Source organism: Elgaria multicarinata, chromosome 2, assembly GCF_023053635.1.
Source record: "Elgaria multicarinata webbii isolate HBS135686 ecotype San Diego chromosome 2, rElgMul1.1.pri, whole genome shotgun sequence".
Lineage (NCBI taxonomy): Eukaryota > Metazoa > Chordata > Lepidosauria > Squamata > Anguidae > Elgaria > Elgaria multicarinata.
Window position 1 is genome coordinate 83,616,407 of NC_086172.1, and position 67,665 is coordinate 83,684,071.

Below are 67,665 nucleotides of genomic sequence, written 5' to 3' on the forward strand. Positions count from 1 at the left end.
CCAGCCCTTTAATGGGTGGCAGGGTAGCTTTAAGTCCCTGGGATCGCAATGAATGGGATACTAGCTGTGTCTAACACAGTTTTTAATCCACCAGCCCTTTAATGGGTGGCAGGGAAGCTATAAGTCCCTGGGACACTACCTGTGTCTAACACAGTTTTAATCCACCAGCCCTTTAACGGGTGGCAGGATAGCTATAAGTCCCTGGGATCGCAATGAATGGGATACTAGCTGTATCTAACACAGTTTTTAGTCCACCAGCCCTTTAACTGGTGGCAGGGTAGCTATAAGTCTCTGGGACACTACCTGTGTCTAACACAGTTTTTAGTCCACCAGCCCTTTAACGGGTGGCAGGATAACTATAAGTCCCTGGGATCGCAATGAATGGGATACTATCTGTGTCTAACACAGTTTAATGTCTGCCAACCCTTTAACGGGTGGCAGGGTAGCTATAAGTCCCTGGGATCCCAATGAATGGGATACTAGCTGTGTCTAACACAGTTTTTAATCCACCAGCCCTTTAATGGGTGGCAGGATAGCTATAAGTCCCTATGACCGCAATGAATGGGACACTAGCTGTGTCTAACACAGTTTTTAGTCCACCAGCCCTTTAACGGGTGGCAGGGTAGCTATAAGTCCCTGGGACACTACCTGTGTTTAACACAGTTTTAAATCCACCAGCCCTTTAATGAGTGGCAGGGTAGCTTTAAGTCTCTGGGGTGCTAGCTGCATCTAACACATTTTAACGTCCGCCAACCCTTTAACAGGTGGAAGTGTAGCTATAAGTCCCTAGGATCCCAATGAATGGGATACTAGCTGTGTCTAACACAGTTTAATGTCCACCAATCCTTTAACGGGTGGCAGTGTAGCTATAAGTCGCTGGGATCCCAATGAATGGGATACTAGCTGTGTCTAACACAGTTTTTAGTCCACCAGCCCTTTAACGGGTGGCAGGGTAGCCATAAGTCCCTGGGACACTACCCGTGTCTAACACAGTTTTAAATCCACCAGCCCTTTAATGGGTGGCAGGGTAGCTTTAAGTCTCTGGGGTGCTAGCTGCATCTAACACAGTTTATTATCCGCCAACCCTTTAACAGCTGTCAGTGTAGATATAAGTCCCTGGGATCCCAATGAATGGGATACTAGCTGTGTCTAACACAGTTTTTAATCCACCAGCCCTTTAACGGGTGGCAGGGTAACTATAAGTCCCTGGGATCCCAATGAATGTGATACTAGCTGTGTCTAACACAGTTTTTAATCCACCAGCCCTTTAACGGGTGGCAGGGTTGCTATAAGTCCCTGGGATCCCAATGAATGGGATACTAGCTGTGTCTAACACAGTTTAATGTCTGCTAACCCTTTAACAGGTGGCAGGGTAGCTATAAGTCCCTGGGACACTACCTGTGTCTAACACAGTTTTAAATCCACCAGCCCTTTAATGAGTGGCAGGGTAGCTTTAAGTCTCTGGGGTGCTAGCTGCATGTAACACAGTTTAATGTCCGCCAACCCTTTAACAGGTGGCAGTTTAGCTATAAGTCCCTGGGATCCCAATGAATGGGATACTAGCTGTGTCTAACACAGTTTAATGTCCGCCAATCCTTTAACGGGTGGCAGTGTAGCTATTAGTCGCTGGGATCCCAATGAATGGGATACTAGCTGTGTCTAACACAGTTTTTAATCCACCAGCCCTTTAATGGGTAGCAGGGTAGCTATACGTCGCTGGGACACTACCTGTGTCTAACACAGTTTTAAATCCACCAGCCCTTTAATGGTTGGCAGGGTAGCTTTAAGTCCCTGGGATCCAAATGAATGGGATACTAGCTGTGTCTAACACAGTTTAATGTCCGCCAACCCTTTAACGGGTGGCAGGGTAGCTATAAGTCCTTGGGACACTACCCGTGTGTAACACAGTTTTAAATCCACCAGCCCTTTAACAGCTGGCAGTGCAGCTATAAGTCCCTGGGATCCCAATGAATGGGATACTAGCTGTGTCTAATACAGTTTTAAGTGAGCCAGCCTTTTAACAGGTGGCAGGGTAGGTATAAGTCCCTGGGATCGCAATGAATGGGATACTAGCTGTGTCTAACACAGTTTAATGTCTGCCAACCCTTTAACGGGTGGCAGTGTAGCTATAAGTCGCTGGGATCCCAATGAATGGGATACTAGCTGTGTCTAACACAGTTTTTAGTCCACCAGCCCTTTAACGGGGGGCAGGGTAGCTGTAAGTCCCTTGGACACTACCTGTGTCTAACACAGTTTTAAATCCACCAGCCCTTTAACGGGTGGCAGGGTAGCTTTAAGTCCCTGGGATCGCAATGAATGGGATACTAGCTGTGTCTAACACAGTTTTTAATCCACCAGCCCTTTAATGGGTGGCAGGGACGCTATAAGTCCCTGGGACACTACCTGTGTCTAACACAGTTTTAATCCACCAGCCCTTTAACGGGTGGCAGGATAGCTATAAGTCCCTGGGATCGCAATGAATGGGATACTAGCTGTATCTAACACAGTTTTTAGTCCACCAGCCCTTTAACTGGTGGCAGGGTAGCTATAAGTCTCTGGGACACTACCTGTGTCTAACACAGTTTTTAGTCCACCAGCCCTTTAACGGGTGGCAGGATAACTATAAGTCCCTGGGATCGCAATGAATGGGATACTAGCTGTGTCTAACACAGTTTAATGTCTGCCAACCCTTTAACGGGTGGCAGGGTAGCTATAAGTCCCTGGGATCCCAATGAATGGGATACTAGCTGTGTCTAACACAGTTTTAAATCCACCAGCCCTTTAATGGGTGGCAGGGTAGCTTTAAGTCCCTGGGATCCCAATGAATGGGATACTAGCTGTGTCTAACACAGTTTAATGTCCGCCAACCCTTTAACGGGTGGCAGGGTAGCTATAAGTCCCTGCGACACTACCCGTGTGTAACACAGTTTTAAATCCACCAGCCCTTTAATGGGTGGCAGGGTAGCTTTAAGTCTCTGGGATGCTAGCTGCATCTAACACAGTTTGATGTCCGCCAACCCATTAACGGGTGGCAGTGTAGCTATAAGTCCCTGGGATCCCAATGAATGGGATTCTAGCGGTGTCTAACACAGTTTTTAATCCACCAGCCCTTTAATGGGTAGCAGGGTAGCTATACGTCGCTGGGACACTACCTGTGTCTAACACAGTTTTAAATCCACCAGCCCTTTAATGGTTGGCAGGGTAGCTTTAAGTCCCTGGGATCCAAATGAATGGGATACTAGCTGTGTCTAAAACAGTTTAATGTCCGCCAACCCTTTAACGGGTGGCAGGGTAGCTATAAGTCCTTGGGACACTACCCGTGTGTAACACAGTTTTAAATCCACCAGCCCTTTAATGGGTGGCAGGGTAGCTTTAAGTCTCTGGGATGCTAGCTGAATCTAACAGTTTGATGTCCGCCAACCCTTTAACAGCTGGCAGTGTAGCTATAAGTCCCTGGGATCCCAATGAATGGGATACTAGCTGTGTCTAATACAGTTTTAAGTGAGCCAGCCTTTTAACAGGTGGCAGGGTAGGTATAAGTCCCTGGGATCGCAATGAATGGGATACTAGCTGTGTCTAACACAGTTTAATGTCTGCCAACCCTTTAACGGGTGGCAGTGTAGCTATAAGTCGCTGGGATCCCAATGAATGGGATACTAGCTGTGTCTAACACAGTTTTTAGTCCACCAGCCCTTTAACTGGTGGCAGGGTAGCTATAAGTCTCTGGGACACTACCTGTGTCTAACACAGTTTTTAGTCCACCAGCCCTTTAACGGGTGGCAGGATAACTATAAGTCCCTGGGATCGCAATGAATGGGATACTAGCTGTGTCTAACACAGTTTAATGTCTGCCAACCCTTTAACGGGTGGCAGGGTAGCTATAAGTCCCTGGGATCCCAATGAATGGGATACTAGCTGTGTCTAACACAGTTTTAAATCCACCAGCCCTTTAATGGGTGGCAGGGTAGCTTTAAGTCCCTGGGATCCCAATGAATGGGATACTAGCTGTGTCTAACACAGTTTAATGTCCGCCAACCCTTTAACGGGTGGCAGGGTAGCTATAAGTCCCTGCGACACTACCCGTGTGTAACACAGTTTTAAATCCACCAGCCCTTTAATGGGTGGCAGGGTAGCTTTAAGTCTCTGGGATGCTAGCTGCATCTAACACAGTTTGATGTCCGCCAACCCTTTAACGGGTGGCAGTGTAGCTATAAGTCCCTGGGATCCCAATGAATGGGATTCTAGCGGTGTCTAACACAGTTTTTAATCCACCAGCCCTTTAATGGGTAGCAGGGTAGCTATACGTCGCTGGGACACTACCTGTGTCTAACACAGTTTTAAATCCACCAGCCCTTTAATGGTTGGCAGGGTAGCTTTAAGTCCCTGGGATCCAAATGAATGGGATACTAGCTGTGTCTAACACAGTTTAATGTCCGCCAACCCTTTAACGGGTGGCAGGGTAGCTATAAGTCCTTGGGACACTACCCGTGTGTAATACAGTTTTAAATCCACCAGCCCTTTAATGGGTGGCAGGGTAGCTTTCAGTCTCTGGGATGCTAGCTGAATCTAACAGTTTGATGTCCGCCAACCCTTTAACAGCTGGCAGTGTAGCTATAAGTCCCTGGGATCCCAATGAATGGGATACTAGCTGTGTCTAATACAGTTTTAAGTGAGCCAGCCTTTTAACAGGTGGCAGGGTAGGTATAAGTCCCTGGGATCGCAATGAATGGGATACTAGCTGTGTCTAACACAGTTTAATGTCTGCCAACCCTTTAACGGGTGGCAGTGTAGCTATAAGTCGCTGGGATCCCAATGAATGGGATACTAGCTGTGTCTAACACAGTTTTTAGTCCACCAGCCCTTTAACGGGGGGCAGGGTAGCTGTAAGTCCCTTGGACACTACCTGTGTCTAACACAGTTTTAAATCCACCAGCCCTTTAACGGGTGGCAGGGTAGCTTTAAGTCCCTGGGATCGCAATGAATGGGATACTAGCTGTGTCTAACACAGTTTTTAATCCACCAGCCCTTTAATGGGTGGCAGGGAAGCTATAAGTCCCTGGGACACTACCTGTGTCTAACACAGTTTTAATCCACCAGCCCTTTAACGGGTGGCAGGATAGCTATAAGTCCCTGGGATCGCAATGAATGGGATACTAGCTGTATCTAACACAGTTTTTAGTCCACCAGCCCTTTAACTGGTGGCAGGGTAGCTATAAGTCTCTGGGACACTACCTGTGTCTAACACAGTTTTTAGTCCACCAGCCCTTTAACGGGTGGCAGGATAACTATAAGTCCCTGGGATCGCAATGAATGGGATACTAGCTGTGTCTAACACAGTTTAATGTCTGCCAACCCTTTAACGGGTGGCAGGGTAGCTATAAGTCCCTGGGATCCCAATGAATGGGATACTAGCTGTGTCTAACACAGTTTTAAATCCACCAGCCCTTTAATGGGTGGCAGGGTAGCTTTAAGTCCCTGGGATCCCAATGAATGGGATACTAGCTGTGTCTAACACAGTTTAATGTCCGCCAACCCTTTAACGGGTGGCAGGGTAGCTATAAGTCCCTGCGACACTACCCGTGTGTAACACAGTTTTAAATCCACCAGCCCTTTAATGGGTGGCAGGGTAGCTTTAAGTCTCTGGGATGCTAGCTGCATCTAACACAGTTTGATGTCCGCCAACCCTTTAACGGGTGGCAGTGTAGCTATAAGTCCCTGGGATCCCAATGAATGGGATTCTAGCGGTGTCTAACACAGTTTTTAATCCACCAGCCCTTTAACGGGTGGCAGGGTGGCTTTAAGTCTCTTAGGTACTAGCTGTGTCTAACACAGTTTAATGTCTGCCAACCCTTTAACGGGTGGCAGGGTAGCTATAAGTCCCTGGGATCCCAATGAATGGGATACTAGCTGTGTCTAACACAGTTTTTAATCCACCAGCCCTTTAATGGGTGGCAGGGTAGCTATAAGTCCCTGGGACACTACCTGTGTCTAACACAGTTTTTAGTCCACCAGCCCTTTAACGGTTGGCAGGATAGCTATAAGTCCCTGGGATCGCAATGAATGGGATACTAGCTGTGTCTAACACAGTTTAATGTCTGCCAACCCTTTAACAGGTGGCAGGGTAGCTATAAGTTCCTGGGACACTACCTGTGTCTAATACAGTTTTAAATCCACCAGCCCTTTAATGAGTGGCAGGGTAGCTTTAAGTCTCTGGGGTGCTAGCTGCATCTAACACAGTTTAATGTCCGCCAACCCTTTAACAGGTGGCAGTGTAGCTATAAGTCCCTGGGATCCCAATGAATGGGATACTAGCTGTGTCTAACACAGTTTAATGTCCGCCAATCCTTTAACGGGTGGCAGTGTAGCTATAAGTCGCTGGGATCCCAATGAATGGGATACTAGCTGTGTCTAACACAGTTTTAAGTCAGCCAGCCCTTTAACAGGTGGCAGGGTAGCTACAAGTCCCTGGGATCCCAATGAATGGGATACTAGCTGTGTCTAACACAGTTTTTAATCCACCAACCCTTTAATGGGTGTCAGGGTAGCTTTAAGTCTCTGGGGTACTAGCTGTGTCTAACACAGTTTAATGTCCACCAACCCTTTAACGGGTGGCAGGGTAGCTATAAGTCCCTGGGATCCCAATGAATGTAATACTAGCTGTGGCTAACACAGTTTTTAATCCACCAGCCCTTTAACGGGTGGCAGGGTAGCTTTAAGTCTCTTGGGTACTAGCTGTATCTAACACAGTTTTTAGTCCACCAGCCCTTTAACGGGTGGCAGGATAACTATTAAGTCCCTGGGATCGCAATGAATGGGATACTAGCTGTGTCTAACACAGTTTTTAGTCCCCCAGCCCTTTAATGGGTGGCAGGGTAGCTATAAGTCCCTGGGACACTACCTGTGTCTAACACAGTTTTTAGTCCACCAGCCCGTTACGGGTGGCAGGATAGCTATAAGTCCCTGGGATCGCAATGAATGGGATACTAGCTGTGTCTAACACAGTTTTTAGTCCACCAGCCCTTTAACGGGTGGCAGGATAGCTATAAGTCCCTGGGATCGCAATTAATGGGATACTAGCTGTGTCTAACACAGTTTTTAGTCCACCAGCCCTTTAACGGGTGGCAGGGTAGCTATAATTCCCTCGGATCGCAATGAATGGGATACTAGCTGTGTCTAACACAGTTTTAAGTCAGCCAGCCCTTTAACAGGTGGCAGGGTAGCTACAAGTCCCTGGGATCCCAATGAATGGGATACTAGCTGTGTCTAACACAGTTTTTAATCCACCAGCCCTTTAATGGGAAGCAGGGTAGCTATACGTCCCTGGGACACTACCTGCGTCTAACACAGTTTTAAATCCACCAGCCATTTAATGGGTGGCAGGGTAGCTTTAAGTCCCTGGGATCCCAATGAATGGGACACTACCTGTGTCTAACACAGTTTTTAGTCCACCAGCCCTTTAACGGATGGCAGGATAGCTTTACGTCCCTGGGATCGCAATGAATGGGATACTAGCTGTGTCTAACACAGTTTTTAATCCACCAGCCCTTTAACGGGTGGCAGGGTAGCTTTAAGTCTCTTGGGTACTAGCTGTATCTAACACAGTTTAATGTCTGCCAACCCTTTAACGGGTGGCAGGGTAGCTATAAGTCCCTGGGATCCCAATGAATGGGATACTAGCTGTGTCTAACACAGTTTTTAATCCACCAGCCCTTTAATGGGTGGCAGGGTAGCTATAAGTCCCTGGGATCGCAATGAATGGGATACTAGCTGTGTCTAACACAGTTTTAAGTCAGCCAGCCATTTAACAGGTGGCAGGGTAACTATAAGTCCCTGGGATCGCAATGAATGGGATACTAGCTGTGTCTAACACAGTTTTTAGTCCACCAGCCCTTTAACGGGTGGCAGGGTAGCTATAAGTCCCTGGGACACTACCTGTGTCTAACACAGTTTTTAGTCCACCAGCCCTTTAACGGGTGGCAGGATAACTATTAAGTCCCTGGGATCGCAATGAATGGGATACTAGCTGTGTCTAACACAGTTTTTAGTCCACCAGCCCTTTAACGGGTGGCAGGGTAGCTATAAGTCCCTGGGACACTACCTGTGTCTAACACAGTTTTTAGTCCACCAGCCCTTTAACGGGTGGCAGGATAGCTATAAGTCCCTGGGATCCGAATGAATGGGATACTAGCTGTGTCGAACACAGTTTAATGTCTGCCAACCCTTTAACGGGTGGCAGTGTAGCTATAAGTCCCTGGGATCCCAATGAATGTGATACTAGCTGTGTCTAACACAGTTTTTAATCCACCAGCCCTTTAACGGGTGGCAGGGTAGGTATAAGTCTCTGGGGTACTAGCTGTGTCTAACACAGTTTAATGTCTGCCAACCCTTTAATGGGTGGCAGGGTAGCTATAAGTCCCTGGGATCCCAATGAATGGGATACTACCTGTTTCTAACACAGTTTTTAGTCCACCAGCCCTTTAACGGGTGGCAGGGTAGCTATAAGTCCCTGGGACACTACCTGTGTCTAACAAAGTTTTTAATCCACCAGCCCTTTAACGGGTGGCTGGGTAGCTTTAAGTCTCTGGTGTGCTAGCTGCGTCTAACACAGTTTAATGTCCGCCAACCCTTTAACAGGTGGCAGTGTAGCTATAAGTCCCTCGGATCGCAATGAATGGGATACTAGCTGTGTCTAACACAGTTTTAAGTCAGCCAGCCCTTTAACAGGTGGCAGGGTAGCTACAAGTCCCTGGGATCCCAATGAATGGGATACTAGCTGTGTCTAACACAGTTTTTAATCCACCAGCCCTTTAATGGGAAGCAGGGTAGCTATACGTCCCTGGGACACTACCTGTGTCTAACACAGTTTTAAATCCACCAGCCATTTAATGGGTGGCAGGGTAGCTTTAAGTCCCTGGGATCCCAATGAATGGGACACTACCTGTGTCTAACACAGTTTTTAGTCCACCAGCCCTTTAACGGATGGCAGGATAGCTTTACGTCCCTGGGATCGCAATGAATGGGATACTAGCTGTGTCTAACACAGTTTTTAATCCACCAGCCCTTTAACGGGTGGCAGGGTAGCTTTAAGTCTCTTGGGTACTAGCTGTATCTAACACAGTTTAATGTCTGCCAACCCTTTAACGGGTGGCAGGGTAGCTATAAGTCCCTGGGATCCCAATGAATGGGATACTAGCTGTGTCTAACACAGTTTTTAATCCACCAGCCCTTTAATGGGTGGCAGGGTAGCTATAAGTCCCTGGGATCGCAATGAATGGGATACTAGCTGTGTCTAACACAGTTTTAAGTCAGCCAGCCATTTAACAGGTGGCAGGGTAACTATAAGTCCCTGGGATCGCAATGAATGGGATACTAGCTGTGTCTAACACAGTTTTTAGTCCACCAGCCCTTTAACGGGTGGCAGGGTAGCTATAAGTCCCTGGGACACTACCTGTGTCTAACACAGTTTTTAGTCCACCAGCCCTTTAACGGGTGGCAGGATAACTATTAAGTCCCTGGGATCGCAATGAATGGGATACTAGCTGTGTCTAACACAGTTTTTAGTCCACCAGCCCTTTAACGGGTGGCAGGGTAGCTATAAGTCCCTGGGACACTACCTGTGTCTAACACAGTTTTTAGTCCACCAGCCCTTTAACGGGTGGCAGGATAACTATTAAGTCCCTGGGATCGCAATGAATGGGATACTAGCTGTGTCTAACACAGTTTTTAGTCCACCAGCCCTTTAACGGGTGGCAGGATAGCTATAAGTCCCTGGGATCCGAATGAATGGGATACTAGCTGTGTCGAACACAGTTTAATGTCTGCCAACCCTTTAACGGGTGGCAGTGTAGCTATAAGTCCCTGGGATCCCAATGAATGTGATACTAGCTGTGTCTAACACAGTTTTTAATCCACCAGCCCTTTAACGGGTGGCAGGGTAGGTATAAGTCTCTGGGGTACTAGCTGTGTCTAACACAGTTTAATGTCTGCCAACCCTTTAATGGGTGGCAGGGTAGCTATAAGTCCCTGGGATCCCAATGAATGGGATACTACCTGTTTCTAACACAGTTTTTAGTCCACCAGCCCTTTAACGGGTGGCAGGGTAGCTATAAGTCCCTGGGACACTACCTGTGTCTAACACAGTTTTTAATCCACCAGCCCTTTAACGGGTGGCTGGGTAGCTTTAAGTCTCTGGTGTGCTAGCTGCGTCTAACACAGTTTAATGTCCGCCAACCCTTTAACAGGTGGCAGTGTAGCTATAAGTCCCTGGGATCCCGATGAATGAGATACTAGCTGTGTCTCACACAGTTTTTATTCCACCAGCCTTTAACGGGTGGCAGGGTAGCTATAAGTCCCTGGCATCCCAATGAATGGGATAATAGCTGTGTCTAACACAGTTTAATGTCCGCCAACCCTTTAACGGGTGGCAGGGTAGCTATAAGTCCCTGGGATCCCAATGAATGGGATACTAGCTGTGTCTAAAACAGTTTTTAATCCACCAGCCCTTTAACGGGTGGCAGGGTAGCTTTAAGTCTCTGGGATACTAGCTGTGTCTAACGCAGTTTAATGTCCGCCAACCCTTTAACAGGTGGCAGTGTAGCTATAAGTCCCTGGGACCCAATGAATGGGATACTAGCTGTGTCTAACACAGTTTTTAATCCACCAGCCCTTTAACGGGTGGCAGGGTAGCTTTAAGTCCTTGGGATCCCAAGAATGGGATACTAGCTGTGTCTAACACAGTTTAATGTCCCCCAACCCTTTAACGGGTGGCAGTGTAGCTATAAGTCGCTGGGATCCCAAAGAATGGGATACTAGCTGTGTCTAACACAGTTTTATGTCAGCCAGCCCTTTAACAGGTGGCAGGGTAGCTATAAGTCCCTGGGATCCCAAGAATGGGATACTAGCTGTGTCTAACACAGTTTTTAATCCACCAGCCCTTAAACGGGAGGCAGGGTAGCTATAAGTCTCTGGGGTACTAGCTGTGTCTAACACAGTTTAATGTCTGCCAACCCTTTAACGGGTGGCAGGGTAGTTATAAGTCCCTGGGATCCCAATGAATGGGATACTAGCTGTGTCTAACATAGTTTTTAATCCACCAGCCCTTTAATGGGTGGCAAGGTAGCTATAAGTCCCTGGGACACTACCTGTGTCTAACACAGTTTTTAGTCCACCAGCCCTTTAACGGGTGGCAGGGTAGCTTTAAATCTTTGAGGTGCTAGCTGCTTCAAACGCAGTTTAATGTCCGCCAACCCTTTAACAGGTGGCAGTGTAGCTATAAGTCCCTGGGATCCCAATGAATGGGATACTAGCTGCGTCTAACACAGTTTATAGTCAGCCAGCCCTTTAACAGGTGGCAGTGTAACTATAAGTCCCTGGGATCCCAATGAATGTGATTCTAGCTGTGTCTAACACAGTTTTTAATCCACCAGCCCTTTAACGGGTGGCAGGGTAGCTACAAGTCCCTGGGATCCCAATGAATGAGATACTAGCTGTGTCTAACACAGTTTTTAATCCACCAGCCCTTAAACGGGAGGCAGGGTAGCTATAAGTCTCTGGGGTACTAGCTGTGTCTAACACAGTTTAATGTCTGCCAACCCTTTAACGGGTGGCAGGGTAGTTATAAGTCCCTGGGATCCCAATGAATGGGATACTAGCTGTGTCTAACATAGTTTTTAATCCACCAGCCCTTTAACGGGTGGCAGGGTAGCTATAAGTCCCTGGGACACTACCTGTGTCTAACACAGTTTTTAGTCCACCAGCCCTTTAACGGGTGGCAGGGTAGCTTTAAGTCCGTGGGACACTACCTGTGTCTAACACAGTTTTTAGTCCACCAGCCCTTTAATGGGTGGCAGGGTAGCTATAAGTCCGTGGGACACTACCTGTGTCTAACACAGTTTTTAATCCACCAGCCCTTTAACGGGTGGCAGGATAGCTATAAGTCCCTGGGATCGCAATGAATGGGATAGTAGCTGTGTCTAACACAGTTTTTAATCCACCAGCCCTTTAACGGGTGGCAGGATAGCTATAAGTCCCTGGGATCGCAATGAATGGGATACTAGCTGTGTCTAACACAGTTTTTAATCCACCAGCCCTTAAACGGGAGGCAGGGTAGCTATAAGTCTCTGGGGTACTAGCTGTGTCTAACACAGTTTAATGTCTGCCAACCCTTTAACGGGTGGCAGGGTAGTTATAAGTCCCTGGGATCCCAATGAATGGGATACTAGCTGTGTCTAACATAGTTTTTAATCCACCAGCCCTTTAATGGGTGGCAAGGTAGCTATAAGTCCCTGGGACACTACCTGTGTCTAACACAGTTTTTAGTCCACCAGCCCTTTAACGGGTGGCAGGGTAGCTTTAAATCTTTGAGGTGCTAGCTGCTTCAAACGCAGTTTAATGTCCGCCAACCCTTTAACAGGTGGCAGTGTAGCTATAAGTCCCTGGGATCCCAATGAATGGGATACTAGCTGCGTCTAACACAGTTTATAGTCAGCCAGCCCTTTAACAGGTGGCAGTGTAACTATAAGTCCCTGGGATCCCAATGAATGTGATTCTAGCTGTGTCTAACACAGTTTTTAATCCACCAGCCCTTTAACGGGTGGCAGGGTAGCTACAAGTCCCTGGGATCCCAATGAATGAGATACTAGCTGTGTCTAACACAGTTTTTAATCCACCAGCCCTTAAACGGGAGGCAGGGTAGCTATAAGTCTCTGGGGTACTAGCTGTGTCTAACACAGTTTAATGTCTGCCAACCCTTTAACGGGTGGCAGGGTAGTTATAAGTCCCTGGGATCCCAATGAATGGGATACTAGCTGTGTCTAACATAGTTTTTAATCCACCAGCCCTTTAATGGGTGGCAGGGTAGCTATAAGTCCCTGGGACACTACCTGTGTCTAACACAGTTTTTAGTCCACCAGCCCTTTAACGGGTGGCAGGGTAGCTTTAAGTCCGTGGGACACTACCTGTGTCTAACACAGTTTTTAATCCACCAGCCCTTTAATGGGTGGCAGGGTAGCTATAAGTCCCTGGGACACTACCTGTGTCTAACACAGTTTTTAGTCCACCAGCCCTTTAATGGGTGGCAGGGTAGCTATAAGTCCGTGGGACACTACCTGTGTCTAACACAGTTTTTAATCCACCAGCCCTTTAACGGGTGGCAGGATAGCTATAAGTCCCTGGGATCGCAATGAATGGGATAGTAGCTGTGTCTAACACAGTTTTTAATCCACCAGCCCTTTAACGGGTGGCAGGGTAGCTTTAAGTCTCTGGGGTACTAGCTGTGTCTAACACAGTTTAATGTCCGCCAACCGTTTAACAGGTGGCAGGGTAGCTATAAATCCCTGGCATCCTAATGAATGGGACACTACCTGTGTCTAACACAGTTTTTAATCCACCAGCCCTTTAACGGGTGGCAGGGTAGCTTTAAGTCTCTGGGGTGCTAGCTGCGTCTAACACAGTTTAATGTCCGCCAACCCTTTAACAGGTGGCAGTGTAGCTATAAGTCCCTGGGATCCCAGTGAATGGGATACTAGCTGTGTCTAACACAGTTTAATGTCCGCCAATCCTTTAACGGGTGGCAGTGTAGCTATAAGTCCCTGGGATCCCAATGAATGGGATACTAGCTGTGTCTAACACAGTTTTAAGTCAGCCAGCCCTTTAACAGGTGGCAGGGTAGCTACAAGTCCCTGGGATCCCAATGAATGGGATATTAGCTGTGTCTAACACAGTTTTAAATCCACCAGCCCTTTAACAGGTGGCAGGGTAGCTTTAAGTCCCTGGGGTACTAGCTGTGTCTAACACAATGTCCGCCAACCCTTTAACGGGTGGCAAGGTAGCTATAAGTCCCTGGGATCCCATGAGTGAGATACTAGTTGTGTCTAACACAGTTTTTAGTCACCTTTAATGGTTGGCAGGGTAACTTTAAGTAACTGGCATCCCAATGAATGGGATGTTTGCTGTGTTTGTTTTTCTGATTCTATTTTCGCACGCCTACAAATTATACTCTCACCTTGTGAAAAGTGAATTCATAATTTGTTTGCACACTTACCTGGGAGAAAGCTAATAAACAACTTAATATTTTAAAAGGTAGCACAAGCAAGGTCTTACAACTAAGTTCTTTGGACAATTAATAACAACTGTTAAAACCATATTACACTTTATTAATTATAATGCTAATTGCCAAATGTTGGAAGTACGCAGAAAGTTTAAACATAAGGAGATGGTACAATGTATTATGTTAAGTAACTCTGACAGAAACTTATTGAACATTTGAGAGTATTAAGAGGCGAAAAGAAAAATGACACTTTTGTAACAGAATGCCGGTGTTTTATTATACGCACAAACGAAATGAAAGCACCCACACGATTTTGAAATGTCTTTAATAGGTTATCATTACAATAGTTTCTCAGGAGAAAACATTAAAATACACAGTAATAAACTGACAGCCTTTCTTTTGATTTGGGACCTATCCTCTCATTAGTTAATTATATTTTAAATCTGCTTAAGAACTAATGTTAAATTTGTACTGTGTATTTATAGTGTTGGACTCTATAGTTGGACTTTATTTCTTTTTTTAAGAAGTATTTGCAATTTACTACTTACTCCTTGCATGCTGATATTTAAGTTTTATATGCAAATAAATTAAAATAAAATGCAATCCACAGCCATTCAAACCACGAAATATATTATGATGTAAAATGCAAAAGCACAATTATAAAGCCAGGAAGTAATCTTGGTAAGGGTTTTTTAATCCTATCACTGCTAGCCAGTTTTCCTCTAAAACATCCTTCCCCAACCCGGCACCCTCCCATTTCACAGTTAAAGACGTTGGGATTTACTTCTAATTAAATACATGTAGAGGTGTGTGATAAAACCCTAAAAATGACACAAAACAACTCCCACAACTGATCTCTCTGGGCAGTTCACAACAATTCAGAGCACAAAATGCATCATCAAATGAAATTCAATCCACATGTCAAACCACAAAATGCATCATCAAATGCAATTCGATCCACAATTCAATCCACAAAATGCATCAACAAACAAAATGCAGTATTAAATGCGAAAGCACCATTAGAAAGCCATGAAGGAGTCTTTGTAAGGTGTGTTTAACCCTGTCACGGCCAGCCGTTCTTCCTCTACACCATCCTTCCCCAACCTGGCGTCCTCCCATTTCACAGTCAAAGATCTTGGCCTTGTTCAGTAAACACCCAACACCTTAAACCACAGTGGCTAATGCTTTTTTGTTAACAAAAAACCCTTAACCACCATGGTTTAAGGTGCCTTCTGAACAGGGCCATTGGGATTTACTTCTGATTAAACACACAAAAGATTGTGTGATAAATGCCAAAGAATGACACAAACCAACTCTCAAACCACAAAATGCATGACAAAGTAAAATGCAACTCCCAACAATTCAAACCACAAAACATGTTATAAAATCAAATCCCAGGCACTTACCTTTCTTTGAAGCAAGCTGATCAAGCAGATAGACAAGCTGGGGAAGAGAAGTGAAAATGTACAATTACGTACAAGAACAAAACACACACAATAAGACTAAAAAAAGGTAAAACTTACTAATTGCAATATCCAAAGAGACACCTTAGTTTTCAGGTGTCCCTCAAGCAGAAGCTGCATTTCAATAGGGATTCTTTGCTCATTTGCCATTCAGTACAGCCAGGAGGAGGAGGCCAGTACAGCTAGCTCAGATAAGCCATGACAGGCAAGGGTCAAGGGAAAATGTGGTGGGTTGAACCGATGCTAGTGTCTTGTCCACATCCTAGGCTCCAAAAACTGGGATTGATCCCACAAAACAGGATAAGACCATGCACTGGACACCTCAACAGACACTGAATCAATAGTGGCATTTGAGCCAGCGTGAAGGTGAGCAATTTTATCCTCAATGTGTCTTGCAAACTCATCACAGTGAGCCCTCGAGGGTTCTAGTATTGAATTGGGTGGGTTAGATGCAAGTAATACCTGAACCACTCTGAACAGCTTAGCTAGACAACAGCTTGATGCAATGGAGGCAGCAAAGTAAGCCTTCTTTGCTGCCTTCACCACCATGCAGTAGGCATGATTATACACTCTTATGCATGTTCGGTCACCTTCATGATTAGTCTTACGCCACTTACACTCCAGCCATCTTCTGACCTGTTCCATTGCCCTGATCTCCCCAGTAAACCACGGCACTTTCCAAGTCCTACAGTGTTGAAAAGGGCACTCAGGAGTGATTGGGTCAATGGTCCTTCGCACTGCATCCTTCCATAGTATGACAAGGGCCTTGACAGAATCGCTGGCTCTGGCTACTGAAAATTCTCCCAAAGCATTCAGGAATCACTCAGATTTCATAAGTCTCTGGGGGCAGACCATCTTAATGGGTCCCCCACCCTTGCAGGGAGGGACTGCCAGTGGCAGCACCAGAAAGGAAACTCCGGGGGGGGGGGGCACAGAAGGGGCAAAGTATATTTCTAGGTGAGCGGGCTGTGTCTCAAATAAGTTCTCTGAAATAAAAATAATGGTATATTCTCACACTAAAACTGCTATCCTAACCATATATTCTGAAGTCATATATTGATTAATTTACCCAGTAGGTGTTTGTTTTTAATCTAGCATGTATGAGCCAAATTCTAATTACAGTAAGTAGAAAAGCTTTCAAACAAGTTAAGAGTCACTACACAAACATTTTCTTGACATACAGATTAGACAGACAGAACACTTTCTTTAGGAAACAGTTATTTTTGAACCAGTACAGGGTAGACTCCTAGTGTAAGGAAAATAAGAGCAAACTGAGGCAAGATCTACACCAAGCAGGATATGACACTTTGAAAAATGGTTTGAAAACTGTACATGTAGTGTGTCCTGGGCCCCAACAGTTGTCACTACTGTTATAAACCATTTTAAACTGGGGAGAGGTAATGGGGGGGTACCACAGGGCTCAGTCCTTTACCCAGTGCTCTTCAACATTTTTATTTATGACTTGGATGAAGAGGTGCAGAGAATGCTTATTAAATTTGCAATTGACACAAAATTGGGTGGGATAGCTAATACCCTGGAAGACAGAAAAAACTTCAAAGTTATCTTGACAGGCTGGAGCAGAATGAAATTTAATAGCGATAAATGCCAAGTTCTACACCTGGGAAAAAGAAACCAAATGCACAGTTACAAGATGGGGGATACTTGGCTCAGCAATACTACAAGCGAGAAGGATCTTGGAATTGTTGTAGATCACAAGCTGAATATGAGCCAACAGTGTGATGTGGCTGCAAAAAAACAAATGCTATTTTGGGCTGCATTAATAGAAGTATAGTGTCCAAATCATGCGAGGTACTGGTTCCCCTCTATTCGGCACTGGTTAGGGCTCATCTTGAGTTTTGTGTCCAGATCTGGGCACCACACTTCAAGAAGGATGCAGACAAGCTGGAGGGGGTTCAGAGGAGGGCAATGAGGATGATCAGGGGCCTGGAAACAAAGCCCTATGAGGAGAGAATGAAAGAATTGGACATGTTTAGCCTGGAGAAGAGAAGACTGAGGGGAGACAGAATAGTACTCTTCAAATACTTGAAAGGATGTCACACAGTGGAGGGCCAGGATCTCTTCTCAATCCTCCCAGAGTGTAGGACATGGAATAACGGGCTCAAGTTACAGGAAGCCAGATTCCAGCTGGACATCAGGAAAACTTCCTGTTAGAGCAGTACAACTATGGAACCAATTACCTAGGGAGGTTGTGGGCTCTCCCACAATAGAGGCATTCAAGAGGCAGCTGGATGCTGTCAGGTATGCTTTGAGGTGGATTCCTGCATTGAGCACGGGGTTGGACTCAATGTCCTTAGAGGCCTTTCCAACTCTACGTTTCTATGTTTCTATGAAAGCAGTAGTGTAGATCCTGCCTGAGACACCTGGGCCCTGTACAGCTAGGAAACCCAATGCATGTTGTTCTGTATCTAACTTACAGCCATCTTCAGCCAGGGCCGCCTGAAGACATTTTGCTGCCCGAAGTGGAATAGCAAATGACTTGATGCCCCCCCCTCAAAAAAAGTCACAGTGCACAAGCCAGTCAAGTCATTTTTGCACTTGAGGCCAGTTGACAACAGCTTATTATGCCTTAAGGACACTTTATAGCTTTTGAAACCAAAAGAAGAAGAGTTCCCTATGCTTCTCTTAACATCTGTTCACCTTTCTCTAGCAAGTGCAAACCCCTGCCAAGGAGGACTATACCACAACCTGGCCTTGTGGATCATATAACTAGCAGGTACAGTCCAGAAAGATGTTTTGAGAGCCAAGGAAACCCAGACACAAGCAATTCAAGCCAAACCACACTACATACCCACATATTATCTTGCCCCTAGCCCAAACGTTGCTGCTCACATCCCTTTTTGCTGCAGTGCCACTTCTGTCTCTTTAACACAGAAAAGGGGCCTGGGCAGCTTGGAAGAAGCAACAGGTAAAGAAGGCCTCTGGCACTCCATTGAATATGGCAGAAGCCAGTCCACCCACTCCTCCCCTTGCCAGGACCCTCACTGTCTATAATGGCAAAGTGTAGTAATTGGCTGGGCACCTCTTTCTGCATAATCAGGTAGTAGCTTACAATGGTGTTGTTTAGCAATTTTAGATACTTATAGGCCCCTTTATATCTTAAAATGTATCACTTCAGTTCAAATGGCAGATATACCTTCCACACTGACAGCTGCTACATTCCTGATACTAGAGCAATTATATCAATCAAAAAATTGATCAAAAGTTTACTGGCTAAGTCTTCAGGCCATTTCACACACAATAAACATGTGTTAAAAACAAACAATACATGAATCTTAAAACATTACTTTTAAAAAGTCTATAATTAAGGTTATACAATATTTTAAAAGATCAAAGTACATGCTCCTATTAAGCCCCCACAAGATTTAGAAGCGGATACATGGCTCATTTAAAACACACACATGTACATGTGTGTGTTTCAACACATGTGAGGAGTTTCACATTTTAAACTCATTTAAGGTGCAACCCTATGCATGCTTGGAAAGAAAAAAAGTCCTACAATTCTCAGTATACCCTAGCCAGCATACCCTAAGAGTTGAAGGACTTTTTTCTGTCTAAACATGCATAAAATTGTGCCTTTAACTCATCATGCCACACTAGCATGAATATAGAAATCAAATAGGATTTTCTTTTGCAGTGGAACATGCTTACTTAGGAATAAGCAACATTTTGTTATAGGAAAGGATTTTTTTTTAATTAAAAAAACAAAAAAAACCTATCTGTTACCTGGTACAGAGTTTTCTCATGGAAAACCTAGCTGGTTCACTGTTGCAATTATTTGATTGAGACTAAAATACAGTTACACATGAATGAAGGAGAGGGGCACTAATTTTAGGGGCACTAATCATTACTGTACTTATTATTTTCTTTAAATATGGTTAAACATCCCACAGTTATCTTGCTATTCTATTTCTACAATGCCTTCATCGGTATCCTTTTCTCTTGTCTTTACTTCACCCTCCCTTCTTTTTCAGGCTGACTCTTATGCACATTTACCTCAGAGTAAGTCCAACTGATCTCAGTGGGGCTTACTTCTGTGTAGACATACTTAGGATTGTGCTGCAGCTCTGTTTTTAAGGTGAAACAAGATACACACCTACCATGTTTACCAAAAGAACAGCTTGAAAAAAGGGGGTTGGACACCCTAAAATTAGCAAGGGCAGATAAGAATTGTTTTAGCAAACATTCTGAAAAAAGTGCTGATGATGAGTCCTCCTTAACTCTCCCTCCTTTCTCTCTCAGTCTTGCTGGAGTTCAGACTTGGGTGGAGGGGAGAGAGAAAGAGCTAAGGAGAGAACACTCAAACATGCAGCTTCTCTCTCTCTCCTTGGTCAGCAACTGTCGGGAGAGGTCAGGCAGAGCAGCTCATAGCAAGGAGCGGCTGGGTGGGGGAGTGAGCGGAAGAGCGAGTGAAGGCAGCGGCTGGGCCAGTGAGAAAGATGTCCTTGGCCTTCCTTTGCAGGAGCGGGATGGGGAGAGCAGCTGAATTTGCCACTCTTTCCTGCTCCACTGCAACTGGGGTGGCAAGCAAGCTCTTTGTTTGGGGGGAGCATTTGCCCCCACCCCCGCCACTGTGTGAGACCAAATTTCACCAGGAAGTAGTCTGACCATGACAATGGGGTAATTTCCATTCCCCACAAAATCCAGACCACCCCCTCACACCCTGAGGCAAAGACCGAGTCAAGGGTATGCCCTGCCCTGTGTGTCGGGCCTGCGACAAATGGAGACAGCCCCACAGTTGTCATGGAGAATATGAAATCCTGAGCTGGTCCTGTTAAGGCAGCCTCAACATGAATATTGAAATCCCCCAGGACCAAGGCCCTAGGATTTCCCAAGACCACATCCGAGAGCTCCTCAGGCAGCTCAGTCAGGGAACCCATTGGGTAGCAGAGTGGGTGGCACACCAATAGTATCCCTAATCTCTCTCTTTGGCCCAGAACAAGGTACAGGCCCACATAGCCTATCCCAGGGCATAGGGGATCTCCTGGTGAGCAAGATATAACTTTTATGGATCATGGCAACTCCCAACCCTGGCCCTCAAGCCTGGATTGGTGCTGCACTAAATAACCAGATGGGCAAAGCTGGGTCATGTCTACACCATAGGGTGACCATACAGAAAGGAGGACAGGGCTTCTGTATCTTTAACTGTTACATAGAAAAGGGAATTTAAGCAGGTGTCATTTGTATGCATGCAGCACCTGGTGAAATTCCCTCTTCATCACAACAGCTAAAGCTGCATGAGCCCTGCCCCTTTTTGTATCTGATAATAATAAAAGTATTTATTTCTTACCCACCTCTCCATTTTGATTGAGGCGGGGAACAACAGTATAGCTCCTGCAGCTTTAACTGTTGTGATGAAGAGGGAATTTCACCAGGTGCTGCATGCATAAAACAGCACCTACTGAAATTCCCCTTTCAACACAAATGTTAAAGATACAGGAGCCCTGTCCTCTTTTCCAAATGGTCACCCTGCTACACTGCCCAGCTCACTGAACCATGTCTCAGTGATGAGTGAGGTCTTGTTGCAAGCTGACCTGGCATTCACCACCAGCACTACAACCAGAATAGCTGTTTCCACAAGGATACTGTTGTTTTTATGCTTATGTTTTTAAATTTTGTATATTTGTTTTTAATGTTTACTGTTTTTAACTTTAGTAAACCGCCCAGAGAGCTTCGGCTATGGGGCAGTATATAAATGCAATATATAAACCAAGCCAGAGGGTTCAGTAGCCAGTCCACCAGGAACCTGGGGTGGGGGTGGGGATCTGATCAGAAAGGGCAATGGCTTGTAGCCATCTAGCCCCCCCACAGCTTCGATAACATTTCCTCCCCATTGTGCCAGACCTTCCCTTACCCATGACAACTGCTATGGCAGCACCCTCTACCTCCATCTTACCCTCCCTTCTATCCTGGCACATCCTGGGCCGGATCTACACTACTGCTTTAAAGCGCTTTATAACAGTTATAAAGCGCTTTAACTGCTTTAAAACGCTATAAAGCTGTTATAAAGCGCTTTAAAGCAGTAGTGTAGATCCGGCCCTGGTTTGTAAAAATCCCTACCCCCGAACTGAGAGAGAGAGAGAGAGAGAGAGAGAGAGAGAGAGAGAGAGAGAGAGAGAGAGAATGAATAAGAAAAGCGAGAAAGAAGGGGAGAGAAATGCCCAGCTTGCCCCACATTTGGGGGCAAGGCACCACTTGGGAACAAGCCAGGCAAGCCCCCCTCCCCATAGGTTTGGATGTTTATGAGCCTCTTCCAGGTGAGGCTCTGGCCCAGTCCATCCACCACACAGTCCCCAGCAGCAAACCCTTACCAGCAAAGCTGCAGATTGAAACAGTCCAGGTAAGCAGGCTGGCCACCAAGCAGAGCTTGGAGAAGCAAGAAGGCCCTCTTGCTGGCAGGTAAAGCAGCTAAGGCAGAGAGTGAGGTGTTGTGTGGCCCAATCAGCCCCATGCTGCCAGTTGGGCCCTTGTGCTGCTGGAAGGAAGGAAGGAAAGCCACGGCAGGGCTGGTACTTTCATGAGCCTCTTCCAGCTGAGGCTTTGGCCCAATCCAGCCACCACACAGTCCCCAACAACAACCCCTTACTAGCCAGCTGCAGATTGAAACAGTCCAGATAAGCAAGCAGGCCAAACGAGAAGGCACTCTTACTACCAGGTAAAACACAGCTGAAGGGCTAGCTTTTGTGTGTGTGGCCCAGCAAGCCTCATGCTGCCAGTTGGTCCCTTGTGTTGCTCCCAGGAAGGCACAGTAGGGCTGGTTCTTTCATGAGCCTCTTCCAGCTGAGGCTCTGGCCCAATCCAGCCACCACACAGTCTCCAGCAGTAAACTTTTACTAGCAGGCTGTTGATTGAAACAGTCCAGGTAAGCAGGCCAGCCACCAAATAGAGCTTGGAGAAGCAAAAAGGCACTGTTGCTATCAGGTAAAATGCAGCTGAGGCAGAGGGTGAGGTGTTGTGTGGCCCAATCAGCCCCATGCTGCCAGTTGGGCCCTTGTGCTGCTCCCAGAAAAGCAGCCCATGGCAGGGATGGTTCTTTTATCAGCCACTTCCAGGTGAGTCTCTGGCCTAATCCAGTCACCACAGTCCCCGATGGCAAATCCTTACCAGCAAAGCTGCAGATTGAAACAGTCCAGGCCAAGCGAGAAGGCACTCTTACTAGCAGGTAAAACACAGTTGAGACAGAAAGCTCATTGCTTCGTGTGTCCTAATTACCCCCATAGTGCCACTTGGGCCTTTGCGCTGCTCTCAGGAAGGATGGAAAGCCATGAGAGAACTGGTTCTTTTTTGAGTTTCTCCCCTATGCAAACTCTCTACCTAACTAAGGAGCTGGGAATACTGAGAGATTATATGCACTGTGGCTCTGTAGCTGCAGCTGAATTGAGTCTGGCTCATTAGTATTCACAGGTGGTTCTTCCTTCTCTTGAGTAGACCCCTCGAGTCTTCACCCTTTTGCTCCTGAGTAGGAATTTTCAGCCTTGAGCTTTTCGGTGTTCTGTAATGTGACAAGGTGGCATATATATATATATATATATATATATATATATATATACACACACACACACACACACACATATATATATATATATATATATATATATATATATATATATATATATATTTGTGGGGGAACAGGTTCTTCCAAAGCTGATTTTTCTCCTGCAAAGTAGGTGCATTACTACTGAGCAACAGCACCAGTCCTCATTCCCCTTTAACTCTGCTTATGGGAAGGAGGGGGGAATGGACCCCTTCCCCTTCTGTAGCTGAAGACTCTAGACTGGGGGAACCCATGGCTTTTGTTTCCTTTCAGTTAATTTTACTGTGAGGGAGCAGTGCATCTAATGGGTGATTTGTGGCAGAGGTTTTTCTTGAAAAGGGACCTGGAAGTTTGGAGGTGGGGTGGGTGCCTGAGAGTGAGGAGAGAGATTAAGGACTGAACTGTGGAATGGGGCGGGGGAGAGAGTAAAAATCCCAGACATGAGGGAATACTGATATTTACTTTGGGGGTTTTGAGATTGCTTGGTGACAATTCTGTCTGAAGGACTTGAGAAACATGGCTGCTGCTGCAAGCTTCTTAATGACTTTTTACCTCAGGCCAAATTCCCTAAACCTTCACCCTCAGCAGATACACCCACAACCAGGTCCACCTCTTGGGTACAGTCTTCCTCTCACCCCTAATGTTTGTTACACTGCAGTCAGCTGTTACTAATTGCATTCTGATTTCTTTGTCTGGGAACTGCTCTGTTAGGAGTTAAGGAGTTGCTCCTTTTGTTTGGGTGGGGGGATTTTTCTTCAGCATTGCTACCACCTATGTGGTTTCTTATTTACAGCAAATGCCTATAGAAACACTCAACTGGAAGTACCATCAGTTTTGAAGAGTCCAAGCGTCCCCACTGCCCAGAGGCATGGGGCCATGATGCTGAAATTGCTGGGTGCCTTTACCACCACCTGGGGGGGAGGTGCCACACTGCTGCTGAAATCACTGAGCCTCTCCTCCCAGAGGAAAGGCTCCTGCTGAGACCACTAGGCTTCTTGCCTGCCAGTTGTATTGAAAGGGGAATTTCCACAGGTGTCATTTGTATGCATGCAGCACCTGGTGAAATTCCCTCTTCATCGCAACAATAAAAGCTGCAGGAGCCCTGCCCTCTTTTGTATCTGGTCACGCTAGGCACAGAATTAATTTTTAAACTTAATTTGTGTTTCAGGTAGACATTTCCTGCAGTTGGAAGCTCTACCTTTAAAGTAGACTATTTATTAGGAAGCAAAATCTTATTAACAAATACAAGGAGTTATTTACTAGACTTTACCACCATTTCAAGAGACAAAGGCAGGATCTACACTACTGCTTTAAAGCACTTTATAACAGTTTTGACAACTGTTGGGGCCCAGGACGCACCCCATATACAGTTTTCAAAACATTTTCAAAGTGCTTTAAAGCACTTTAAAGCAGTAGTGTTTCTTGAGAATGTTCTTTCTGTGCTACACAGCATTCCTTGACAGGCTTTATACTTGTAATTTCTACTTCTAAACATGCCACAAGATTTTGTTTACAATTTGGCATGGCAGAAACTTTAGACTGGGTTTGCTCACTCGAACTGGGGGATCTTTAAAAACTGGCCCTTTCATGGACTCACTTGGCTTAGGAAGTGAAGCCTCAACTTCTCTGGCTGAGGGGAAATTTCCCTTGTGCATTTCTGGGAGAGGTTCCTTTGGCAGTTAAGAGTATTGTCTCCTCCAGTGGCTAGGGTTTTAAGGAGAGTCTGGATTTCTGTTTGCTGCTTTGGGAAGTCTCTTTCTGACACTTTAGATTCTCCCTCTGGCAACAATTGTGCACCTGCACTGCCTATACTTACTTTTGCTGTTGGCTGGGCAAAGTATCCTGGTTCCCACTGTACCCCTGTCAGGGGGGCATCCTCTGAGCATTACACTGAAGCTTCTTGTTCACTTGAGGATGTCCATGGGGGAACCGGGCATCCCTATACTGCTGCACATGCTTCTCTCAAGACCTGCCTTTGCTCAGGAGTCCAGGAGTTGGCATCAGTGATTGGTGCTGCCTTTGCTCTATTAATAATGCCCAAACCTTATACAAGAGTACAGTTGGCTGCTTGTCATTCATGTCTTCCCCTAAAGAACTGAGTTCATTCCATAGGGAAAAAATCTGAATGGATCTTTTGTTAAGCAAAAGGCCATGTTTGGGTGGGCACGCCCCCTTGGGGGCTGGACATGTTGGTGGGCACGCCCTATTGGGGGCTGGACATATTGGTGGGCACGCCCCCTTGGAAGCGGCCATGTTGTCCTCATTTTTGGTTTCCAAAATATGGTCATCCTAATCAATGGTTATAGAGGCTAGGGTTGATGGAAGTTGTAGTCTGACAATATCTGCAAGGCCGCACATTTCTCACCCCTGCTGTAGGACCATGTCTGTGCTGCCTCTAATGGGAGCAGCTACCATAATTGGGGGACAGCATGGGTCAAGTTGATCTAGTGCCAACATTGTGCAGTGCCATATGCAAACAGCAAAGGAACAGTAATACGCAAAGGATTGCACTTTGCCATTTGGATTCTGTGGGTCTTTTTGAGTATTGGCAGTAAGCTGATATAAAGGGACCCAGAGAAATATGTGCTGAGTCAATGTCTTTGATGTCTTCTTAAAATGGAAGCTAGGTGATAAGAAGCCACCATGACCTCTGGTGACTCATTACATGAAGGTGTATGTGAACCATTGCGACCTTGCCCTAAAAGCTCCATCACACCTTGGAAGAAACGCTGGCTAACACTGGCTACCGTCGCTTCTCCATGGACACTCAGTTACTTCCTGTTTTCAAACAGAAAGTAAACGAGGTGCACATGGGACATTCAGTCCCTCATTGTGCACACGCTGCTTCTCCCACACACAGCAGGAGAGGCCAGCAACTGGACTTTTTCTGGTTTTTCTTGCCGCGCAAGGAAGACCAGAAGGGGCAGAAGGCACGTGAGAGGCAGACGATGTCATGTGAGCTACCACCAAGGAATCCGTGAGTGCCCAGTAATGAGCGTGCAATAAAACGCTCGTCAGTGGAGCTTTAAGATTGCCATTACACAAGTAAAGCTGGGTGGGAGGTGTAAAACTATTCAGGCTAGCTCTAATGAGGATGCCTGAATTTATTCAAATTTCTAGATAGCTTGGGGTGATTCTTGAGATGAGGCCTGCCTATCCAGCTAGGACAAACATATCTAGAGAAGTGAGATGCTTGGGGTACTTCCAGATAGAGGACTCCTAGAGCTGCCCATCCAAAGGCGTTGTACATCTATCCTGTCTGTTTTTTCCCCCTTACCTTTTCCTTGCTGCTTTTCTACAGCAAGAAAAAGATGGAAGGAGTAGTGGGAAAACACACGAGGGCTATGAGTGGTAGAGGTAGACATTATCATCTGGACCACCCATAAAATGAGTGAAGCAGGACAATAGCATGATAAAAGCTTCTCCTGGAGGCAGCATTGGTCTAAATGCCATTTGCATTAGATAATATTATCTCATCCATCTTCTTTGAAACAGTCTGAGGCTGCAATCCCATGCACACTTAGTTACAAGGAAGCCTCATTGACTAAAATGGGGACTTACTTCTGAGTAGATATGCATAGGATTGCACCGTGAGGGTACTTGAAACCAATGGCAAATTCACTTTTTTCACTGTCCTATCTTTCAATTCTCCTCACCATGTGAATTTCCATGTTCCACACACTGTTCTATAACATTTCATAACCATGTGTTTACATTGTGACAGGGCTCTTCAAGGCATAGATTTGGAGCAGGTCTAGCATAAGCCATGGGCTATCTAGAAAGGCTGCCCACAGGCATATCATCCTTTTAGAACTATGTGACCGCCATCAAGCTTTTGTTTTTTGCTAAGCTTAAAATGAATGTCTAGTACTCATTCTTATGAAGTACAGCTTAAAAACATGACAGAGCTGAAAACAACCCAGAGTCACCCTGTTCAGATGCCACACTAAGCCACAGTGGTTAAGCATTCTGAGCTAAACGTTATGGCAGTGTGTGTCGTGTGAACCATGCCTAACTATGGTGGCTACATATAACCATGATTTAAAGACGCTCATTAACCATTTGCTGCAAAAGTGTTAGCTAGGGTGACCATATGAAAAGGAAACAGGGCTCCTGTATCTTTAACAGTTGCCTAGAAAAGGGGAGTTCAGCAGGTGTCATTGTTATGCATGCAGCACCTGGAGAAACTCCCTCTTCATCACCCTGCCGTCTTTTGTAGAGTAACCATGGCTTAGCGTGTCACTTGAACAGGCCCATTAATTTTTATTAACACAGAGATGCACAAAAGACTAGTGAGTTGTAAAATTATTTAATTACTTAAATAGTAACAATCAAAACAGACTGGAGTCAATGCTGGGGAAGGAAAATAGGAAGGTAACATTGAGGACTCTGGAAGATTCTAATGTTCCTCAGGAGACAAAGGAGATTCAAAGGTCTTGTCCACCTGATTTCTTAATACAAGGTAAAATATGAATTGAACTGTAACAAACAATATGCATGAAGTCGATGGGGAGAAATTGGGAAAATGTAGTTAAACTTGTTTTTTTTAAAAAAAAAAAACACTTGAAATTCAGAAATAACATTTTAATAACTAAACAAGACAAGGTAAAATATCCTGGATGAACCATGCCCTCTCCTAGCTAATAAATTAAAGTTAAGTCTATGCATGCCTACTCAGGTGAAAGTACCGCTGACTGTCAGGTAAGTAGTTACAGGACTGCAGCTGAAATATGTTTCTATAGACCAGCTTTCCCCAAACTGGTGCCTTGCAGATGTTTTGGACATCAACTACCATCAGCCCCAGATGGCATGGCAAATGGTCAGGAATGCTGGGAGTTGTAGTCTGAAACATCTGGAGGGCATTACGTTGGGGAAGGCTGCCATAGACAAGCCACCACATGTTTGAACATCAGCCAGCTAGCAGTCACCCTGGAAATAGTTAATAGTTTATTAATTACATGACTGGCTTGTGCAGGCACCACACCAACAGATGATACGGAAGGTGTGATTTTTAAGAAATATCCATCGCAAGTATGTAAGCTAATACATACCCAGAACGCCTGTACATATAAACTGCACTGAAAACACATTACGAGAATTTTTAAAGGACACACTTTTGCATGTTTGTAAATGTGGGAAGCAGTTTCCATAAGCATATTTAATAGCCTTGTATATCTTGGCTGTATGCTTTCTGTGTGGCTTGCTAAGATTGGGTGCAAACCAAGTGGAGAGAAGGAGAAGACAAAGCTGGAGAGAAAAGCAACGAAGAGGAGAACGGTCTGGTGCAGCAGGTGGAAAGAGCACTGCAGCAGGCAGCCTGGCTGTGGGTCTGCGCAGGATGCTAAAAATGAATGCCCACAGCTGCTGCAGTGTGAATGGCTGGGCTATGAGATGAGTTCCAGGATGCATGAATGCATGCATGTAATGAACCAGATGCCCTGAATTAGAACTAGCCAAGGTTTCTGTATTGTGCAGTTGTTGGGTTAGACCAGTTGACAGTCTCTTAATGATCAAAAGACGTTTCCAGGAAGGCTCAAGGCCCCCGGCTCACTTCTTGTCATCTTCCTCAGTAGGAAAAAGTCTATAAGCCAAGTAGTCCATGGACTCCTGAGCCAGCTTGGAGAGGTGGAGGACACCAGTGACCACCAGAGCTATGAGCACTAGCGGCAGCACCACATTCCACAATGTGGCAAGGACGTTGTAGCATTTGGCTTTGGAGCCATAGCGGTGGGCAGCTTCCAGGTCACCAGACACCTTCTGATCCCGTGCCTTGAAGAGAGAGGAAGGGGAACAACATTGAGAATTAGATATATTACAAAGAAAGGATGGACTAGCATAGGAAGCCTCCTGTATAGAACAGGACGATGCAGTTGTGAAGGGCAACACATTCATCAACACCAGAAATTGAAGCCACAATATTAGAAGTAACTCATAGCCTGAATCAAGTCATGCCTTCTCTCTCACCTATATATGTGAGTGAGAGAGAAAGCATCAAGCCCACCACTTTGGTCCGTAGAGTTCTCATGGCAATTGTGCCAGGGTACATGATGTAGGAGACATTGCTGAAGCTGCACAGGTTTCCTTCAGCTGAGTGCTTGGATGGGAGACCACCCAGAAATCCCCATGGACGTCACCTTCAGTTCCATGATGGAAGAAAGGAAGGATATACTTGTATATAAAAATATAAGTAAAGCTCCATGCTGTTGCCCTGTATTCCACAAGGCAAACTGGGAAAACTGGGTGATTGGCAAACATGGCAGAGTTCATATAAAAGCATGTGCTACAAAAGTCCACAAATCTTGGCAGTGCTGTAGGGTGAATGCACGTTTCTGCATTTCACATGAATTCATTTAGTGCCAAATGACAGCATGAGAAACTCCTGTGTGCTCCTTGGCTTAGCCTTGGTAGGCCAGAGAATGTGCAATTTGGAGCTTGAGAAGGAGCAGGAACATGACACACCCTTCTGGAGAAAAAGCACCGAATGTTGTCATTGTTCTCTGGAATTTGAAGACAGTATCAGATAAATAAATGTTACTTCCGCCTGTGTTTCTACCACACAATCCGGAAGCCTCACAATCTCTTTTTCCACCCCTGTCTAGGCATATTATGTTTGTGCACACCTCCTCACTTCTGCTTTCATGCTGCATTACATGCCAGTCTCACAGAATTTTCACAGACCACAGAGTGGCACTTCCCAAGCATAATCAATGGACAGGCCACTAGGGTGACCATATGGAGAGGATGACAGGGCTCCTGTATCTTTTAACAGTGTACAGAAAATGGAATTTCAGCAGCTGTCTTTGTATGCATGTGGCACCTGGTGAAATTCTCTCCTCATCCCAACAGTTAAAGCTGCAGGAGCCCTGCCCTCTTGACCAGATACAAAAGAGGGCAGGGTTCCTGCAGCTTTAACTGTTGGGATGAAGAGGGAATTTCACCAGATGCTACATGCATAACAATGACACCTGCTGAAGTTCCCTTTTCTATGCAACTGTTAAAGATAGAGGAGCCCTGTCCTCCTTTCCATATGATAATCAAAAGAGCTATTCAGGCCCCTTAAAGTGAAGACAATAAAGTAAGAGAAAGGGGCGGATCGTATCACTATCCGTGTTCACATATACTACAAAGGTGGATAAGTATTATAAAAGCCTTTTAATATATTAATAAGTTTCACTAGTGCAGAAAAAAGTATATTGCCACTGTAGGGCTGTGTAGTCTGACATTTAAAAACACATTAAAAATACTAGGAACTCATTCAAAGACTCTTAAGTCAAGGAATTTTTTTTAAAAAAAAACCCAAACACGTTTCAACCCTAAAGGAGGGTCTTCCTCAGTGGTCACATATATTATATAAACACTTAGAGATACTAGGTAGTTATTTACAAATTGCCAATGCCACTAGATGTAACCTTGCTTTTTAAAAGTAGGTATTGGGCTTGTATATTTCAGCCAGCATCACATGAAAACACCAGCAAAATTGGGGCCAGCATTCGCTACAGAAAATAATAAAGAGGCTCCTTGCAGATAGAATACCACCTTGGCAGTTGGGACAGGAAGCTGTATCCCAAACCTGGGATACTGGCTGAAATATACAAGCCCAATACCTACTTTTAAAAAGCAAGGTTACATCTAGTGGCATTGGCAATTTGTAAATAACTAACAAGTATCTCTAAGTGTTTATATAATATATGTGACCACTGAGGAAGACCCTCCTTTAGGGTCGAAACGCGTTTGGTCTGTGTTTTTTTTTTTAAATTCCTTGACTTAGAGTCTTTGAATGGGTTCCTAGTATTTGTTAATGTGTTTTTAAATGTCAGACTACACAGCCCTACAGTGGCAATATACTTTTTTCTGCACTAGTGAAACTTATTAATGTATTAAAAGGCTTTTATAATACTTATCCACCTTTGTAGTATATGTGAACACGGATAGTGATACGATCCGCCCCTTTCTCTTACTGTATTGACTCCTTTCGTATGGTCACCCTTGCAGCAGGTGAAGCTTCCCCATTCCGTGCTTGCTAATCTCCACACTCTTGGACCTGGCATGACTCTTGAAGGGGCTGCTTTGGCCGGTAGCACTTTTGTCCAGCTTCCGTTAATTACCTCTCATTTCTTTTCTTTATTACGTTTTATTTATTTAATACATTTGATTGAAGCTCTCTGGGCAGTTCACGAAACTAGGGTGACCGTATGAAAAGGAAGACAAGGCTCCTGTATCTTTAACAGTCGTACTGAAAAGGAAATTTCAGCAGGTGTCATTTGTATATATGGGGAACCTGATGAAATTTCCTCTTCAACACAATAGTTAAAGCTGCAGGTGCCCTGCCCTCTTTTAAATCTGGTCACTTTAGTATAGCTTCTGCAGCTTTAACTGTTGTGATGAAGAGGAAATTTCACCTGGTTCCTGACATATACAAATGACATCTGCTGAAATTCCCTTTTCTATGCAACTGTTAAAGATACAGGAGCCCTGTCCTCCTTTTCATATGGTCACCCTAACAAAACGTTTAGGCCATGTTTACAGTTCAGATTACTGTGATGTGCTCTACATGGAGCTGCCCTTGAAAGGGGTTTGGAAACTACTTGCCAGTGCAAACTGCAGCATCTGGTGCATGTGTGTACCACCATTTTGGAACATCAGCCCTGCAGACACAGCATCAGGGGGAGTAAATCGGGAGACAAATGTTGATGGTGGGGAAATCACTGCTCATTGTCCAGCATTTGATCAGGCAGGTTTGGCAGTGTGGTTACAGAAGGGATAGTGGGACGAAAAAAGCCCAAGAGTAATGATATTGCTGCCATATGACTTTCAAGACTTTCAAAAACTTTTGTCTTTCTCCAGCCTAAACAAAAGCAACTCTGCCCCATGCTCTCCAAAGGACTCTTCCCTTTCTTTTGCGGTCTGTGCTTGTTAGTAAAGGAAATTCCTGGGCCAGATTCCTGAGCTGAAGCAGTAAATATAATTGCAAACGTGTACTTGCCCTAAATGGCTACCTGACTGCATTTCCTAAGACTTGCACAGCAACAACAGAAACTTGAGTGCTGAATCTTTCTTCTGGAAGTCTTCTCCCTGTATTTTCATTGGAAGTTCCAGCAACCAGAATATTCCATCAGTGGTACCACCAGGGTAGGACTCTGGGACAAAAGTTCAGGTCCCGACTCAGCAGAATGAACAGGAGCCCCACTCCACCCCGCCCAAACACAGTAAGGTAGCTTGCCACATTTTGAAATAACCAAAAGACCAAAAAAAAAAAAGTTTTTTAAAAAGTGAACTAACACATATTAACATCTAAAGAGGGCCTCCTGTAGGGTCATTAAGGATGCAATTTTATGCATGTTTAGACAGAAAAAAAGTCCTGACTGGCTGGTGAATACATGGAGTTGCAGGACATTTTTCTTTCTAAACATACATAGGATTGCTCCCTAAGTCTCATAAGTAATTTCAGAACTGCATCATTGTATGACACTTGTCTCCTGCAGAATGCAAACAACTGTGAATACTGGACTACATAGGGGTAGTCTGCACAAATACTAAACGTTCTGTTGTGTCTTTGAGGTCCAGCAGGTTTTAACCCAGATGACTTGGGCCAGCTGGATGAAAGTGAGTTGTTTGAAGGGAGCTGCACAGAGGTATGTTTTACAATGTTTAGCAGCCATGTGATGATTCCTGGAATCATATCTGCGGGCTGTGTACAATTTTTTGCCTGAATCATCTCTGCCTCTGGTGCTTAAATGTTAATCAAAGCCACATCTACTTGGAAAGTGAAGCTTGATGTTATCAATTTCTCATTTCATACAGCAGAATGCAATGAGCTAGTTCATGGTATTCTCTTTGTTCCCTAGTGACTGCATTTCTTTTTCATCTCTTTCATCTCTTAAAAGTACTTTGCATTTCAGGGGTTAGAGAGGAATCAAAAATTCCAGTCCATTGGAAATGGATGCTTCAGTCCCCTGGAGGAAGTCAGGAATTTAACATTTAAATCCATGATATGTTAAATCTATCTTATTATTCTTAGCAGAAAAACTACGGAAAGGAATTACCGTGTGAATTTAGCTACGAAGTAGTCACATGCAAGCATTTGAGTTTCACTGGACTCTTCTTCATGGCATCTGCCTTCTACACCTATGTAGACTGAAATGGTCTCCTCGTTTTCTCTAAGGTTCCCAAATTGATTCTGTGTTGCTGCTACCACATAACGACAGAGCAACTATCTGGGAATTGTATATGGCCCCAAGACATCAGAACTGTGCAAAAGAGATAGCACTTGCCCAGAAACTTCCTACCTTGACAGAGTAGGCAAGAGCTACAAAGCCGAGGCAGCAGAGGTTCATATAGATGGTGTTGAAGACGGACCAAATCATGTAATCACGCGGGACTACAGGCGGCCTGACGGTGATGACGGTTGGAGACGCTTCCTTCTTGTGGGACGTCATGGGCAGGTAGTCTTCACGCGGATACGAAGTGTCCATGATTCCAGCTGGAGGAAATATGCCGTTTCCCAGTAGTGGCAGTCTGTGAGGGAAGCTGGGCAGGGACAGCCCTTTATATAGTGCCTGTCTGGGGCATGTATTCATTTCCATCTATATATAAAACAGGGAAATTACAGCTCTAGCTTAAGTGTGGTTATCAGAAATGCCTTGCCAGGGCTGAGAGAAATATTTGATTTTTCAAGCCTGCCCTCGCTCCTTTGGACAGGGAGTTCTTTTTATAACTGTGTGGTTGGTGTTGGCCTACCTCCCAGCCTGGAGAACTGGTCCAAAATTCAGGCATGTGGCTTCAAAGGCAGCCAGGACATGTACATGTTTGAAAAGCAGCAAGGTGCTACTTACACTGCAAATGCTCTCATATGCGGGAGACCATCGGTTACGGGTACAACACTTATATTGTGTCACTGATTGTATCCTGTGTCTGCAGAAATGTCTTCTTGTTATTACCCTAACAGTTGCAGTGTCTTCCCCCGCACACTCTCAGTTCCCATTGTCAGTTTCCCTGATCTGCTGAACAGTCAACATCTGTTTATTATTGACTGTCAAATGTAGGTAAGATGGTGGGCAGAAGATCTTTACTCAGATCTCTTTACTTTAAAACACACACACACACACTTTTTAAAAAGTATGAAGCACTCTGACTCTGTTTAACCCTTTCCCTCTGTCACTTCTCAAATTTAACTGACTTCCCCAAACTTGCTATTATCCCTAGAGCTTCAACAGCTACACCTGAATTTTATGATGTGGGGCTAATAGCATCTTTGGGGTCAATTTAGATCAGGGAAATGTATCAGAGGCAGTATGCTGATGCACACCAGTTGATGGGGAACATGGGCAGGAGGGTGCTGTTGCACCCGTGTCCTGCTTGTGGGTCCCTGGTCAACAGCTGATTGATCACTGTGAACAGAGTGCTGGACAAGATGGACCCTTGGTCTGATCCAGCATGGCTCTTGTCCTTTTATTCTTAAATGAGATTGAAGAAGGAAGCATTCGATACCTCCTCCCCTCCCCATTACCTCTGTCCCAATGAAATTTGGCACCCCCTGCACACCTGTTTTATTTTAACTTTAATTCTTTTTTAACAAATACCTCTCCTACCTTTTATCTGGTTTGACTCCATGTCAGTTCTGTACAGCCACTAGCACATCACTGGCACTCATGTACCACTACTGCTGCTACTCCTCTTGCAGAACTGGGGGAAATTGCATAGTAGCTTAGCCAATGGTTATGCAACAATAATGTAATTGTCAAGATTCTCAGGGTATGTTATGGTATCAATGGGGGGTCCCTCAAAAGCAAACATGGAGAAACAACAAAGAATAAGGCCATGTTTTTATGGACAACAAATAAATATAAAGAAAATACAAAGATTTGTGGAATGGACCAGCAGAGCCCAACCTCCCTCTCTCCTAGACCTCTTAACCCATGCAAGCGCCTCCTCCCCTGCATGCTTCCCTACAATGGCCAGCATTCTCCAGCCAGCAGCATTGGCTGGGGAATGCTGGACATTGTAGGACCATTTCTGCCTAAACATGCATAGGGTTAAACTCTTAGAGCTGGTGGAAAGAAAAGTGCCAACTTCCCTCTGAGATCAGAAAAGCAACCTCAAAAGAGAAGGAAGGGTGGCGTTCCAGTGGGTGGCAAGAGGAGACTGGAGAGACTAGGATATGAGACATCCTGAGCCTCCAACCTCATTCCCTCCCCCTCCAAAATGTCCTCACTAGTTGGGCTGAAAAGCCATTTTACTTAAATTCACCAAAGACTGAGGACACGGAGGCAAAGATCACCTTCTTCACTCCTGCTGTCTTGCCGGCTTCAGTCCAGCAGGGCATAGGAATCTCAGAAGCTTAACAGTGAGGGAACAGTCAGCATGATCACGCCCTCAGTGTGTTTAGGACTACAACGGCTTTAGGGCCTGATCCTAAGCATAAAGCAGGGCAGGGACCCCTTGTAGGATGTTTTAGTGGGCTCCATCTGTACATGGCAAGCTTTTCCCACCCCTCCTGTACAGCTGTTACAAGTCAAGAAGCCCTCTATCCTCATTTGGGTTTGTTCGCTTTATTTGATAGGTTTAGGTAGGCACCAAAGAACCCTAGTCATGGAATGATTTGCCAACATCTTCTGCAATTGGCTTCTGTTTAATGTTCTGTTTTCCTAACAGCTTTCACTCCATTCTTGTAACTCTCAAACGAAGTCCTGTGGATCTGGTCAAATGAATTGTAGCCCCTGGGCTGGAACCATTAAAAGGAAGCGTTGGGGTGTCAAGATGTAAAATGCAAGGATGACCAGAGGCAAAGGAAGACAGAGCTCTTGCACAGAAGATGCATTTACTTTCTCCCATATTGTTATAAAAATTACAGGAGCAATTTTTTCTATTGAACATGGAGATGTATATACTCAGGTCTCTGCTGTAAAACCAGCCTGAGAAAGAAGAAGCCTCGTAGGAAGTCTCTAAGTAAAGGTTATTACTATTTAAGTTCAGTTTAAAACTTTATGCTCCACCACTGTCCATTCTTTTAATTATGACACCACCATGTGGCTATAAGTAGAAATGCAAGAAGTCTATCCAAGGCCCGATCTACACATCGTTGCGGAGTCACTTCCGTGCGCCTTGAGTGCACCCGAAAGCTCCTCGAGACACACACCCTTACTTTTAAATCGCCGTTTCCCGCCTTTTGAGTGGTGTTATTTATTCCGTCTTAAGTCAATTTAAGGCGTTCCTTCTTCCAACATGTGCAGCATTTCTTCGCTGTTTCCTCACCACCCCGCCCCATCTTATTTTGTTGGCTTTCCACTTCCGTTAACATTTCCAGTGCGAACAGCAGCATCCATGTTTAATCTTCTTTCCCGGGCGCGAGGAGAGGTAGGTTCTATTTGTCTTATTCCTTTCCAATTTTTTTTTTTTAGTTAATGTTATTGATGCACACGTGTGCACGTTCGTGTAGTGTTAATCTATATTTTAAATATTTGAGTCTACTTTGTTAAAAGTAATTATCCAACCCACAAATCTGGCGCGAACAGCAGCATCCATGTTTAATCTTCTCCTTTCCCGCGCACGAGGAGAGGTGTATTGTTTTCTCAGTAACGCATTTCTTTCTGAGTAATGTCGATGTTTTTGTGTCTCTCTTTTTAATTTATTCTTCCCCTCCCTTATGCCATAATTTATTTAACTATAATGTGGAAACCAATGTTCACTAATGGATTGAAATTTTTGTCCAGAAAATATGCTATTTAGTAAAGTCTCCCACCCACCCCACCATTCTTAGCATTAACCTTTTGCATGCATTTCTTCTAAGTAGAAGTGTTTTTCTTCACTGGGGTCAATTTCATTTTATTTCTTTATGTTAGAAGGGATATTTTGGTAAGTTTCCCCCACACACACCCCACCCCACCCTTCCTTACATTACTCTTTCTCAAGCATTTGTTCTTAATAGAACTGCTTTTCCTCACTGGTCAATTTCCTTTTTCTTTCAAACACAGTGTTCTTTGTTGGCTGCTGAACTGTATATTTATGTTAGAAGTGATATTTCAGTCCAGGACATTTTGTATGAGTTGTGCCCGGCGATGCATGTGCTCATCCTTGAGCACAGAGAGTGCTCGAAGAGCACATAGGAGTAAATTTATCGAAACAGCAATGGTGCTGACTAATTCTGTTTGGTTATCCATCGACTTCATCTTCTCCACAACGATTGTGGGATTTGAGGAATTTTTTAAAAAGGGGGGGAGCAATGGAGAACGTCACAAGCATCGACCAAAGCCTGGCTATAACAAATGCCCACTTGCGACGGAAGGGGCAGGATTTTAGAAGAGTGTGAACCAGTCCAACAAAACGAAATGTAGTATATTTAAAGAAAAAGCACCAGAGACAGAAAAGAAAGATGCGCTTCATTTAGGTGCGTATAAAAAAAATGTGCACAGAAGCGACTCCGCAACGATGTGTAGATTGGATTCTGGTGTGTGTCTCGAGGAGCTTTCGGGTGCACTCAAGGCGCACGGAAGCAACTCCGCAATGATGTGTAGATCGGCCCCTGGGATAGTAACTGCCCCCTTGCAGACACCCATGTATATTTCATTCATCAAACAGATTTTCATTTAAAGGTGAACCCCAACTTTCCCTACCAGCAACCCCTTTTTGTAGGATGAACTAAGGGACTTAGGTTCAAATAGTAGTGAGGTGGATGAGAGGCCTACATCTGGGGCGGTGGAGGGTGTGTGTGCAGAATATAAGAAATTACAGGCTGGTTAGCTTCACAACTGTTCTCATTAAATTGGGAGAAGTATTATTAAAGGTAAAATTATTCAGCACATAGGACAAGTCTTACAGAAGTAGAATCAACGTAGTTTCTGCCAAGGTAGGTTGTTTCACTAACATTTTACAGACACAGGCCCTCATCAAAGATTTCTGAGAAAACTTAGCAATAATGGGATAAGAGGAGTGGTTTTTTAAAGTATTGGTAACTGATAAAAGAGCAGGCCTTAGCTAGACCTAAAGTTTATCCCAGGATCATCCCGGGGTCATCCCTGTGCATCTAAATGACACACTGGGGATCCCGGGAACAGGCAGGGATGACCCCAGGACGATCCAGGGATAAACCTTAGGTCTAGCTAAGGCCTCAGAAAGCAGAGAGCAAACAGGTTCTGTTAGCCTGCCTTTCTCAGAGGAATGTGGTTGGCTGCAGGTGGAGAGAGAACCGATCTGATCCACCAATGGATTTCTTAAAAAGCTAGCCTGAGTCATGTAAAGTAAATGTGTAGGCTTTGGGTTGCAAAATTGAGTTTGAAAAATGGGGAAATTGGGAGAGGAGAGAAGGATTGAAGTATCCCATGCATTCTGAGAAGGAGGTGCTAATAGAGTAAGTCAAGTAAAAGTAAAGAAGTAGTCAGAGATCATAAGCAGACTGGCACAGTATTAAGGACATGGAGAAAAATCTATAGACATCTATCTTTTTACGTTGACAATGATTTCCTCCATTCCAGTTTGCAGATGGATTGCAGATAGGTTTTCCTTTTCTGCTCCATTATTAATAATAATAATAATATTTATTTGTTACCCACCTCTCCCTCCGGATCGAGGCGGGGTACAACATAAATGCAAATGCCATAAAATACATATAATTTAAACATTTAAAACTAATACATTATTAAAAACAGCACATTATTAAAAGGCATCTTATTATTATTGGGAAGAGGTCCATTTTTCAGTGGATAAACATCTGAGAAGGAAAAGGTTAAGCACCCTCTTCTCCTGGGTGCCCCACTCCCATTCATTTTAAAGGGTCTTGTAAATGCAAGCTTTTTTGCTTGTAACTTCTAGTTTGGTCCCAGACAGGTAGTATATGAAACAAGGACTACAGAATACAGTAACATCGAGCTAAAAAACCCTCCAATAGGTAGCTTGAAAGTTTCAGTCCTGAAAAGCTTTAAGCACTTTTAAACATACAACAAACAAACAAACCTATTTACACTGAATCAAAAACATTTTTATTTTTTCAGAATTCACCTGTCTTCAGACTGAAATTCAGAAAAGCTAAACTTATACAAGTATAGTAACAAGTGATAAACTTGTCAAAATACTAAAAACAAGAGAAAACCAGCGATAGTTCCCATGAACAACAGAGATTGGAGGGCTACAAACTCAAACTTCAGGACAGAGAAAACAGCACTCATATAAACATTGTCTCATTCCTTTAAAGTGAAAGAGCGGGGAAGGTTCAAATGGGTATAAAAGAGCATAATGTTGGCTGCATTATTTATCTCCCACGTTCATCCAGTTCATCTTCATTCCTTATCAGATCGCGGAGTTTGGTATTGATGAGATGTCTACTAGAGGCAATCCCAGTGATGACTCCAAGGAAGATGATGACACTCAGCATGAACGCAGCAATATTCAGCAGCCTAGCTGTCCTGCCGTACCTGGCTGCACCTTCAGGATCTCCAATAACTTTACAGTCTCTTGCCTAAAAGAAAGAGGGGAGAGAAAGTATTTCCCCCCCAGAAATGAAAAATATCAGCAAAAATGTCTTTGCACATTCTTTGAACACCTGTATCTCAAATAGACTATTCATGGCTATTCATAATTGTTGCAAACCAAGGATCTCCCACTCAGTGTTATCAGCAAAGACTGCAAGTTATAAAATTCTTGCTCCTAAATTGTTGCATCCTATTTTCACTTAGCTTCACCATTCCCCATTCTTATTTTGAGATAATAACCATCACCCTCCCCACCACACAAATTGCCTGAGGCAATGCAACTCTAATTATATTAACACTCATTTTGTATTTGTCAAGGGAGAGATAATGGCGATGGAGGCTACAACAATTTCTTCTCAAATGCACCAAAAAGCATCACTACAGAATTCCTGTTTGCACTCCTTTTTCAAATACCCTGTTCACTACCTGGGGAATTATATTCTGAAACACATCCATTTCAAAGGGAGAGGGGAACATGAAGATCTGAAGTTGCCTACTCCTTAAGTATCATCCAGTAACTCCAACACTTGACCCTAAAAGCTTTCACACAGAAGTTGACAGGGACATGAAGGCGCATCGTTCCCTGTTTATTCACCCCAAGGGTGAATGGTAAGTCCAGAGTATGCTCTGACCCTTCCAAAATACCCAGTCCGGGGTGGAAGGGTGGGGGCTTAAGGCAATAAATAGGGAACGATGCCCCTTCATGTCTATGTTACAGAGCCTGGTTCCTAAACACAAGGCAGATGTGTTTTTAGAAAAAAGCAACATTTGGCCGTGGTAGATAGGGAGGGGGCCAGTGCCCAGGCGCAGAGTTCAGGACAGCCTTGAAGGGCCGGCCAAGAGGTTTTTCTGTGCCCCTTTATTCGAAAAGCAAGAAGGGGAGGGAGAGAGGGGTGAAGAGAGATTCTGGGTGCTTGTGCACTTTTCCACATCAGACAGAAGGGGTTTTTTTGGGGGGGGGGGGTCTTCAGATTTCCCTGTCAAAGTCATGTGCCTCTGAACTTCTGGTAGGTACTATTCATTTCTTAGCAGAGGAATAACACATAATGGGAAACCTGTGTTGACCCATGGCCTTCTGTGGGAATTGTAACTCCCATCTATTCGCGCTAAGCTGCCCAGAGAGGGCGCGGCGGCGGAAGCGGCGGATGCGGCGGCCCTTGGATTTGAACGCAGGAGGATGGAGGCGAAAGGCGGCTGTGGCCCAGAAGCAGGCGACCCTCCCAGGTTAAGCTTTGGGGGCGCTTCCCCGCCCGCTCTGGGCGCGTTCACCTTGATGGAGAAGATGAGGGCGATGAAGCCGACAAAGCAGCAGTTGCACGCGGTGAAATTGAACAGCGACCACACGACGTAGTCCCTGGGCGGCTGGATGACGCCGCCTACCACGTGGGGATAAAAAGGGGCGGGCCCGTACAGCTGCCTGGGCTCGTGGGGGGGCATGTTGACAGTGTGCGAAGCCGGCTGCATGGCCGCTGGCGGGGCGAGTGCTCTGCGCTCCCTAGCGGCGGCGCTGCTGCTCCGGCGAAGCATGCGGGCCCCCCCCCGACCAACGGCGGGTCCTTGCCTCTGATTGGACAGAGAGTGGGAGGCGGGGGCGGAACAGACAAAGGGCGCGCGAGCGACGGTTTCTTAGAAGACCCGCTTTGGAACGGAGGAGGCTGGCGGTAGGACCCGCGCGGATGGGTCTGGAGTCAAACTCTCCCACCGAAACCTCTGAGATTCTAGCTGCGCTTACTTGGGAAAAGACCCAAGCGTTGCAAGTGGCTACACCACAGTGGCCAACCAAAGATCATCAAAAGAAGTGCAAACTTTTGAGATCTCTTCATCGGGCAAGATGGTATTTTAAAAAGGGGAGTCAGAATGACTTGGTGGTGAAGTCACATTGTTTGCACATGTATCTAACATAATGCTGGCAGTTCGCCAGACGGCTTTTTGCTTAGTCTCTTCTTTTAAAAGTTTAAGGTCTAGACAAGAAGTCTAAAAGAAATTTTCTGAAGATGGAGATAGCTGGGCATTTCATTTTTTTTATTGCAGTCTTTTTACCCTTTTACTTCCAAAAAGAAAGCCCAAGGGTGATGACGGTCACATACCAAAACCAATGCAATGATCTCTGAAAGACCGTTGCTAGGGAGAGAATTGTAGAAGGCCCCGTTTGCTAGTGTTGCATTCTCTGGTCTGGACCAGCCTTTCCCATCTTGGCACCCTCCAGGTGGTGGGAGGATGCTGGGAGTTGTAGCCCAACCTGTCTGGAGGTCACCAGGTTGAGGATGAGAAGGCTGCTCTGTTTTGGAGAAGGGCTGAGGACAAGCAGTTTACGATGTGGATTAAAGTGACTTGCTTTGCTATGATGATGTTGCTTTTGACTAGCTCCCACAAATCTTGCAAGATCTGATCATCCCATAAATACAAAGATATAAATTAAATATACATGCTAACACATAAGTTTGCATAAATATTCTTAAGCCTGATCTACTACAATTTAGCTTTAGTCTCCTCCTCTGATAATGGGATTTCTTAAATAGCCCACTCCAAGCTACCCTTCCCTTTGTTCAAGCTGGAGGGGTTCAAGCAGGGGCATGAGGATAAAGGCCAGAAGAGAGATGTTTCAGGCAGGGGATGAGGCTGGGTGAGTGATCATAGACTTGTTACTTAGGTGGAGGAGAGAGATGGAAAAGGATGTGGTGGCTTCTGAAAGCTCATTTACGCAGCCATTTTCTTAAAAGTATCAATTTATAAATCTGATTTTTTTGTATTTAATTCAGTTTTTTTAAGCATTTAAGTACTAAGCTTTATTTTTTTAAAATAACTTGGTTAAAAATTAATTTGCATACAAGCCTGGTAAACCGACAGCTATTATTCTTTAAACTGAATCATTAATCCTATGCGAAACACATTGGCTCCAGTCTAACTAAAGTTAATTGTACATAATTCCCATTTAAAACCAATGAGGCAATTCCGTTGTGATTAATTTATCTCCCCGTGCTTTCAGTGAGACTTAGCAGGCATAGGATTTGTTGACTGTTCTGTTGGTATAGAGGCACAGCCAGCCTATTGTGAATATAGCTGGATTGCTAGCTTAAGCAAGGGGGTGTCTATATGATGGCACTTTGCCTACTGTTTCCTCCAGAACCCCGCAGCATTGCTGCTGCAAAGCAGCATCAATAGGGTTACATAGCAGGAGTGAGCGCAGGCTATCCAAGCAGGGAAAATTGCAGAGCCATTGTCACCCAGCAGTACTGAGCAGCAAATATTGAGAGACCAAAAATCATGACAATCCTTTTTTGTTTTGTTTTCTGGCAAATCTGTGCAAGTTTGAAATCCAGTAGCAGTGCATTTGCGCTGCTACAGTTCATTGAACTTATGCGTTATACATCATAATTGCCCTTACTTTCCCCCCCCCCCATAGACTTTAATATCACTATAACAGCCTTTACTAAGCTTTTTGAGCCCACCCCCTGCCCTGAATTCCCACGCCCACCCTGCACTGGGAACTGCCCCTACCTACACCCACTCTCTTAATCTGAACTGAAGCCACCAGTGATAGACAAGGAAAAAAATGTGGTGACATCAGAGCAATGTAAAAAGTCAGTAAAATGGCACATTGAAAAGTGCTGCTTCACGGGGAATAGCACGATGTGGCTGAGAGTTAGCAGTTGCATGATATAAACAACAGCGTGCAACTGTGCTGCCATGATGGCCATAGCTTAGGGTGATAGAGCACATGTTTCACATGCAGAAGGTCACAGGTTCAATTTCCAGGTTCTCCCGGTAGGGCAAGGAAAGGAATCTTGTCTGAAATCCTGTAGAGCAGCTGCCAGTCAGTGTTGACCATACTGGGTTAAATGGACCCATGGTCTAACTCAGTATAAGACAGCTTCCTACGTTCTTATATATCAAGTGTATAGACAAGCCCCAGCTGCGAATGAGCTTGGGCTATCATTACTTTTGGAGGAGTTCCACCAGAGTCTTCTGATCAAGTTAATTTCAGAGGAATTCTCTGCAGGCCTTTTGCTGGGGGGTGGGTTATATGGATACTGTGTTGGGTGGGTTCGCCTTCCTTCCCTTTCTGTGCTTTGCTCCAAACATGTGGGAAGCATATAGGGAATTGAACCCCTGCCTAGAGGGATATCTGGAGACTGGCAGTACTGCATTCATTGCTGTTTGTGCCACTGTGCTGATGCAGTCAAGAATGCTGTGGCATTCTTTTGCATGTTGTGTATTTATTTATTTAAACATTTATATCCCACCCTATAACACAAGGATCTCAAGGTGCCATACAGATCAAATCATACATGTAAAATAAAATAAATATACAATTCTAAAACAAATTAAATCATTAATATGTTAAAACCAATATGAAATTTTTAAACATCGTATTTTAAACATGTATTTCCCCCCTTTTCCTTGGGGGCTGAGCAGGCATAGGATTTGACTACCATTTTGTCAATTTAGTCGGAGCATTAAAGTAGCCAGGGTGTAAAGTACTTCTAGGATGGTGCCCTTCGTATAGGAGACTGGGGGATCTCCACTACTTATTATTATTATTATTATTTATTTATATAGCACCATCAATGTACATGGTGCTATACAGAGTAAAACAGTAAATAGCAAGGCCCTGCCGCATAGGCTTACAATCTAATAAAATCATAGTAAAACAATAAGGAGGGGAAGAGAATGCCAACAGGCACAGGGTAGGGTAAGCAGGCACAGGGTAGGGTAAAACTAATAGTGTAAAGTCCGCACAACATCAAGTTTTAAAAGCTTTAGGAAAAAGAAAAGTTTTTAGTTGAGCTTTAAAAGCTGCGATTGAATTTGTAGTTCTCAAATGTTCTGGAAGAGCGTTCCAGGCATAAGGGGCAGCAGAAGAGAATGGACGAAGCCGAGCAAGGGAAGTAGAGGCCCTTGGGCAGGCGAGAAACATGGCATCAGAGGAGCGAAGAGCACGAGCGGGGCAATAGTGTGAGATGAGAGAGTGCTTTAAAGTGCTTTATAACAGTTTTGACAACTGTTGGGGCCCAGGACACACTGCATATACAGGTTTCAAAACGTTTTCAAAGTGCTTTAAAGTGCTTTAAAGCGCTTTGAAAGCAATAGTGTAGATCCCCCCTAAATGGAAACTAATGGAATATCGTCTCTCAGCCTCTGGTGTGGTATGCTTCTGACTTAAACTGTCTGTTTCAAGGGCCTGGAGAATAGACTCCTTTGTTCATATATGAAGCCTAGTTCTGCACTTGCAGCAGCTTTGTACTGTTCCCAAGCTTTGCGTCTGTCACTGCTTCCTACCCTGGGGCTTGTCCTGATGAAGGGTTTGCCCCTGAGGTGGATTTGGAGTGGTGGCAGGTCATCTGCATGACGCAGATGCCATTGCGAAGCCATCCAGGGGCAAAACCCTGAAACTCCACTTTAAAGAAGCTGAGAATCTCAAACAGGCTTCATGTGGTCATTTTGTCCCATAGAAAAGTGTGGAAGTGGAGTTAGCAGAAGACCTGGATTAACTGCAGCCTGCTTTGGTACCCAACAGATAGCATTTTTGTGTGCTCCTTCAGTAAGGCTTTCTTTGGATTTGACATGGTTAATGATTTGTGTGTGTTTTTCCAGGATCTGGCCGATTGTAACATTGAAACTTAGGAATGCATATTTTCTCCAGTCAAATTGGCCAGAGGTCTTCCTAGGGTTGTTGCTTTCTTTCTGCAGCATTTTCTGGCTGGCTTCTCCCTGGCACTGTTTGCTATACACGCACTTCTTTGATGGTTTTGATGGTTGATCCTGCCTTACACCATGGAGTTGGGCTTGGTGATCTTCTGGTCCATTCCAGCTCTTGATTTGTTCATCATTATACTACTTCTACACCAGCATCACCTACCTATCCTAGGGAGTGTGGCTCTACCGTAGCTGCGCCAGTGCAGTATGAAACCAGACCATGCAGAAACTGAAATCATGCGGCTTAGGTAATACATGAATGAACCTGTACAGCCCATAATCATTTGCCTATACAGCCATACATTCCTCTGATTTTGTACCCAACCCCATTTATGTTTTATATTTTTATATATTTATTTATTTATTACATTTTTATACCACCCAATAGCCGAAGCTCTCTGGGCGGTTCACAAAAATTAAAACCACGATAAGCATAATAAAGCAACCAACAGTCTAAAAGCACAAATACAAAATACAATATAAAAAGCACAACCAGGATAAAACCACACAGCAGAAACCACATTCCACAGCTTGCTTGAACTTTATTCCCTTCTCTGCTTCTTGCTGTGCCGCTCTGCATTCTTTTCTGTCCTTGGGGATAAGCTGATAAAGGGCTTTTTGTTGTAGGCTCCCAAACTGGCTAATCTATTTGGTATTGCATCTTTTCAGCTAAATTCAACAAAGTTATGTTGTTTGGAAAGGAAGCGATTTCCCTCTCCCTCCATTCTGTGAATCTATTCTACTTATGAAAGAAGGGCTGCTCTGGAAAGGAAAAATATACTGAAAATTTACACTCCTCCCCTTTCACTGGTCCAGTTTCAATCAGTGGTTTGATAACTAAAGCTGTGGACACCATGCAACATAGCCTGGAACAGTTCCACTTATTTATAGAATAAGATTTGAGGATTGCTGAGAAAGGTCCAGCTCACACATGTAGGGATAATAAAGTGGTTCTTCTTCACTACAACTCTAGTTGAGGCGCAGATGAATGTGTGAACGGATTCCATTGAAAAGCACTGTGCCCGCGGTGGTGTGAACTTTCTCATCTATGGCGTTTGATCTAGGATGGCTCATTCACACGTGCAAGTCAAGGCATGAACACCGCATGTGTGAATCAGCTCTAAGGGTGGCACAATATGTCCTCCCACATCATGTTTACTGCCAGCATTATGCTTGCTGGCAGCAACACTAGGACATCAGCACACACAAGACGTTTTACTACACATTACAGCAACTGAAAACTCAACACAGGGCTACCATGTTTAACACAACAAGTAAAGAATTTAAGAACTCTGCTAGATAGGTCCAGGACTCTAGATAGATCAAAGGTGGCCAGAGGGAGATTAAGAAGTGTCGTGAATATCTCCTTAGAAGAGGCATTTTTCAAGCTTGCTGTTGTGATTCCCCCTAGAGCTTCAGCTATTAGACACAATAGAAATGTATAAAATAATAAATAAACCAGTTTCAAGACAGCTTATGGGACACTGACAGCTTTGGATGCCAATGTATAATTGGAACCGGTCAATTGGAGTGCAAACCTGTTGGTTCTGTTGAACTGCTCAGCACCTGTCAATACCATTATTATTCTAGATTACTTGATTCAGATGAGACTTGGGGGCACTCTTTTGCAGTTGTTCTGGTGCTTCCTGAAGGAGTAATTGTAGATAGGGACTCTTGGATGGAAGAGGTGGGCATAGGACAAAAGTGGACGAGGCTTGGGGTGGGGCCACAACACACACACACACACACACACACACACACACACACACGACCCCTGGGGGGATGCTTTAACCTCAGCCCCTCTTGACCAGGATTGCTGGGAGGAAATTAAACCTTCTCAATCCCACCTCCCAAATGATCGTGGTCTCACCTCTCCCCACCCCCACCTCAAGATCCCAATGCAGAGAAAAATTGCTTTTTCCATTCTGCTATTAGTGATCTTGATCCAAAATACTCATGGATAGAAAGAGCTTAAAGCTTCTCTGCTCCCTCAGGATTGCGATGGAGGGCTTTAACCTCACCCCACTCCCCTTCCAGGGATCTTGATCAGGATGCTGGGGAGGAAGAGGCCCTAACTTTGCCTCTCCGCTCCCCTTAGCGACCCAGATGATGCTGGGGATGCATGCAGCCACATCACTCAACAGCCTGCAAAAGAGCTGTTTGGCAAGGTGTCGGGAGTGTAGTTGTGCTGGAGAATAGGGCGCACAGAGAGTCATCCCCACCTGCCCTTTGGTCCAGAACAATGACAACAGTAGGAGCCGGCAGGGGGAGATACCATGGCAGGCCGCAGGTCACCTATCCCTGTTGTGTGGCATTCCATATAGGTCTATTGATTTCCCCATACTATTTAACTGCTGGGTGGAGTTATCCAGGAATTTGGGGCCCAGTGCCGCAGCTACCATAGAGCACCAAAAGGGTCAAAATTGCCTTGAAAACAAGCTATTTTGAATGTTTTGGCACTCTGCAGCCACTCTGGGTGCCATTTTATTTTTTCAGCACCAAGGAAGGTGAGGTGAGGGGGGGGAGGTGAGGAGGTCTATGGAGCAAAAAATGCCCCCCAGACCTCCCAAAGTTGCTCACCCCTATTAGGAATGCCCCTGCTCTGGACGCCCAGGGGAACACCCCGCTGTCAGCTACTTTGGTGAGCTACTCTTAAGACATTGATAAGGAAGGTTTAGTGAGCTGGGTTGACATTTCATTTTACTTTTAAAAACATCTATTCAAAGACACAGGGGTGGTGGCAGTACTTCTGAGGAATATAGGCAAAAGGGTATCTTGCAGCCTGTCCTACTACCTCAAGGCGTAGACACAGGCGTACAGGTTCGTCATGGGCTGCCCATCCCGTCTTTCCCCGCCAGCATGACCACCATCTCAGTCAGCGCCATTCAATTGTTTCCCATGATACCAGCACAAAGACAGTCCATACAGGAAAAGAGCTGCAAACCCCAAGTTGTGGCAAACTCTGACTTTTTCTTCCAAGGGCCATTTTTGTGTGTTTTTCTGAAAAATTGAAGAGTTTTGGATTATGAAATATTTTCTTTTAGAATTTAAGATCACATACTAGGAAGAGAAAGCAGCCCTCCCCAACATGGTTGCTCTCTGGATAGTTTGGACTACAGTGCCCAGCATTCTGACCATTGACCATGCTGCCTGAGGCAGATGGGAGTTGAAGTCCAAAATATCTGGGGGACACCAGGTTAGGAAATGATATCTTAAAGCAACAAAATGGCTTTAGATCTATAAAGAGCACTTTAAAAGTAAGTATTGCTTATTTTTGCATTTTCCCAAGTTTTCCAATTCCCCCCTCCCCCCATGGCCTCAAAATTTCTGGAAATTTTACATCTCTAAATTGAAGTGATCATATCAGGTGAATTCCATGAGGTGGCTGGCTCTTCAATAATCACACACATCTCAAGAAAACGTTGTCTCCACAGCTGGAAGCCTCTTTTTGTGGTATACAGATTGAAGGTACTTTGTTAACAAACATGCTCAAGAACAAAAAAAAGGACACACACTTTGCAAGTGTTTTTTCCCCTATAAATGTATTAGAATATTTGTGCATCAAGCTCTACAGTTGATGTTAAGGCATATCTTAGTACAAAAGAGATAGGAAAAAACATCTTTTCATTGCATCAGGAGCTGGAAAACCATCCTGTTACTGAGTTCTTATGTGCACTAACTCTGACCCCTGCCCCAAAGCCACATAATGGCTTTTTGTATTATTACATTCAATGGAAGCTAAACTTGGCTGGTTATAATCAGTAAAAATACTAACTCAAAGGGTACAGAAAGGGCAGCAAGGCCCATATGGGACATGACAAAACAGAGTCAACTGCATGACAACTCTTGAAATGGGCACGTGTCCACCTCCATCTTGGCAAAGACAAGAGTCCCGTCCTAGAAAATGCCATAGTAGATTGTCAAGGCAAGGGCTGGTGTTTGGCAAACTAGACATCTAAATAGGGGACCAAGTGGAAGTCTGAGAAGCAAAGAAAAGGAGGTAAAGCGTGTTTTTTTTTAAAAAAGGAAGTCAGTTTGCAGCCTGGTTCAAAGGGGCCATTGTGGTCTCTAATGGGCAGCAACCCCCAGAATCCCCGTCACTATCAGGACGATGAAAACGATGACGACCAGGAGGCTCAGGATCAAGGCCATGATGTTCAGGCATTTGGCAGTAGAGCCGTAGCTGCCAGCTCCATTGTGGTCCCCAAGCACTTTGCGATCTCTTGCCTGTTAGGAGAGAAGAAAGAAAGATCAACTGAAAGATCAATTGAAAGCAAACAGGAATAAATGCTGCTGATGCATTTGTAGAAGTGTTAATCCCAACTACTGGACTGGAGCTTTAGCACCAAGTGAGACAGGAAAAGTCTCCCCTGCCTCCCCATCCCCACCACCATAAGAAACCACCAACAAACAAAAAATGAGGAGAATGTAGCATGTAGGAATCCTATGCTTGCATCGTGTGCTGACTGTGCCATCTCCTTTATGCTATGGATAGCAGAGATCAGAACAAGCCAAAATGCTGGTCTTGTATCATTTGTTAGGCTAAGATATACAGAAATGGTGTAGAAATTATTCTTTCTGCAACCATTTCTGCCCCAAGAAAGTTTCCCTCTGAAGGCAATACGCCAAGTGTGGGAGGGCATATGTAGTGGGTTTGACACCAGAAGAATGGCAAGGAGTCTAGTGAGCTCCCATGGCCATGTCCTATACAGCAGGGAGACATGTACTCCCTAGTATAAACGGCAGTTTTGCAGTTATCCAAGCAAGCCTCTCACACAAAGTATTTTGCAGCTTCACACGTAAACAGCCTTGAAACTGCCTGGCCTCTGCCAAGTTATCTCACCCTTCCAAGATAAGGATGTTTTATCCTGTCTCGCCGAAAAGCTGAGAAACTCCACTTCCCTAGCTGGATAGCTAGGCCCCTGCTTTCCCAGGGAAGGGTGACTTATTTCCCAGCCTGTGATTTTGGGGCACCTTCTAGAACATGGGAGATAACTATATAAGCTGGTGCTACGAGCAGACCAACATGGTCTTGCTCCAGGGGGAGAAATGCACAATGCCAGCCTGGAGGAATTTGTTAGTCCAGGGGGAAATACCCTGTGTGCTATGGGGACTCAGGTACACAGTCAGCTGTGACAGAGGCCTGAAGGGATGTATGGGCTATCTCTGCATTTCTTTCTGCAACCATTTATCACCAGTGTATAATCAATAAACTGTTAGTTTGATGCATCTTCTAAGTGTTTTGTAAGTGATTTTATCTTATGTGAACCACCCAGAGAGCTTCAGGTATGGGGCGGTATACAAATGCAATTAATAATACTAATAATAATACTAATAATAATAAAAAATATCTGTGGCTGTTTCACTTTCGCAATCCTCCAATCCGGTTTGACTGGGACCTGAGTAGAGGACCCCAGAATTTATGTAGCATACAAGGTGGCTTGTTACAGAGAACTATCTATCAGGAGGCAGAAGGTCACATTCCCTTTTTGTACCAAATGGGTGGGCACTTGTACAACTCTAGAGAGTTGTTTTCGGATCAATCTGCATGTTTCTCACTGCTGTTCCCCACATTTAGGAAATAAGAATAAAACAGATACAGAGGAAATACCTTTTTTTTAAAAATTGGGGAAGTAGAAATACTGTTGAAGAAATGTCATTCTGGATTAGTGATTGCATTTACTAAGAGTTGCTGCAAGTTTACAAGTTAAGGAAGCGCAAAGGGTGACCTGATGAATCTCCGTAGGCCTTTTTTAAACACTGCAACCTAGTTAGAGATAGAAAAGATTTTACCATGCACCCCTATGCACATCTACGTTATATAGGTCCCATTGAATTCAGTGGAATGAAGTCCCAAATAGGTGTGGACCAGATTGCAGCCTTTGGGCAGGACCTATAAACATTCAGAATTCACCTTTCTCTACAAAAACAAAGAAACATGAACTGGAATTCCTTGACCCATTATAGCACCCTGTTGACCTTTAGCTCTTCACCATGATCTTTTAAGATTTCAGTTCCTTGGTTTAAACAAAATGGAACTTCCTCACTTTGATAGGACAATTATGGGATCCTCAGAACTAGGATTTTCTTGTTCCCTAATTTTAAAGTCACAGTTTGTTGCTTTATGGCTTATTTCCAGCCCAACACTGGCCCCGTTCAGACAACACGCTAAACCATGCTGCTTAACCACAAAATGATTAATGGAATGCAATGCATTTCATTAACCATTTTGTGGTTAAGCAGCATGGCTTAGCGTGTTGACTGAATGGGGCCACTATGTGGCTAGGCAGAGCTCACTCCACTGAAATCCTAAAATCCTTGGCATACAATTGGTTTACATAAAGATATTGGGGTTTGTCTCTAACAGAGAAGAGAAGTGACACTCACAGAAACCATCTCTCTGGATTATCCCTCTAAATAAGTCTTCATCTAGGGGCTACTTCACACTTCCATGTTTCATCACGAGATAACAGCAGCCTCAAGTATTGACTTGCACATTTGTGTGAATGATCTGTGGCAGATCAACCACCATGGAGACAGTTTTCATATCAACACACAATTATTCTTGATTAAGACGCTCAGTAGCCTAGTCATAAAGCATTTAGTCCATACATGCCTAAACCTGTCCTAACAGAGAAAGAAAAAACCTGACTCCTCTTCAAATAAGGAAATGTTTGTTACCGGAGGGCTCCTCTCTGGTGCAATGTACAAACACTTCCATTGTTGAATCAGAGCACTAGCGGTGATTTATCTGATCAACTGGTCCAAATTAAGGGAGATTGGTGAGTTATCCCATGTACCAACCAGGCTGCAGTTGCCCGCTTGGTCCTCAAGGTTGCCTGCCTCGGTTGCATTGCAAAGGACCAAGCTTACTAGAACAGGGGCATGTCTACACAAAGGGTTTGCCCCCGGGGGAGGGGAGGGCTTTGCAGTAACGGCACATCATCCTCATGATGCAGCTGCCATTGCAAAGCCATCTGGGGGCAAACCCTGGAAACTCCACTCCAAAAAAGTCGAGCACTTACCCAGACTTTTTTGGCAGCGGATGCTTGTCACAGCCCATGGCACCCCCTGATTGGTTGCCATGGACAGGGAAGGGGGGGAGAGAAACAGGGGCATTCCTCCCCCCTTTCTAAAAATTATATCTGTGCAGCTCCACAGATAAGGATAATAAAAATAAAAGGGGAGAGGAACGGGCAGCCGGGAGGAGAGGTGGTTCACCCCGTGTCCCTCCCCACTCCTATTCCAGCTGCCTCGTTCCTTCCCCCTTTTTATTTTCATTATCTGTATCAGCGGAGCTCCACAGATACAGATAATAAAATTAAAAAAGGGGGGAGGAAAGGCCCTGTTCCTCTCCCCCGTTTTTATTTTTTTACTGTTTGTGCAGAGTGTGGAAAGTTTGCACTTGCGTTCCTTCCCGTGCAGATGCCAGGAAGGAACCCAAGTGCGGGAGACAGGCACCTCGCAGTGCCAAAGCGCCGCCATCAAAATGGGGGCCAGGGTAACCCTATGTGGGCCACTTTACATACGCCCAAGGCTCTGGCGCTTTACCTCACTGTACTCCCTTGCTTGAAACTTCCATGGAAGAGAGCCCACTGAGGACAAAAGGACTTGAAGCAACAGGACACCGCAAGATAAGAGGGGAGAAGGCTTTGCTTCCCTCCCCCTGCGCCCTTTCTTGCAAAAGGAAAGAAGGAAGAGGGGAAGGAAAAATAGACACCCCCAATTTAACCATGAATGGGACAGATACAAGGAACTAAATGCACACGGCTTTCACCCAATCGAGCTGGAACCTTGTTCATGAGCTGATTTTTGCTTGGGGAACTAAATGGGCAAGATTAAAGAAGGGCAAGACTACAACCACACAGCCACAAACAAACACTACTTTCACTAATGTGATCACACAAGCACTACTTCCCTTGCCCCCGTTTAATTTGAACCCAGAACCCAGCTATGGGCCACGTGAACAAATAATATAGCCACCTCCTAATCCTATGCCCCTGAGTAGCCATCGTTAGTCCACTACACTCAGGCACTAACTGTACACATATTTATAATAAAGTCCCACTTAAGTAGGGTGACCCTATGAAAAGGAGGACAGGGCTCCTGTATCTTTAACAGTTGTATTGAAAAGGGAATTTCAGCAGGTGCCATTTGTTTATATGGAGAACCTCGTGAAACTTCCTCATCATCCCAACAGTTAAAGCTGCAGGTGCCCTGCCCTCTTTTAAATCTGGTCACTCTAGTATAGCTCCTGCACTTTAACTGTTGTGATAAAGAGGGAATTTCACCAGGTGCTGCATGTTTACAAATGACACCTGCTCAACCGCAGCTTTTAAAGCTCAGCTAAAAACTTTTCTTTTTCCTAAAGCTTTTAAAACTTGATTTTGTTCTGACTTTATACTGTTAGTTTTACCCTACCCAGTGCCTGTTTACCCTACCCTGTGCCTGTTTGCATTCTCTTCCCCTCCTTATTGTTTTATTATGATTTTATTAGAATGTAAGACTTTGCGGCAGGGTCTTGCTATTTACTGTTTTACTCTGTACAGCACCATGTACATTGATGGTGCTATATAAATAAATAAATTAATAATAATAATAATAATAATAATAATAATAATAATAATAATAATATTCCCTTTTCTATGCAACTGTTAAAGATACAGGAGCCCTGTCCTCCTTTTCATATGGTCACCCTAACTTAAGTCAATGGGGCTTACTTCTGAGTAAAGATGGCTAGGATCAGCCTCTGAATGACCAGAGGAGTTTTGAGGCACCCAAACCTTAGAAAGTAAACCCCATCCCCACCCTGCAGGTTTTATTCCCCCTCCCCCATCAAGGGACAAGAGCAGAGAAGGAAACGGCACAACTAGATCCCCGTTACAAAGGAGCGCGCACGGCCACCATGCGAAGCCGGGCGCGTCTTCTCACCTTAATGGAAAACGCCAGGGCCATGAAGCCAAGGCAGCAAAAGTTGAAGTACAGGGTGGTGAAGACGGACCAGAGGAAGTGGTCGCTGGGGGGCTTTGCGTAGAACTGCTGCTGCTCCATGTGGATCACGGTGGGGCGGGGCGGAGCGCCCGTGCCATCCATCACCAACATATCGTGCTCTTCTTTCAGCTGCTCGTAGCGCGGCAAGCCACTGCCACCACTACCGCCCTGCACGGGGAAAGGGAACTGGGCGCTGCTTGCCATCTTCTTGGTGGGTGGGACTCGCTCGCTCGCAGACACGCTTGGCGCAGGGTGGAGAAAAGCAGAGCCCGGAGGCGGGGATGGGGAGCTTTTGTACTCGAAGGCGGGGCTGTGCTCACGCTTTCCCGGGATGAATCAGGGCGCCTTGGAGGAATTGAAACTTTAGCTCTACATGCAGCTGGCCTCGGGATTGTAATCTCAAATTGTGCGAAAGGAAATGGTTGAAAACGCTTTGAAATTTCCGGCTGGGGTGTTAGGGGCCTGATACGTGGTTGCGGGTGTTATCGTGCGATCTCTCAAGTATAGATTTTCGATGTTAATTAATAATAGGTCGACATTGCACTGCAAAACAAATGTGTGTAATATTTGTCAGTGTGGTGTAGTGGCTAAAGTGGCAGCTTTGCAGTGGCAGCTTCCCAATGAGGTAAGTCAACCAAACTCACCAGACGCACATGACTAGGTGGGACAGATGTAAAAAGCTCCAAATGTTGCCCCAAAACCACGTTCCGATACCCGTTCCGGGCAAAAGTCAGTATTGTGCAAAACAACCAAACTCACCAGACGCACATGACTAGGTGGGACAGATGTAAAAAGTTCCAAATGTTGCCCTGAAACCACGTTCCGATAACCATTTATTATGCAGTCTCTGGAATTAAATGGGTCTACAACTAGTACATATAACTTTGGAATAAACTCAGACATTATGGCGAAGGACATCTGGCTCATTCCCACCAACATACACAGATCTCATTGGATATTAATGATTGTTTTCTTCAAGTGGAGAATAATTTTGTATCTTGATTCCACACATACTAGTGCCACAAAGTACAGTGACATGCTGCAAACATTTATAGAGATGCAGTCCACTTCACCCATCGGTTGGTCAGAATGGGCCATTCATGCACCACTTGATATACCAGTTCAGATAGACTCTTACAACTGTGGTGTTTTTGTATGATTCTTTGCACATGTGCTACGCAGTGGCTCACCTGTCCCTTTCCCAGCAGACATGGTGCCTGTACGGCAGTGGATTGCAAATGAACTTCTCAAGCACAAATCACTTCTTCCACGGCGAAGTTTAATGCAGAGACAGCAGCAGAGAATAAAGAAGCAAATAAATCAGAGAGAAATTAAGCAATTCAATAGTCCTGTTTCTAGAAAACCACCGAAAGGAACATTTTCTACAATCCAGTTCTTGTCTTCAGCAATGCAACAGTGTTACACTTCATCTTGGTCTTTGTGCTTAATGGGTGATCAGTGCAAGAAACCCAAGGAGGACACCATGGTTCTGTGCGAGGGAGCCTGTCAGGACTGGCACCATCTCTCTTGCCTGGAGATAAATCAAGCTTCTCGTGGTGTATTCAAATGTCCAAAGTGTTGTGAGAAATGAATAATCTACACAGTAGGCAAAATATTATGTTAACTGCTGCTATCCCCATTCCCCCCTCTTTCTTTCTCCATTCCTCCATTATGGCCAGTTTTGTGCAATACAGACTTTTGCCCGGAACGTGGTTTCGGGGCAACATTTGGAGCTTTTTACATCTGTCCCACCTAGTCATGTGTGTCTGGTGAGTTTGGTTGACTTACCTCATTGGAAAGCTGCTGTTACAGCCTGTTTTGCACAATACTGACTTTTGCCCGGAACGGGTATCGGAACGTGGTTTCAGGGCAACATTTGGAGCTTTTTACATCTGTCCCACCTAGTCATGTGCGTCTGGTGAGTTTGGTTGACTTACCTCATTGGGAAGCTGCCGTTACAGCCTGTTTTGTGCAATACGGGTATCGGAACAGAGTTTCTTTGGACGTTTTGTGTCTTATTGCATCCCTGCCATGGAGTTATGCTTGACAGGTGAGTTTGGTTGATATTGCTCGTTCAGAAGTGGCCGTTCCAGCCATCCCATTCTGTTCCGGACGTCGTTTTGGGAGTTTTGGGGTTAATAGTGATATAATATTGCAATGGTTTTAGTCCTAAAATATTGTTCTCAAGTGTTGCTAACACATGCCACTGTTTTTGGTATGGTTTTTTAATATAATGGGGTCGTTCCAGCCTGTTCCGGCTTTTACACCATCCCCAAAAAACTTCACTTACTGTTTTTCAAGTTGTTGTGAGCTGTTAAAGGTACAGAAGCCGTGCCAGAAATCAAACCTGGCAATCTGATTCAGCTTGGCACAACCCCTGAAAAGAGATATTGGATCTGGAGCTCCAACTAAAATGGAGTATTACTTTCGTTTCTAAAATAAAGCATGGACTGAGAGAAACATTATGCCCCTCCCCCCAAAAGATGCCTGTTTTCTACTGAGAAAGAATTTCGGGGAAACCGAAAGTACAGCTTTTCCCCAATCTATTTTACAGCCTTGCAGTTTTGCTTGGAAAGGGGAGGGAGTCAAACTGTCCCCAGGCACTAATGTTCTAGTTAATCACATTGTGGATTAACTGGATCTTCTCCTCCTTCACCTAGCCATCTGTCTGCCCACTCCTGCCTTTTATATATTTTATTCACCCATTAACCACCCCTCTCTCTCTTCCCTTGGTCTGTATGTTTATTTATTATTTATGTTACCACCCAGAGAGCTTCAGCTATTGGGCTGTATAGAGATATAATATTATTCCAACATAATATCTGAGTTTTCTTGTTGCTGTTATCCCTGGATGAGCCCCATGTGCCTTTACCAGTGATGGTCAGATACTGTGAAATAATGGTAAACTTTGAAGCGGAAGCACTCATCATATTACTCCCCATAACCATGCCCCCAAGGAGAGTCCATAAGCCCCAAAGATTTTGTATTACAACAGGGAGCAATATTTTGTTGCTGGTGAAATTCATTTTCCCTCAGCTACTGTGAAAATTGCTACTAAATTTGGGGGTAAGAAGGAATTCTTGGGGAGGGGAGCAGGTGGCAGATGACATTGGGGTCCCTGCCAATCAAAAGGGGCCGTGACCCTGCAAGCCTGGGCTCTGCTACACCGCTGGTCAGATAAGGAAAGTAACATGCTGGCAGATTGCTATGTGTCTTGCGTTGTCTTGATAAACATGGTCATGATGTTGCCTTGCAGTGCAGTCCTAAAGCTGCAACCCCATACCCCCTTAACTGAGAGGAAGCACCACTAAACTCAGTGGGACTTACTTTTGATATAGGATTGCCTTGCAACTGTATTTAGACCAAGGCAAGTCCACTGGAGTTCAATAGGGCTTTCTTGGGTAAGTGTGCAGCCCTAATCCTGTTCTCAAATGGTCTAGTTACAAACTCATTACAAAAAAAAGGGTAACACACAATTTGAGAGCTAGTGTGGTGTAGCGGCTAGAGTGTTGGAGTGGGAGTTAGGAGATCCAGGTTCTAATCCTCACTCAGCCATGCAAACTCACTGGATGACTTCAGGCCAGTCACAGACTCTCAGCCCTATCCTGTCTCTCAGGGTTGTTGTTGTGAGGATAGAAATGAAGAGAAGGAGGATTATGTACACTGCCTTGGCTTAAGTTTCTTGGAGGAAAAAAGGCAGGATATAAATACAATCAATCAATCAATCAATCAATCAATCAATCATACAATTAGAATCCCCTTATATCTCCTTACAATCTTATTCTCTGTCTTAGTAGTGGTAGTAGTAGTAAGGGATGTACACATCATGTAAAGTCCATTCTGTCTGCATTCCTCGGATTGCCAGGTGCCTTTTATTCTGTTGTTTGCTCATTGATGGAATCAATTTTATTCCAAATTTGTGCAATTTCTCACTTGCGAAAATGTGCAAATTCCCCCAATATGCATTTTCACATTTTCGCCTATGAGAGAAATGTGCATTTTTAGCTGCTCAACGACACCCCCCCCCCCTAAATTTTCCTAATACTAATTCCAGAAAGTTAGAAAAACAGTCCGCAGTTCTACAGAATCCTCCCGACTGGGAAAAAGCCAGTCCACTGTGGAATCCAAACTCATTTGATTCAGTTGCATATTTCTCTGACATCCTTAAGAGGAGGAGGAATAAATAATACTTTTTAGGGGAAAGGATGGATCGGGCATGTGATTAAGCATTTCAAACATGTAACAAATGGCCAAGATATAGGTCTGATTCATATTTTAGTAAATATTTAGCTGGATTTAAATGGCAAATAGACAGTAGCAGTACCATCAAACCAGTCTTCTCTTTGAATGCTGCATGTGTGTTTAAAATTATAACTTCAATAAACTCAATGCAGCTTGATAGACTTTCCTGATTTCTGCTTCCAAATGTATTACAGGAAACCGGGTCATTTTGTGATACAGAGTTAATCTGCAACGATACAGTGATGGTAGCTTTGTCCCCATGCAGCAAAAGCCCCATGCAACAAAAGTGTGTTTGTAGAATCAATCTGTGGAAGAATGGGGAGCAGGATTGAGCCCATTGAACCCCACCCTCTGTTGGGATCAGAAGGCCCAATTTCTGTGCAGAGATTGGGAGTAGATCCAGTGGACTCATTCCCACCCTTTCATGTGTTGAGTCTACCTATATTAGTTGTGGGAACCAGGCTATAGAGTCTCTTTTTTAAAGTACTTTGAATATTGCACATCCTATTTGTATTGTTCTGTGGATTTAATTTAACATTTGTATTATAAATATATAAGTTATTATTAACCACCTTTCTTCCCCCAATTCGAAGAAAGAAGTGTCTTATATAGAGCTGGTCAGACTTCTAGCTTCCAAAAAGCAAAACAAAAAAGTTGTTGCATCCTGTTAACAATGGGTCTGTTTGCATGACACCCGCCGTGGGTTATTTAACCACAAGGTGGATGGGGTGTGCGTGGTCACCATTTTGAATGTCCTGTGAACCTGTGAGTGTAGATTGCCTGAGGGTTAAACCACCTTCACATAACCTATAGTCTGTTTTAGGGAAGTGTGAGGGTTGTTTAACTCATCTGTGACCTTGAGAGCCAAAACAGTTGTTACTTTAAACAAGTGTCTAGTAGCTAGGGGCAGTATTCATTGCTGCTGCTCCAGTTACGCACCTACCATCATGCTAGAGTGAGGGACCTCTAGGCCAACAGCACAGCATAGGCTATTAACATCGAGCTAGAAGTTGCTTACACTGGCTCTGTGTCAATGCCGAGAGCAGAGCAGCAATGTTGGGTACTGCCCTATGTCCTTTTATTCTGGAGTAGGTGGGAGGGGGATCCAGATCTTAAAAGCCCTCCTACCCCCTATGGTAGTGTCCTGATCCAGATCAGTGCCCCTGTGCCTATTCTAAAGGGGAAAATGAGGGGGGGGAGATGTCGCTGCTAGACGTACATTTAAAGTAATGCCTATTTGGTCCTGCTCATGAGCCTATATGAGCCTTTTCCCCCATCTATGAAGCTATTTTCCATCTACCCAGATAGAGTGGTGGGTGTGTCTTGAAATATCCAGACAGCGATCACACATCCAAGCATAGTGTTAAGAAAATGGGCTCTCACAGTTGGGGTTGGGAGAGGAGCTCAATTTTTCTGGTTGTGTTCTAGTTCTGTTTGGGTTCTGAAGGCAGGAGTGCCTTTCAAGATCAGGGAAGGGGGGAGGTTGCCAGCTGACCAGAAAAGGCTAGGCCTGCTCTTGTGCTTTTAACATCATTTTTGTATGCAGGAATTAGCGCAGAATGGAGATAACCATTATCATCTGTCAATGTCTGGGGACAAAGCTTTTGAGTAAGGGCCATTAACATTTGGCAAATACGCAAGGGCAGGGATGTAAAGACCCCTGGTGTGGGGGGGTGGGGTTGCTGGAATTCACAGAACTGACCTGTTCCTTGATATATTCAGCAGTATCATGTTTTCGAAAAAGCATTTCAAGACCATTTGTTGCTGTTTGTTGCCAAACAACGCATTCCCATGGCATTCTATGTAACTTTCCTACCAACCATTTATTATTATTTAATCAAAAGCAGATGCTCCAGGCTGCAATCCCCAATGAGGGAAGGGTAGGTGGGGAGGGGAAGCTTGACTAGAGTCAGAAAAATAAAATAAAAACAGCCTGGTTGAATGTCTTTATTTAACAACACCTTGCTATGCATGAATTAGGAGGTTAAGCTTTTCATGCAGATAAACATGATTACTTGGCAATTGCTCCAGAGTAAATGGCTGGTAGGGGTCCAGCTTGGGTGGGGGGTAGGGTAGGGGATTCAATGGTTGGAAACCCAATACTTTCTTTTCCTGCTGGTCATTTGTTCCCTCAAGCCCCACCTCACAGCTGCTGCTTTTCTGCCTGCAGGGAAACACAGATCAAGGCCCTGTGCCTTTCCCCTTGCATAAAGAGAAACTGTTTTAACTAGTTGGTTTTCAAGGAAAAAATCCAACAGGAAAAGGGTTAATTATAAGCACCCTTGCTTGAAACCTCAAGCAGTTCCGTCTGCTTCCCCCCCTTTTTTTTTAATCTACAGGGGGGCTGTTCAGATGTCATGCTAGGCCATCATGGATCACTCAAAAACGCAGTCCACAGTAACCTAGTATATCATTGGGGGTGGTTCAACAACTACCCACCACCCATAACCATCTTCTCCAGTGGGGATAATGGGCCCCAGGGGATGGGTACCATGTCATGTGACAGGCTCCTCGTGGGTTGTGCCGGCTGCCTGGACGAAAAAATGGCTGACCATAGTTGGCCAGCAAGAATGAGCTTCTTCAAATGAGAGTTTTAGAGCACGCTTGTGACTGGCTAGGAGTTGTGCTCAAGAACTGGAAGGGATGAGCACACAGCTTCAGGGAAAAAGGACAACAGTGGATGTTAATGGTAAGGCATTCAAGATGGTCCACGCAGGCAAGGGGAAGAATGTTCTCCTGCCTTGCAGTGATGTCATTGGCACAAAACAGACATAGCAAACGAGACATAGCAGTTGTGGATGCCACAGGCGTGAATCACTGTTTATTTGCTACCTGGGTTAGTGGTTTGAGAGCTGAGAAGCAGCCGTGGCCTCAAAACGGAAGCGACTGCTGGAGCAATGTCATCGTCGGTCATTCAGTGTTGGTTCACAGTGTCATTCACAGTCTCTCCTGGCGAAATCCCACCATCTTGCAGTGGCCTCAAATTCTTAGCTAGATACGCACTTAAATAGAAAGACTCGTGTAGCTTTAATTGTGTTTGGATTTGTTCCTGTTTTTGCCAAAATATGTGATATTTATCAGGCGTATCAGATTTTCATGGCATACTACAGCTTTTCGCTTACATTAAATTTGACAGAGAAAGAAACACACTTAGGGTGCAATCCTATTCTTCAGTTGCCAGCTAAGGGGGGGGGGGCGTGGGGGTATGGCAGAATCCCTGTGGCAGCAGAATGAGAGATGAGATGACACCCCTGTGTAAATACCCTGCACAGTGCTGCATCAGTGTATCTGCTGCAGCCACACAAAGTGGGGCAGAATCTTGGGTAGGATGTAGGCAGGAGAGGTGAGGAGCAGACTTAGGCCAAATCCTATATCCCATCAGACCCTGAACACTTCTCCTACAACAGCAGAACTTTACACTGACCCAAGAACTGGTGTAAGGAAAATTCCTCCCATTCAACTCAATGGAGAAGAGGAGCCCCTCCCCCTCAATTGCCTCCCCCCACCCCATGCTGAGTCTACTGTGGAGGAACCCGAAAGGGCAGGTTCCCTTGGTTCGCTGAGTGGCGGTCAAAGACTCTCAAGACACAGTTTCTCTCATCTTGGAAAAGTTTTATTACGAGCAGCCTGCAGTGCTGCAAGGTGGCAAACCCTAGAGGCTCTGAAGGACTGCCCACTAGTTGCAGGCAAAGCTAAGATACTTATAGGGTCACATCCTCAGAAGCAACAACAGAACTTCCTCATATAATAAACCAATCATAATACAGTTTTGCAATACAGTAACCAATGATAAACAAGGCATTTATGCATGTACAGAGTGCAGATAATTCTAAGACTAGAAAAACAATACATAGATGGGTATTGCAATCCTGGAACATCTGTTCCTTTGTGGTTACTACTCTTCCTGTCCTCGCTGGGAGGTTCACACTCTGACTAATGTGTCAACACTTCTTGTTGGTTGAGCAAGTATTGCTGAATATATTTTCAGCTACAGTTTGGATCAAATTGCTATAGAACTTAATTTCTAATAGAAAGGGCTTACATCAAAACAGGGTGGGCACAGACAAAATAGCCCATTCGCACATTTCCTCGACACTACCCACGTTGCCATGACAGTGTATAGGATGTGATGCAAATCAGCACCCAATCACAGCACATCACCACCAGTATGGAACCCTTACTCAGGTAGACCATAACTCAGATGATGGGGCCCACAACGCTAGGCTATGGCCGGGTTTGCATGATCACAGGGGGAAACCACATATTGTGTGTTGTTTCCCCCGCCCCCCCGCCCCACTCTTGCACATGGGGCTCACGCAGCTGGCATTTGCTTAATTACCCACACCACATCTCAGGTTCCCAGGTTGTCTCAACCTGGCATGTAGCACAGCAGCATGGGTGGCTTCTAAACCCTACTACAACCTATGTGGAATTAAGCAGGGCTGAGGGGAACAACCGGTCATGTCTAACTCTACTGCCCCTGTTTTGGGAGAAGATGTTTCAGGTAATCAATCAGAATCAGATTCAGAACTAGAAGACACAGCGCCAGACACCAGCCAGCCTGTACCAGTGGGCGGAGGAAGCTCTCACGGGCGATTCCCCAGCTGTGAGTCAGTCCTCTCCAGAGCTTATCTCCTCAAGGCCAAATCCTACACACTCAGTGGGAAGTGAGCTTTCTTCCGGAGGTGAGCGTCCCGACAAGCTAGCTGATACTAGGGTCCGCCGGAAGCTCAAACGCATAGGGCAGAAGGAAGGCGTGAGAAAGTCAGTAGAAGAGACATTTGTTGCTTAATAAAAGCTTTGTGGATTACTTAGCAAGCCTCATAGAATCATAGAATCATAGAATAGCAGAGTTGGAAGGGGCCTACAAGGCCATCGAGTCCAACCCCCTGCTCAATGCAGGAATCCGCCCTAAAGCATCCCTGACATTTGCCTTGTCATTTGCCTTCCATCGAAAGCAGGAGTTTTCTGAGAAACACGACACAACCCGAACTGTGTGGTTTCCTCCACTGATCAAGTGAACTTGGCCATTTTCTCTCTGGCCTCAAATTGTGCACACTTAGAGCAGCCAAGGGGAAACTCTGGTGACTGGAAACAAGCAGAAAGGGCACTTTGAACAAAACAGCGAGTCTCAAATAGACACATGGTACAGGATCTCAAGCACATTGGTAACACTTGTCTGCCTAGAACCACTACAGGCCCCTCACTATTTTAGTTTGAGAGTTCAGGCTCAAACACCCAACAGCAAGTCCCACTCCATTGCCAAAACAGAGCTCCCCACACAGGTCAGCAAGAAAAGGGGGCATCCATTTTACGAAACATAACTGTTGCACGTCTCCCCTGCCCCTGCTGTGCCTGTTGCTATATGCCAGGGGCATAGGACCTCAGGCCCAGGGACCAAATCTGGTCCTCTGGAGATCCCAGTCCATCCCTCTGGCCCTCCCACAAAGGCCATGCCCCCTTCCCATGGCCCCTCCTCCTTTCCCCCAAACACAGATCGTTCAGTGGGTCGCTTCTTTTCGTGCAATTTTCTCCACATTCTAACAGATTTAAATGCCTCTCCTCACGTTTAGTTATTGGCAGTAAACGTTTTAACTTAAAACTAGCTGTACCTGGCATAACATACACTGTTGTAGCATATCTTAAAGTTTATTAATTAAATATCATCACCGGGGCGCAGGCTGCTTGGAGGCCGCCGATACAGCGCCATCTGGCAGACCTGGGGGGCAGGGAGGTTGGGGGGAGGGGTAGCAGATGTCCCCCTCTCCCTGGGGTTCCTGTCAGCCTTGGGCCGCCCGCCCAGCTCACATGAGATTAGGCCAGGGCCTGGGTTTGCAGCAGGCGAGCAGCCTCCCACCCGGACACCAAGGGCCTGGGCTGTGCCTCGCTCATGCTCTGGACTGTGGTGCTGCCCCCTTCATGGGAGGGGGGAGAGCGAAGAGGTAGAAAGGGGGGTAAGATTACCTTGGAAAGCCCAGAGGAGTCAGGCGAGTACAACCTATATCAGCTGATGTTACACATTGTTACTGTTGCTTAGCAACCTGTATCAGCTGAAGCCTGTACGGAAACATACCTAAGCGTTTTATATATATAGAAGATATGCTGACATTTCTGGTATTTTGACCCCGCCCCTCTGTTACTGGCCCTGCCCAATCCTGGAATGCAGCCCATGAGAACTGTTCCAAAATTGGAACTGTTCCAAAATTCAGCCATAGGCTGAAAGAAGTTCTGCACCTGAGCTTTCTGTGAGTATTATACCTTGCTCACACTATATTGCTGAAACACCCAAACAGCTGAGGGCATTGGGGAAGCATTCCACCCCCACCCCCCACATACAGACACAGGGGAGGTTCACATGATGATTAATAAGCCATCCTGTGTATGTCGGCCAGATTTACATAATTAACCCTCACATGGCTTGTTGTGATGTCTTAACCCAGCAAGGGTGTGTGGTTGGGGTGATTAACAAACTACCCAGCAACTGTAGAACAGCCCATCGTTTCTGGATGGTTTGCTACCTGCCCCCACTATCCACCCTTGGTGGTTTCAGATGTCACAACAAGCCACATGGACAAGGCCAATTATGTAAATCCAGCAAGCACATGCAGGGAGGTTAAGAAGCCACCATGGCTTATTAACCACCCTGTGATAGTGCAAACCAGGCCACCTACAGACAGTCAATAGCCAAGTGGTAACGTCCCACAGATTACCACTTGATAAGGGACCTGAGTCTAGGTGTCTAGGATGCTTCCAAACAGACGATCCCAGTGTATGAATCAGAAGACATTGTTTGGCAATTCTGTCTTCTCCTTAACAGATTTTCTAAGCAGAAAAAAAAAGCAGAAGCCGTGGGAAGACACAGGAGTGTCGAAAGTGGAAGACGTTGTCGCCATTTGGACCTCTCGTAAAATTCTGTGAATGAGGCAGGGTGATTGCACAGTAAAATCCTTTTCTAGAATCCCCCTCTGTACACATCTGTGCAGTTCTCTTTACCACTGTCCAAGAGCCAGCGTCAAAATACTTGACATAAAGTACAAAAGGTTTGTATCTAGACATCTTACAAAAGTTGTGGCATCTCAAAAACTGCCAGTCTTATGAGCGACTGCTGGGGGGAGGCAAACCCCCTTTTCAGGGACAATAATTATGTCATAAGGTACAACAATGAAAACAGCCATATCTGTTAGGGAACAGTGACCATGATTCCAGGGTGTCCAATCTGACTGACTTTGTTGGGGCTTACCCCCTTTCATACCCCTCCAAAAACAGGTAATGGCCATGAATTATGTCATAAGGGTATGACATAATGGATGATATTCTGGAGGTGACAGACTTGACCTTGGGGGAGCTAGAGGTGGCGATGGCTGACAGAAAGCTCTGGCGTGGGCTGGTCCATGAAGTCACGAAGAGTCGGAAGCAACTGAACGAATAAACAACAAATATATATAATATCTCAATACACTGTTGTGTGTTGTTTATTAAGGCTCGTCCATAAAAAAAACTAAAAATGTTCTACCATCCTAAATGACTAATTGGGAGGGGGTTTTTATTCTAACATCCATAAAATCGAAATTTTTTCATGAATCTTGCTGAAATTTACATGTGACAGAAAGAAATGTTGGTTTTACATATCCTGAAAATTTCATGAAGATTGGTGAAAGATTGAGGGAAGGAGGGCAGGTTAGAGTAGAAAAGAGGGGGAAATCTATCTTACAGTGACTCTTGAATTTGAGGCTGGCGATAGTTTTTGCGCAGGTCTGGTAAAGAGATTACAATGAGCCTAATTAAAATTCTGATGGTGTCCTCTTCTTTTAACTGTGATGATAGAATGGCTGTTCTTTTTTAAAAATCCCCTTTAGTGGTTTTTTAAACAATATTTATGAGCTCCCATAGAAATGAATGGAGCTGAAGTTGGGGAACACATGGGCAGTAGAGTCTCCGGATTGGAACGCTGAGAGGCCAGGGGGATGTCCTGCCTGCCTCATGGATTCCCTTAATACTGTCTGTCCTTCTGGCCTGGTCATGAGGAGTGCAAGCTTTTCCTTTTTCCACTTCTGTTTATTTTCACATATCCCTTACTTCCACATCCGGTGCAGCCTGGGCACGGGGAGGCCATTGTGGGTGGGGGTGGGAGAAGAGGCAGAGAGGCACGCCATATGTAGCCTCCCAGCGACGCCAATGGAGAGGGGAGGGGGAATCAGAGCACATACATTTGCTCTCACCCCTCCCCTCTTCCTCCCTTTGGAAACGCATCTGATTGCTCGTGAGGCGCACGTGGTGCTGCGGTGTGTGGCTGCCAGGCTTGGCCTCCTTGCAAGGAGAACAAGAAAGGAAAAGGAGCGGTGATCGGGTGGAGACAGAAGACATACTGACTTGCAAAGATGGGAGTTGTAGTCCAACACCTTTGGAGAGCACCAGGTTGGGGAAAGGCTGCTCTAAACAAAAACAGAGAAGTAGGTGGCCCGAAGTTGTTCGTCATCAGTTTTCCACAACCGCACAGTCACCTCGGCATATCCTATTCTCCATCCTGTCCTCGTGGTTTATCTGCTTTGGGAGAATGAGAACTTCACTTGCGCTTTCTGCCTCCTTATGGAGGATGTGGCGTTAAGGCTGGTGAGCCTCAACTCCCAATTTCCCTGCTTTTTGGTGCTTGGTTGAAAACTGTAGAACCGTAATGTTTTTTGTAAACCGTAGATATATATACATATGTATATGTATATATATGTGTGTGTGTATATATATCTATTTATTTATTTTGGCATTTTCATCACTCCCTTTAGCAAAAAAGGCTCTCAAGGCAGCTTACAAAAATATTTCTTAAATTATGAAGACATTTAACACAATTTACATACAACCCCCAGAAAACGCCAACAAAAACTCCCTCTTACCCTCTCCTACCTCAACCCCAAACATCTTTCAAGTCATTAGGTAACTTTGTAAGGTAATGGTCTATGGAGCCAACAAAGCAACCAAAACTAATTAAACAAACTATTACTCTTCCTCCTCACTGTAGTCTGTGTCATTTGCTTCATCAGTGTGGATATGGAGGTCTGTTTCATCGTCTTGGACTATTCCTGGGCTTGCAAGTGTGCTGGGCTGGGTGAAGTTCCTAGGAATCTGCAGCCTTATGCTTGCAATTGACGTAATAAAGATGGGTGGAGTTCGTACTTGGCACTGCAGTTAAGAAGTCACGCCCTGGCTAGGAGGGCTGTGGGG

The 67,665-nt window shown here is 44.9% G+C and overlaps 3 protein-coding genes across 3 annotated transcripts; all 3 read right to left on the minus strand.

Moving 5' to 3' along the window:
* Positions 1–28,354: 28,354 nt before the first annotated feature.
* On the minus strand, positions 28,355–33,566 carry LOC134393675 (interferon-induced transmembrane protein 5-like). The gene is made up of 2 exons (XM_063118737.1): positions 33,349–33,566; positions 28,355–28,831 (listed from the first exon to the last, which is right to left on the minus strand). Exons 1-2 carry the CDS (start codon positions 33,532–33,534, stop codon positions 28,610–28,612), a joined length of 408 nt encoding a protein of 135 aa, XP_062974807.1. The 5' UTR covers positions 33,535–33,566; the 3' UTR covers positions 28,355–28,609.
* A 5,736-nt stretch (positions 33,567–39,302) lies between these two features.
* Positions 39,303–41,049, minus strand: LOC134393369 (dispanin subfamily A member 2b-like). Its single transcript, XM_063118397.1, has 2 exons — positions 40,792–41,049; positions 39,303–39,509 (listed from the first exon to the last, which is right to left on the minus strand). The coding sequence occupies exons 1-2, from the start codon at positions 41,047–41,049 to the stop codon at positions 39,303–39,305; spliced, it is 465 nt and encodes a 154-aa protein (XP_062974467.1).
* Positions 41,050–48,744: 7,695 nt separating this feature from the next.
* LOC134393676 (interferon-induced transmembrane protein 3-like) lies at positions 48,745–54,460 on the minus strand. The gene is made up of 2 exons (XM_063118738.1): positions 54,151–54,460; positions 48,745–49,446 (listed from the first exon to the last, which is right to left on the minus strand). Exons 1-2 carry the CDS (start codon positions 54,412–54,414, stop codon positions 49,288–49,290), a joined length of 423 nt encoding a protein of 140 aa, XP_062974808.1. The 5' UTR covers positions 54,415–54,460; the 3' UTR covers positions 48,745–49,287.
* Positions 54,461–67,665: the final 13,205 nt, after the last annotated feature.

Coding starts and splice junctions, on each gene's coding strand:
- LOC134393675 (XM_063118737.1), bottom strand. CDS start 33,534: ATGGACACTTCGTATCCGCGTGAAGACTACCTGCCCATGACGTCCCAC. Junction 28,832..33,348: donor CTCTTGCCTACTCTGTCAAG/GTAGGAAGTTTC, acceptor TCTCTCTTCAAG/GCACGGGATCAGAAGGTGTC.
- LOC134393369 (XM_063118397.1), bottom strand. CDS start 41,049: ATGCTTCGCCGGAGCAGCAGCGCCGCCGCTAGGGAGCGCAGAGCACTC. Junction 39,510..40,791: donor CCCTCATCTTCTCCATCAAG/GTGAACGCGCCC, acceptor TCTTTCTTTTAG/GCAAGAGACTGTAAAGTTAT.
- LOC134393676 (XM_063118738.1), bottom strand. CDS start 54,414: ATGGCAAGCAGCGCCCAGTTCCCTTTCCCCGTGCAGGGCGGTAGTGGT. Junction 49,447..54,150: donor CCCTGGCGTTTTCCATTAAG/GTGAGAAGACGC, acceptor CTCTCCTAACAG/GCAAGAGATCGCAAAGTGCT.